This window comes from Solanum pennellii, chromosome 1, assembly GCF_001406875.1.
Source record: "Solanum pennellii chromosome 1, SPENNV200".
Lineage (NCBI taxonomy): Eukaryota > Viridiplantae > Streptophyta > Magnoliopsida > Solanales > Solanaceae > Solanum > Solanum pennellii.
Window position 1 is genome coordinate 72,247,256 of NC_028637.1, and position 72,089 is coordinate 72,319,344.

At 34.0% G+C, this 72,089-nt stretch overlaps 4 protein-coding genes across 6 annotated transcripts; 2 read left to right on the forward strand and 2 right to left on the reverse strand.

The window, feature by feature from the left end:
* The first annotated feature begins 12,982 nt into the window (after positions 1–12,982).
* On the forward strand, positions 12,983–14,420 carry LOC107031088 (gibberellin 3-beta-dioxygenase 1-like). Its single transcript, XM_015232298.2, has 2 exons — positions 12,983–13,485; positions 13,650–14,420. Exons 1-2 carry the CDS (start codon positions 13,004–13,006, stop codon positions 14,212–14,214), a joined length of 1,047 nt encoding a protein of 348 aa, XP_015087784.1. The 5' UTR covers positions 12,983–13,003; the 3' UTR covers positions 14,215–14,420.
* Positions 14,421–28,921: 14,501 nt separating this feature from the next.
* On the reverse strand, positions 28,922–33,710 carry LOC107007813 (nuclear poly(A) polymerase 3-like). The gene is made up of 10 exons (XM_015206608.2): positions 33,330–33,710; positions 33,165–33,242; positions 32,531–32,638; positions 32,093–32,155; positions 31,849–32,010; positions 31,547–31,660; positions 31,075–31,137; positions 30,683–30,985; positions 30,374–30,538; positions 28,922–29,531 (listed from the first exon to the last, which is right to left on the reverse strand). Exons 1-10 carry the CDS (start codon positions 33,528–33,530, stop codon positions 29,307–29,309), a joined length of 1,482 nt encoding a protein of 493 aa, XP_015062094.1. The 5' UTR covers positions 33,531–33,710; the 3' UTR covers positions 28,922–29,306.
* Positions 33,711–45,301: 11,591 nt separating this feature from the next.
* LOC107008039 (protein REDUCED WALL ACETYLATION 2) lies at positions 45,302–51,983 on the forward strand. The gene is made up of 16 exons (XM_015206931.2): positions 45,302–45,454; positions 46,683–46,774; positions 47,346–47,486; positions 47,560–47,616; positions 47,704–47,776; positions 48,437–48,595; positions 49,217–49,366; positions 49,457–49,712; positions 49,790–49,911; positions 50,082–50,168; positions 50,243–50,331; positions 50,450–50,512; positions 50,688–50,744; positions 51,163–51,259; positions 51,351–51,509; positions 51,719–51,983. Exons 1-16 carry the CDS (start codon positions 45,422–45,424, stop codon positions 51,722–51,724), a joined length of 1,641 nt encoding a protein of 546 aa, XP_015062417.1. The 5' UTR covers positions 45,302–45,421; the 3' UTR covers positions 51,725–51,983.
* A 251-nt stretch (positions 51,984–52,234) lies between these two features.
* Positions 52,235–56,070, reverse strand: LOC107008040 (ER membrane protein complex subunit 6). Of its 3 annotated transcripts, none has more exons than XM_015206932.2 (5): positions 55,928–56,070; positions 55,325–55,457; positions 54,082–54,277; positions 53,147–53,166; positions 52,235–52,594 (listed from the first exon to the last, which is right to left on the reverse strand). In XM_015206932.2, exons 2-5 carry the CDS (start codon positions 55,438–55,440, stop codon positions 52,564–52,566), a joined length of 363 nt encoding a protein of 120 aa, XP_015062418.1. In that variant the 5' UTR covers positions 55,441–55,457; positions 55,928–56,070; the 3' UTR covers positions 52,235–52,563. The 3 variants fall into 3 exon arrangements, with proteins under 3 accessions (XP_015062418.1, XP_015062419.1, XP_027770908.1); XM_015206933.2 differs by lacking the exon at positions 55,928–56,070 and adding an exon at positions 55,738–55,880; XM_027915107.1 differs by lacking the exon at positions 55,928–56,070 and adding an exon at positions 55,584–55,691.
* Positions 56,071–72,089: the final 16,019 nt, after the last annotated feature.

The following is a 72,089-nucleotide window of genomic DNA, read 5'->3' on the forward strand; positions in this document are numbered from 1 at the left end:
GATCGAGTAGTTACACACAGCCTGATTCCTGAAGGTTTAAGGATATGTAGGCGGATCCAATGTGGAAAACTCGGTTGTATCCCAACATTCGCTCTCGAATTTTATTCTCGAGCATTTCGATACCTTCATAATTCGGTATCGAGGTGGCTTTTGAATTCATTCAAAATCGTGCGTTAAATCAAGCTTATCGAACTACAAGTGGCATGAATTCTCATATAGCCTGAGATATGTAGGAAACCCGTTTCAAGGGTTCGTCCATGATTCCTAAACCCTTTGTCAAATCCTTCCCTTAAAGATGAATGGGGTTGGTAAAAATTGGTTTGCTCAATTTCATTTTCCTCGAATTGCTTGCATCAACCCAAGTAAAATGAGGGACAGTTGTTGACACCCAATTTCGACCCCCGCCAGTATAAATTAGTTTTCGAGCATCTTAAATTTCCAAACAATTTAAAATAATTAGTTTTTATAAATTTTGCGAAGAAAAATAATAATGTATGCACTTTGTGTTATTTTGAATTCTTTTGCCATTTTCCTTATAATTCTTTTTAGACAATATATATTTTACATAATTATGTATATAGTTAGTATACTTTATGATTATTTCTCAAAATATTTTAAATTTTAGTAAGTATTCTATTTAACTAATTTAGTTTAAATTATGATTATATTTTGAATCACTATTTTACAATAAAATAATTATATTACTAAAATAAAGAAGCTCGTTGATTAATTAATACAAATTCATTTTTTATTTAAGGTTTAACCAAATTTATTTTATTAGCTCAAATTGGCCATTTATTAAATCTAACCCATTTTCCCCTTAAACTCATTTAAAAGGACCAGATTTGGGCCTCTTCCATTTTGTTCTTTTGGCCCAAGTTTGTTTTTTAATTTTAGGCCCATCCCAATTCCCCTAAATAACCCATTAGCCGCCCCAGGCCCATTTTTATTTCCTCTCGTTCAAGCCCACTCCCAATTCCTTTTTTATTTTATTACCCAGGCCCAAACATTCTTTCTTTAATCAGCACCCCACTTCTTTTCTTTTCCCTTCTATTCCAGCCCACCTCAATTCTTTTAAAACAGCCCACCTTTATTTTCCCCCTACCCGGCCCACTAAATCTAAACCCGACCCAAATTCCCCCTCCTTCTTCCCCTTTCACCACGCGACTCGCAGCAGAAAAAACAGGAACTGTACCCAGAGCCTACGCGTAAGAAAAATTCCCAGAAACCCCTCCCGTCTCCCTCACGCGCAAAACCTCTCCCCAAACGCCTTCCTCTCTTTCCTTCCCTCTATCGCGCGTGGAGGAACGAAGCATCAACAGCTCCTTTGTGTCGTCTTTCTCTGCGATTCGTACAACAGTACGCTCGCGCAATCCTGGCAGCAGGGGAGGCAGCAAAAATTTTTTTGTCCTTGATGCCGAGATTGCGCCACGAAGCTCGTAAGGACGCCCCAATCGATCTGGAATGTCCACCTCGCCTCCCAATCCGTTGGGAATTTTTCATCCAAATGGCATATTCCCTCAGCCTTTGGATAAGGTTGGAATTCGAAATTCAAACAGGGATGGGCCTGATTTTGGCATCCTCCAGCCCTTTCCTTTGAAAAACCCTATTAATTCTTCTATATAAACCCCTGTCTTCTTCAGAAAAGGGGTTGGGGGAAAATTTGGAGATTTTTTTTCATAGAGGAAGATATACAGAGAGTTCTTTTTCGGAGAGGGAGAAATTTTATATCCTGTTATACATAGAGAACGTTTTTCTTTAAGAAATTCGGTTGTAGGAAGATTTGTAATAGCTTAACCACACCAATATATGTCTATTAAAGTCGAATTCGAAAGAGAAGATCGTTGAGTTCTGATTATCATCCGAATTCAAAGTGGTGCAGTGGAAGGTCATCCCCTGCTCGTCTGCCTCTACTTCGCTGCCCTAAAAAAGGTATATTTTCCATGTTTGATCAGTTTTCTTTATGGAACTGGAACTGTGGCCTTTGTTGCTGTAAATATGAGATGTTACACCTGTTGGCTTTGCTTGAATTCGAGATGTGTTGTGTTATGGTTTATTTTGTTGAGTTTGCTTGTTTCGTGTTGTTCCCTACTTTTTTCTGAGTTTGTTATGGCACAGTCGCAATCAATCTTATCGTATTAGTCTTAGCTTGTTCTGTTTTTGAAGAGCCATAGCTCGATAATGTGATGTTGCATTCTTCATTCCCTCAGGATTATTAGAGATGCTCAAGTTTCTTTAAGCTGCAAAGGGTGTACATATTACATTTCTTTGATGTAATGGTTATTGTATTTTCTGTTGAAAAAATCGAGCAAGCTTCAAGTTGGTCAGTGTGTTCCTGATCTCTTGATGTTCTTTTATTTCCTACTAGTTTAGTTTTGTTTCATGATCTTCCGTCTGGAATGTGTTTGGTAATTATTAGTATAACTTATTTATGAGTCTTCATTTAAAGGAAGTCCTATCTTCTAGTTGAATAATCTAAGCCTTTATATTGTGTAAAGTGATTATCTATTAGTGTTTATTTTTGCATGGTTTGGGTAGTGAAAACATATATACATAGCATGTTGGATATTTCATGGTCATGCCCAGTATTTGTACGAAATATCCGTTTGGCCATTTTCTAGTTTGGGTTATCCTTATACTTTGACAGTATATGCATTTTTTTGTTTATCTTTCTTTATCCTTCTTTGTTTTGAGGTCTGAAGGATGCCACCTTGGTGCTTGGGTTTCCTTCGAAATTAGGCATCCTTGGTTATTGCTTATTGCTTATTGCTTAATGGTTTGTAAAGTTGCTTTAGTTCATAACTTGTTTCGTTTGTTATGTTGTCTCATGTGCTACTCCATTTTCCTTTGATTGCATGTGAAATTCCTCTTGAGTCCGTTTTGGGACTCCATTTTCCTCCTTGCATTTCGGAATAGCCATGAAGGCTCAAAATTCTTTCCATCGAGTCAACCCATCAAGGCAGACGTACAATGCAAAATGATTAAAGATTGAAGAAAATTTGAAGAAGGCGAATTAGAAGATCAAATTTATTCATTATGTTGTATTTATTTTGGGCATAAGCCTTGTCGTTTTATTTATCTCCTTTTGTATTTATTGCTTAGAATAGGACAGGTGAAGTGGGTCAAAAACCCAAACAAAATGGGTTAAAAACCCAAAAAGCAGGTGGGTCCAAATTCTGGTCAAGGCGGACAGAACCCGGAATTGGACCCAATCTCCCTCTCTCTCTCTCTCTCTCTCTCTCTCTCTCTTTCTCTCTCCCTCTTTTACTATATTGTTTAGATGCTTTCGTTTGGCTGTCGTTAGCTTAGAGTTAGGAAAACCCTAATTCCCGTCGAAAGTCATACTGTTTTATCAAACCTAAAATTGAACCAAATTTCAAAACGATAACATTTTGAACTCGTAAGCTTCGCCTAATTTAAATTTTAGGCAGTTTAACTTCAAACAAAATTTGCAAATTTTAAACAAGTATTATCCAAATAGTTAGTTGCCGGAAAGCCGCATTAAGCGGAACGTCTTAGGTGCCTTCAAAACCTTCCTAAGACGTTAATAAGAATCCCCGAACCCTTTTGAATGTTTTCAAACGATTTTTCTGTTTAAGTTATTTGAAAACAAGTTTTTTTTCTTCATTTTCTTTAAAATTAAGTAGCGACTCCCTAAAAGGTCGAAAATCTCTTAAAACAAATTATCTTTCAATTTTTCGATAAAACAGCTGAAACAAACACAATCATAAGAACTATAAACGACAAAGGATTAATTGTGTGGCATATGGTTGTCTAGGTATACACCAAAGCTCGATAGTTCAAAGATATTGCATCTACCGATTGACTGAGTATATCCGACGTATGTTAACTACAGAAAATCCAAAGGGAAACCTACTTATCCATATGCAATTAATTCTTGCTTGTAAAGTACACATACTTGTCCGTTTCATTGTCTTGGAATCATTCCTCATTCATGTGGGGGATTGGTAGGTGTTAAAAGGTGTAAATGGAAAATGAAGAGTTGTGACTTTCATGAAAAGTTGCGAGTTTTATGAAAAGTTGTGAATTTTATTAAAAGTTGCGAGTTTTCTGAAAAGTTGTGAATTTTATGAAAGGTGACGACCTTTTTGAAAGATTATGGCTTTTCCAAAGGTTTGTGACCTTTCCAGTAATGGAAAATAAGCTCTTTTTCGCACTACCCTTTGTTTTCTGTATATTAAGGGATTTCCTCTCATTTTAAAAATAGAATTTCTGAACTTCTTCTACTATTACTAAATCTAGTATTTTAAGTGTACTTTACTGCCGTTGAGTGGCTCGTTGACACCAGCGGTTTGGGTAACAATACACTGGTGATTGATATCATTCTATCCTAGGAGGACATATTCCAAATCAAACCTCGGATACTAGAGGAGAATAATTTCCTTAGGGGAACATTGTGCATTCAGTAGGCTTGATCTTCTGTTTGTTTTCCAGATTTTGGTATGAGTTACAGATTTTATATTTGAGAATTAATTTCTGTTCTTCTGCTCTTCGCTGGTTCATTAAACTTTGATAACTTCGTGTTTCTACAAAGTTTGTTGGAATCAGTAAGATTCTTTAAACACGGACTAATAACATTCTTCTTGAAGAAAAATATTTCGTATCTTTTTTCTAATCTATTTTTTATCCTAGTTTTTCTACTAGTTTTTATTTTCTAGATGTGAAAATGTTCTTAAACTTTGTTGTGTCTTACCAAGTTCTTCAAAGTTTTAATCTAAGTATCTTAGGAATACAAGATGAACAACAGCTAACTGGTGGAATGATCGTCTTACAATGTTAAAAATTATCTAGACTCCACTGAGATTATTAAATTATCTGTATTATGTGGAAAATTTGGAAGGCTAGAAATTCGATGAGTTGCAATGGAGAAATTTCTTATCCTAATGGTATTGTTAATAAAGCTCTACTTTATTTCCATGATTATGAAAGCAATTTGATCCATCCATTTTTCCCTATAGTTATACCTTCTTGTAATGATGATAGAAATATAACTATGGCACAAGATGGTATTGTTGTGTTTGCAGATGCTAGTGTACATAAGGAAACAAAGACGGCAAGTATTGGTGTGGTGGCTATGGATAGTTATGGTAACCTCCTCCATGGCTTTGGTACCCGAATTCAATATGTTGGAAAGTCATTAGTGCTAAAGCAATTTCGATTCGTATGACGATAGAGAATGTTGTTAGGTAGTGTGTGTGCGCGAATTCGATCCTAACAACTGGTATCAGAGCCAGGTTGATTCAACACGATCACAGAAGATGGATAGTTTGAAGCTTGGAATCGAGAAGTTTGATGGATCCGATTTCAGTTTCTGGAAGATGCAGATCGAAGATTATCTTTACCAGAAAGATCTTCACGAACCGTTGACCGGGGTGAAGCCGAAATCCATGACAGAGGAGAAGTGGAAACTCAAGGATCGCCAGGCTCTAGGGTTGATCCGGTTGACTTTGTCAAGAAACGTGGCGTTCAACATCGTGAAGGAGAAGACTACGTCCGGTCTGTTGAAGGCACTGTCAAACATGTATGAAAAACCATCGGCTATGAACAAGGTATATTTGATGCATAGATTGTTCAATTTACAGATGTCTAAGGATGGATCCGTTTCTGATCATATAAACGAGTTCAATATGATTGTGAGTCAACTCAATTCTGTGGATATTAATTTCGAAGATGAAATTAAGGCATTGATTTTGATGTCATCTCTGCCCGATCTTGGGATACTGTTGTTGGTGCGATTAGCAGTTCCCATGGATCTGAGAAACTGAAGTTTGATGAAATCCGTGATGTTGTTCTTAGCAAAAGTATTCGCAAACGAGAAGTGGGAGATTCATCGGGCAGTGCTCTCAGCTTTTAGCAAAAGTATTCGCAAACGAGAAGTGGGAGATTCATCGGACAGTGCTCTCAGCTTTGATCGAAGGGGGAGAAGTAATACGAAAGGCCAAAACAACATGCTCGATCAAAATCAAAGAATCGAGGAAAATCCCTTAACAAATCAAACGTGACTTGTTGGAACTGTGGAGAAAAAGGGCACTTTCGGACGAACTGTACAAAGCCAAAGAAGAAACAGAATCAGAAATTTGGAGATGACAATGATTCTGTAAATTCAGCAGAGGACATTGGGGATGCTCTAATCCTTACTGTGAACAGCCCGGTTGAATCATGGATTTTGGATTCTGGTGCATCTTTCCATTCGTCTCCAAGCAAGGAGTTGTTCCAAAATTTCAAATCTGGAAATTTTGGAAAAGTATATCTTGCTGACAATAAAGCCTTAGAGATTGAAGGAAAGGGGGATGTTTGCATAAAGACCACCTCGGGAAACCAGTGTACATTGGAGGATGTCAGATATATTCCTGGGATCAAGAAAAATCTGATCTCTGTTGGTCAGTTGGATAGCACGGGATATGCAGCAGAGTTTGGGAAAGGTTCGTGGAAGATCGTGAAAGGTGCTATGGTAGTAGCTCGTGGCACCAAATCTGGAACCTTGTACACCACTGCAGGGTGTATAAACATGGCCGCTGTTGCTGAAGGTGCTTCCGGTTCATGTCTGTGGCACAACAGACTTGGACACATGAGTACTAAAGGAATGAAGATGCTGGTTGCAAAAGGAGCATTAGAGGGTCTGAAGTCTGTTGATATGGGTCTTTGCGAGAGCTGTGTTATGGGCAAACAGAAAAGAGTAAGCTTCACAAAGACTCCTAGAGAGCCAAAGAAAGTGCGGTTGGAAATGGTCCATACAGATGTTTGGGGACCATCTCCAGTATCATCACTTGGAGGATCCAGATTCTATGTTACCTTCATTGATGATTTCAGCAGGAAGGTATGGGTTTACTTCTTGAAGCATAAGTCAGATGTGTTTGCAACTTTCAAGAAGTGGAAAGCTGAAGTTGAGAATCAGACCGGTTTGAAAGTCAAATGCCTAAGGTCTGACAATGGAGGAGAGTATGACAAATCAGAGTTCAAGGCATTCTGTGCAGCTGAGGGAATCAGATTGATGAGAACAGTTCCTGGTAAGGCAAGGCAGAATGGAATTGCTGAGAGGATGAACAGAACATTGAATGAGCGTGCAAGGAGTATGAGGATACACTGTGGGCTGCCCAAAACACTTTGGGCGGATGCTGTGAGCACAGCTGCATACTTGATCAACAGGGGACCATCAGTTCCTTTAGGGTTCAAGATTCCAGAGGAGGTGTGGACAGGAAAAGAACTCAAGTACTCACACTTGAGGACTTTTGGTTGCACTGCTTATGTTCATGTTGATCCAGAAAAGAGAGACAAGCTTGATGCCAAGGCTGTGAAGTGTTACTTCATAGGATATGGTTCTGATTTGTTTGGTTACAGGTTTTGGGATGACAAGAACAGAAAGATCCTGAGACATTGTGATGTGACATTTGATGAGTCTGTCCTGTACAAGGACAGAGAGCAGAAGGTTCTAGAGATTACAAAGCAAGTGGGAGTTGAGGTTGAGTTGGAGAAGAGTAACCCCAGAGATGTCGAAGCAGATACTCAACCAACTCCTACTGAAGAATCTGAAGTGGAGCAAGTTACACCTGACCAGGTGTTAAGGAGATCATCCAGATCCATCAGGGCACCAGATAGGTATTCACCTTCATTACACTATCTATTGCTGACTGATGAGGGGGAACCAGAGTCTTTTGATGAGGCCCTACAGGTGGAGGATTCGATCAAGTGGGAGCAAGCCATGGATGATGAGATGAGGTCACTTGAGAAGAACGACACATGGGTGTTGACTGAGCTACCTGCAGGGAAGAGAGCTTTGCTGAACAAGTGGGTGTTCAGAATCAAGACTGAACCAGATGGCAAAAGAAGGTTCAAGGCTCGTTTAGTGGTTAAAGGATATTCACAAAGGAAAGGTATTGATTATGCTGAAATATTCTCTCCTGTTGTGAAGTTAACCTCTATTCGAATTCTGTTGAGTATTGTTGCATCGGAGAATTTGCATCTAGAGCAAATGGATGTAAAAACAGCGTTTTTACATGGAGATCTGGACAAAGAGATCTATATGCAGCAACCGGAAGGATTTGTGGTTCCAGGCAAGGAACACATGGTGTGCAAGCTCACCAGGAGCTTGTATGGACTAAAGCAAGCACCAAGGCAGTGGTACAAGAAGTTTGACTCCTTCATGACCAAGAGTGGATTCTGCAAAGCTGAAAAGGATCCTTGTTGTTACTTCAAGAAATACACTGATTCATATGTCTTTCTACTCTTGTATGTGGATGATATGTTGATTGCAGGATCTAGTATGAGGGAGATTAACAATCTGAAGACAAGGTTGTCTGCAGCGTTTGAGATGAAAGATTTGGGTCCAGCAAAGCAGATTTTGGGGATGAAGATTTCTCGGGATAGATCTGCTGGCACTTTAAATCTATCTCAGGAGTTGTACATTGAGAAGGTGCTGAGCAGATTCAGGGTTAATGATGCTAAACCCAGGACTACTCCATTGGCAAATCACTTTAAATTGTCAAAGGAGCAGTCACCCAAGACTGCCGAGGAGCGTGATCACATGGCACTTGTTCCATATGCTTCAGCAGTTGGTAGTTTGATGTATGCTATGGTCTGCACTAGACCTGATATAGCACATGCAGTGGGAGTTGTTAGCAGGTACATGGCGAACCCTGGGAAAGAGCATTGGGAAGCTGTGAAGTGGCTTCTGAGATATCTGAGAGGTACATCCAGTACTTCACTTTGTTTTGGCAAAGGCAAGGTGACTCTACAGGGTTTTGTGGATGCTGATCTTGGTGGGGATGTTGACTCGAGCAAGAGTACATCCGGGTACATTTACACCATAGGTGGAACAGCAGTGAGTTGGATGTCCAGGCTTCAGAAGTGTGTTTCTCTTTCATCTACTGAAGCTGAGTATGTGGCAATAGCTGAAGCTGGGAAAGAGATGATATGGCTGGCAGATTATCTTGAGGAATTGGGCAAGAAGCAGAGCGAGAAGATTCTTTACTCAGATAGCCAGAGTGCCATACAGTTGGTGAAAAATCCAGTCTATCATTCGAAGACAAAGCACATCAGAAGGCGATACCATTTCACTCGCAGGGCAGTGGAGGATGGTGATATGTGCTTGGAGAAGATAGAGGGTGCAAAGAACCCGGTAGACATGTTGACGAAATGTGTTGATGTTGGGAAACTGAGGTTATGTAAAACCTCGGTTGATCTTCTGTAGTTGTTGCTACAGATGTTGCGGTGCGGTAAAGATGTTGATGATAAAGAGATTATTTTTTTTTGAGAATGTATTTTTTGGATGACTGAGTGAATCTCCAAGTGGGAGAATTGTTAGGTAGTGGAGCCTGATTAATATATATAACTGACCTAAATTTTAGGCTTTCCTATTTATTCTCTATTTATTCTCTATAACCAAAAATACTCTGATTTATTAATATAAATATACCTCACCGCCGTAGAAGTTTACTCACGGGGTGTTACCATGAAATATTGGGTTTTCTCTTTCTCTCTCTAGATCTCTCATCTCTTTCTCTTGAAAGTTCTTGTGTTCTTCATTCATCTAGTGTGTGTGCGTGAATTCAATCCTAACAAATGCGACAGAAAAGGGTTCAACAAAAAGGTGCAAATTTTATCAGATGCAAAAGAATGTGGTGGATATGGTACTACAAAGAACTATAGTCTCATGAAAGATAGAGACTACTTGTGAAGACATTTGGAACCTTATGAAGTACGACTTTGAAGTGGTTAATGTAATGCATATTTTGAAGTCTTGGAATTTAGTAGCACATAATTTAGGAAAAATTTCTACTTTGTTAGTACACAAAGTTGTTCGGCTTTCTACTTTCCTTATATGGGTTGTAAGTGATGTTATCGCATTTTTTAACTCTTTACACCTTTGTACGAATAAATATATCTAGCGTATTGGTTGTTTAAAATATTGTAGGATAATGTTTCCTAACTTTTTTAACTTTAACTTCAAATCCAAAAAGAAAACCTAAATAAGCGAGACTACTCCTTTCTTATGGAGAAAACGTTTTATTCTTTTCTGCTTAATTCATGGTCTAATAATAAATAGATCAAATAAAACAAACCCATCTGGTAAACATCAAAATCATTGAATAATATTCACTAGCAAACAAAAGTGATACTAATAAAAATTAGACATTTAAATTATGAATTTTGATCGATTTAATTAGTACATTAAGTACAAGACCAAATAAAAATCCTACCCAAAACAGTAAATAAAATTGAGTGGTGGAGTTACAAAATATATAATATTAATTAAAAAAAAAGTTAATGAACGAATAAGTGCAACAAAATTAAACATTTATAATATAGTCATATACCTTAAATAATTTATTTCTTCAACCGAGTTTTACATGACCCATCCAATATTTATAATTATTAGGTGGAACTATTGGTGGCCCTCTAAAGTTGGCACCAATTTTTACTTAGACATTTCAATTAAATTTTATTCATTTTAAATATCTCATGTCATATTCCGCTATGTTATGTTGACACTTTTTGCTGACATGTCATAGAGAGTGTAATACACTCATTAAGGACGCGTGAAAGACTTGTTAAATCATTTTTATTTTTTTTTCTTCTTCCTTATTTTTCAGCCATCATCTCCCAAAACTTTAACTCCTTTTATGGAGAAATAAATTTGATAATGTTCCAAAGAAAAAAAATGAATTTAAACGCATTGGACTCATAATATAATGGTATAATAAAAATTAAAAGAAGAAATGTGAAAACCTCTACTACAGTAAAGAAGATAAATGGAAAGTCACAATTCATGAATAATTTCAAATTAGATTTGAGTAGTGGTATGTGTGAATTTGTTATTCTACTCGAGAAGATGACGTTGGGGTTAGTGTGGTAAACGTGGAGACGTTGGGTGAGTGGGGGAAGAGTGGAGAAAATACAGGGTTGGGGTAAGTGGAGTGGAGAAGATGATTTGGGTAGGGTTGGGTTATTTTATTTTTAAAATTTTTGGAGCAAAAATTCCACGTGTTATTCAATCATTGATCACTTTATTTTTGTACTAAAAATCATTATTTGAGAATTATATATATATATATATATATATATATATATATATGCCACGTATCTTCATTTAATTCGTCATTTTGATACATCATCATCAGCGTATTACAAACACTTTATATATTTGATTGATAAATAAAGAAGTGTCAAAATGACACAATGAACCATGACATGAATGTCTAAAATGAACAAAATCTAGTTAAGATGCCTAAGTGAAATTTAATGTCAACTTTAAGGGGCTACCAATAGGTTCCGACTAATCATTAAAGTTTGTTCACTTCTTTTTATGTACATCTTTGGAGGTATAGATATATAATAATATATGTAACAAATTAAACATATGACTAATTATGTCGGGCTATCGGGCCCTACACCATTAGAACTCCAGTATTTTTAGCGAAAATGATATGAAATAACAAATTATTAATTCAAATTAAATGTTATAGTTGTAATTCGCAATAAATTTCCTCTTTTTTTTATGTCTAATTCGATATACAATTAGTTTCGGTATACAAATATTTAAAATATGTTTGTGTTTGTATAAAACGAGAGAAAAATGTACATACAAATACAAATATAAATATTTTCATCCTATACACTTATATAACGAATCTTATTATACAAATTACAAAGTATAAATGAATTCATATAAAACTGAACAATTTGTATAAAATTGTATATGTATTGCGAATTATACAAATCAAAAGCTCCATAGCAAATGAAAAATTTTCTATAGAACGCAATTATGCAAACTATAATTATCACATATAAATATGATTTTTATGTTTGTTATATATGAAAATTGCTCCTTTTTCTTTTTACAATACTAATTATTAAGGTAAAACAATTAGCCCAAACAAACTCTTAACAATAACAATAAATCAACAAGTGGTCTTAACAATAACAATAAATCAACAAGTGGTCTCATGACACACAAGTAAGATTTTGGGAAGGTAAAGTGGACGAAATTTTACTTCGATTTTAATGGAATAAAAAGGTAATTTTTGATTCATCCTAGACAATCATTCTTTTTTTTCGAAGTTGTGATCCACGATATAAATGAATATATATATATATATATATATATATATATATATATATATANGAAAATTCAGCTGTATCATTTTTTGACTGCGTAGTAGTCTTGTTTCAATTTTTCACTTTTGTCATCTTCAAACATATCGAGGAGTGTTACACTTGTCTATTTCTGCATTATGGATCATGTTTAACGTTATATTATAAGCTTAGATGATCAAAAAGACGATGGCTAGCTACTTTTATTTTTTCCAGAGGTGAAAGGTTAAACGTATCCCATTTAGTAGTGGGTAAAAAATTTTATCCAGAAGATATTAAAATAAAAAAGATAAACATGCAAAGAAATTTAATATTTACTATATACGCATTAAAATTAATCTTAACTATATATATATATATATATATATATATATATTGAAACTTGAAAATTTTAATTTTTGACATAATTTTTGAAAAGTTGTGTTTGAACATACAATATTTTTTAAGAAAATTGTAAATGAATATCTTAAAAATCCAAGATTTGATTCAGCTGAAAATATTTGACGATCAAATTACATGATCTATTCGAAAGTATAAGATAAATTGTAAGATTAATCCAAAATAAAAGTTAAGCGGATAATTAAAAGAAAAAGTTTAAACGTATTGATTCAAAATCTAAGTCAAACATATATTTAAAGAAATAATTTAAATGTATTCAAATAGATATTTAAAGAAAATATTAAATGTTTGATTCAAAATCTGTGATTATATGATAACTTAATCAGCCAAAATTGAGAACCTACTTATTGACGACACATATTTCAAAAATGAGCAACCAATCAATGTGTAAAAAGATCTTTACTTTCCGACCCTATATGTATTCCAAGGGAAAAAACTACTATATACTTATTAATATACAACATTTGTTTTTTTCCCTCAAGAGTCCAAAATAATGACTACTTCTACTCTTGAAGAAGCTTACAAAGAAAACCCTCTAAGCCTTCAACACATTCTTCCTATAGATTTTCAATCAATCCAAGAAGTCCCAAACTCTCATTTATGGCCTAAAATCAATAATGTCCCAACTAGTCATAATGACAAAAACCCTAATGTCCCAATAATTGATCTTATAGACCCTAATGTTGTGGAACTTATGGGCCATGCATGTAAAACATGGGGAATATTTCAAGTTGTTAATCATGGAATTTCTTTAAAATATTTTGATGAAGTTGAATCTCAGGCAAGGCGACTTTTTGCCTTGCCTACTGAACAAAAGGTGAAGGTCGTAAGATCAACTAATGGTGTCACCGGCTATGGCACAGCTCGAATTACGCCGTTTTTCTCAAAGTTCATGTGGCATGAAGGGTTCACAATTGTGGATTCACCACTTGATCATGCTAAGGAACTTTGGCCAAATGACTATAAGAAATTTTGGTAAGTACATTCTGCAAAATATTTATATTTCTCTCAAGCTATACATAAATTTAATTATGTGGATAATTTAGACAATTTTACCTTCAGAAATCACGATAAATAATTTGAGACGCAGGAGTAATATAATGGTTCTTTATTTTGATTATTTGTGATGGTTCTTGCAGTGATGTGATGGAAAATTATCAAACGAAGATGAAAGTTCTATCCTTCCAACTCTGCATGTTCATCCTCAACTACTTACAACCATCTCATGAACATTCAATTAATTCATTTGAATTTGAAGGAGCCCTACAGTTAAATTCATATCCATGTTGTCCTAACCCTTACCACGCACTGGGGTTAGCTCCTCACACAGATTCCTTATTCCTAACAATACTCCATCAAACAAATAATACAAAGGGTCTTCAAATCTTGAAAAAAGACCAAGGATGGACTTCAATTGCTCCGGTTTCCAACGATGCCCTCATTGTTAATGTAGGTGATCTTCTTCATATACTCTCTAATGGTGAATTCCCATCGGTTTATCATCGAGTTCTTGTGGATCAAACTAAGCATAGGGTTTCTTTGGCTTATTTTTTTGGACCTCAAGTTGACTCTATAATTTCACCATTAGTTTCTTCTCAGGATAATGATGGTGTTGTACTAAAATATAGAAATGTGACAGTGAAAGAGTATCTTGGTCTCAAGGCTAAACATCTTGAGAAGGTGTTCTCTATGATTAGAATTTAATTATGTTATAGTATTTTAGTACGTAGCTCAGTTAATTTACTACATATACTTTTATTTTATCAGTGACAGTTCTTGTAATATGCTCATCATCCTTTCCCCTAACCTACCCCTTAACCCTACCCCTATTTAATAAAATAAAATATGATGTTTTTGTAGCGTTCATAATCTTGAGTAATGTGATCATTGGTGTAATTGGTATATACCATAGAAAATTATTTGCAGTATCTATTCAGTTTACTTTTTTAATTTTATAGTTTACGTTTGTTGTCAAAGTGTGTGACTTTCTCAATGAAAAAATTTAAATTTTGAAAGAATATATTTTTATTTAGGCAATTGTATTTTTAATATGTTCCTCATATACAAATTTATATTTCTATGAGTTAAATTTGTGATTTTTTCTGCAATACTCTTAAAATATGACAATGAAATTTAAATCCCAAATTTTTACTTACGCATGCACTATAATAATATACATGATCATTTCATCTAAAATATAAGTTATTAATATACATATAGTACTTCTTTTACTTAAATATGTACTCAACATACATATGTATATATATCAAGTTGAATCACCTAGGAATTTACTCATTTCCAGCTAGACATATTTATAGAGCAACATTTTCGAAAAAGACAAAGGACAAAATAAAAAGAAAGAATTGTGAAATTACGTAACTAAATTGAGTTATTTCTTGTTCAATCAGTCTAATAAGTCCAAAATAAATCACTTCTTGCCTAGTCGTAGGTAGCTAGTTTATATTTTTTATACTAGTAATAAAATGATTTTTGTCAATTATGGGAAAAACAAGAAAATTGAAGAGTGATGGATGAGACAAAAAAGATCTAGTATTAGTTCAATAACAACAAAAATGATAAAGCTTCCAAATCCCCCACCCCCACTCCAAACCCAACCACCAACTCGAGAAAAATATTACTCCATTTGTCTCGATTTATATGACTTATTTTTCTCATTAGTTAGTCACCAAAAGAATGACGCATTTCTATATTAAGAAATAATTTTACTATAAAATATCTATTTTATCTTTAATAAAATAATTTACAGCCAGTGGCGTAGCCAAAAATTTCATGAAGGATGTCCATGAATTGTATACGAGTACATTTTTCATTTGGATGAATCAGTGCACCAGAAAATTTAAAAATAAAACCGCGTAATATACACGAAAAAAAAGTATGTAATGTACTTGAAAAAATTTGAAAAAAAGAAAGATGAAAGAGTGCACTAGAAATTTTAAAAATTAAACTACGTAATATACATGTAAATTTTTGAATAAAAAGTACGTAATATACATGAAAAATTTTGAAAAAAAAGAGGTAAAAAATTTGAAAATATACATGAAAAAATTTTAAAATGAGAGGCTTAAAGCTATTGCAAGCGAGATTTGAACTCACAAATGCTTAAAGACGCTCTTTCAAGGCATCTTAAACAACTAGGCTACAACACCTGATTATGTTAAGGGTGTCCAAAATATGTTGTTTAAACATTTTATATATTATTTTACTTATATATACAATGTAATTTCTCGACGACAGGTGGACACCCTAAACCGTACGTAGCTACGCCCCTGTTTACGGTCACACAAATTTCTATCATTCATTTTGGATCACAGGTTTTAAAATTAATCTTAATTTCTTTCTTATACTCCGTACCGAGTCAAACTACCTCATAAAATCACACGAAGAGAGTATTAAAAAATAATATATTAGTAATTGTTTCATCATAAATTTATCAATATTTTTTACTTTAGTTAGGGTTTAAAAATTTTGAAATGAAAGACGTGTTCTGATTATACTTTTCGTAAACAAGAAAAGAAAGTATTTTGTTTAGAATGTATGACTGTTAGTGGCCTCAATTAACTCGCGGATCGTTTGACTCGACAAATAAGAAAACACAATCCAATTAAAATTTTGGAATTAAATTTATTAATTTCACATTTGGTTGGATTATTGATGTCCTGAAACTCATGTGCTGTAATGATCTCAAATTATAATCATTAAATTGACACAATTGTTATTCTCTAGATCTCTTTTACACAAAATCGCTTAAACAAACACGATTGAAGTTAAAATTTAAGAAATTATCTTGTTCTATCTAGTTTAAATCAAACACATACTTTACATTATATGTGTATGGTCCATTTTAATTTAATAAAAAATATATATTCAATAAGTGACTTCGTTATTTAGAGATGTCAACATTGGTCAAATTAGGTCCACCCTACACAAACATCCAAATTTGATAGGTCAAGAGGGGCTAGCCTACCATTTTGACACACCTTAATATTATGACTTGTATAAAATTGAAAAAATTACGTAAATACACAAATATTTAACTATCCCTAGAATTCAATTTGTTTCTTGTCTCAAAGCTAGGAAAATGATCTTCAAGGGGTGCATTTACAACATCGTTAAGGGTTGTGGATGTTGAGTCTGAAACTCCTTCCTTAGAGTCAGTCCCCGTGGTGAGTGAGTTTTCGGAAGTTTCTCCCAACGAATTGCCCGGCATTCCTTCCGAACAGGAAATAGACTTCGGCATTGATCTTTTGCCAAATACACAACCTATATGCCATCATCCTTATAGAATGGCTCCAACCGAATTGAAGGAGTTAAAGGAGAAATTGAAGGATTTGCTAGACAAGGGTTTTATTCAACTAAGTATCTGGTGCTCCGATGTTGTTTGTGAGAAAGTAGGATGGACCCCTTAGAATGTGTATTGACTATTGCCAACTGAAAAAGGTGACTATAAAGGATAAGTATCCCCTTCCTAGAATCTGATGACTTGTTTGATCAACTTCAAAGGGTTAACTACTTCTCTAAAATAGATCTTTGTTCAGGTTACCATCAACTAAGGGTGAGAGGGGTTGAAATTCTAATGACAACCTTTAGGACCCGGTACGGTCACTTTGAATTAGTGGTTATGTCATTTGGGTTGACAAATGCCCCGGCGGCATTCATGGACCTAATGAATATAGTGATTAATCAATACCTTGACATGTTTCTAATTATGTTTATTGACGATATTTGATCTATTGAAGGAGTGAAAATGAGCATATACATCGTTTGAGAATTGTGTTGCAAGTCCTTAAAGACCACCAATTGTATGCGAAGTTTAGTAAGTGTGAGTTTTGGTTAAGGTTCGTAGCCTTCCTTGGTCATATTGTGTCAAGCAAGGGTATTAAGGTAGATCCTAAGAAGACGAATGCGGTTAAAGGTTGGCCTAGACCTTTAACTCCTACCGATATTAGAAGTTTTTTGGGTTTGATCGATTATTATAGGAGATTTGTTGAGGGTTTTTCCTCCATTGCTTCTCTATTGATGGCCTTGGCTCAAAAGAAATCTAAGTTTGTGTGGTCGAAGGCTTGTGAGAAATCTTCCAAGAGTTGAAAGATAGACTTACTTTCGCTCTAGTGCTGACCTTACCGGAAGGTACTGATGGCTTTGTGGTGTATTTTGACGCTTCTCAACTGGCTTTGGGATTTGTCCTTATGCAACACGGTAAAGTGATTGTCTATGCTTCAAGGCAACTCAAGGTCCATGAAAAGAATTGTCCAACCCATGATCTTGAATTAGCAGCGGTGGTGTTTGCCTTGAAAATATGGAGACATTACCTATATGGGGTACATGTTGATGTTTTCACCAATCACAAAAGTCTTCAATATGTGTTTATCAAAAAAGCCTTGAATCTCCGACAAAGAAGGTGGTTAGAGCTTTTAAAGGATTATGACATTAGTGTCATTTACCACCTCGACAAAGCTAATTAGTTGGATTCCTTAAGTTGAATGTCCATGGGTAGTTTGGATTAGAAGAGGAGAAAAAGGAATTAGTTCATATATGCATAGGTTGGCCCGTTAGGTGTCCAACTAGTGGATTCCACCAAAGGGTGATGTAATGGTCCATCATAGTTCCGAATCAACCTTTGTAGTTGATCTGAAGTCTAAACAACATCTTGATACTGTATTAGTGGAGTTGAAAATATCGATTCTCAACAAATTCATTGAGGCTTTCTCCTAAGAGGAGACGGGTGCTTAAGTACCAAGGTAGATTATGTGTTTCCATCGATGGCTTGAGGGATAAAATTTTTGAAGAGGCACATAGGTTCGCGGTATTCTATTCATCTAGGAGAAACCAGATATACCATGATCTAAAGAAACCTATTGGTGGAATATTATGAAGAAAGACATAGCGGGTTTTGTGGCCAAATGTCTGAATTGTCAACAAGTTAAGGTCGAACACCTAAAACCGGGAGGTTTGCCCCAAGATATAGATATTCGCACTTAGAAGTGAGAGGATGTGAATATGGATATTATTGTGGGGTCGCCTTATACTAAAAGGCAACATGATTATATTTGGGTCATTGTGGATAGGAGGACAAAATCAGCTCACTCTATTCCCATGAAGGTTTCTTATTCGGCAGAAGACTATGCCAAATTATACATCAAGTAAATAGTAAAGTTTCATGGGGTTCCTTTGTCTATTATTTTGGATCGAGATACTCAATTTACTTCGCGCTTTTGGAAGGCATTCTAAAAGGGCTTGGTACCAATGTTAAGCTAAAAACCGCTTTCCACCCTCAAACAAATGGTCAAGTGGAACGCACCATTCAAACCTTAGAGGATATGTTGATGGCGTGTGTTTTTATTTCAAGATTAATTGGGATTACCATCTATCGTTGATAGAGTTTGCCTACAACAATTGTAACACCCTAGAAAAAATTTTGAACTAAGACTAGAACCGTTCATCGTAATGAGTGAGATTTTACCAAGGAATTAAAATTTCTATAGTATTAAGGTCAGTTCACTAGATGTAGCACCAAGAGTTCCAAAAAGAACTAAATTAGAAAGAGCAAAATCTGAAATTTGGGTCAACTTCAAACGACCATAAGTCCTAGCACATGATGAGTTAGGTGTGCTACAAGATACCATAGGAAAAATCTTGAATTATCTTTCCAACTCCATTGAGATTGCTAAGTTTCTAGTTCAGATGAGTGAGATATGACATTTTGAAGTTAGGTTGTCCAGCTAAGAAAAGTTAGCCGAAAATATGAGGGGTATTCTGGTCCTTTCCTTATCAAATCAGATTTAATTCGTTTTTAGTAATATTTTAGGGGTATAATCCTTTTATATTCAGTTTTATAATCCTAATATACACCTAGGGTTTTAGTTGAGATTCCAAGAAGAGACAAGAAGAGAAGAGAAGAGAAAAAAGGAGAAAAGAGGAAAGGATGAAGGCGTTCGTCGACGTTCTTGAGTTTAGTTGTGGATTTTTGCCATAAGTTTAATCCATAAGAGCTATGTAAGATTCCATAGTTTTGAGTTTTCTCTCCCAAACACCAAACATGTTATTTTCAGCGTAATTTCATTCTCAAAAAGTTGAAGGATTTATGTTCTTGATAGGTGTTCTTGAGTTTCTTTATAAATCTTGTCTTGTTGGGGTTTTGATGATTTGTTGAGATGAAAGTGGTTGTTTGGAGTGTTGTGTTTGGTGTATTAGTGTGTAGTTAATTTATTAATTGAATCTAACGAAAACTTGTGGAATAAATCGATTAAAAGCGATTTAGGGTTAGAAAATGAGAAGCGAAATTCGTCGAAACGTTGCCTGGGGAGAGGCACCCCAGATGCTCCCAAGGGGCTGGGGAGGCACTCCTGCAGTGCGCAGAAATGCACTCTCTGATGTTAGGAGCTGGCTCCCCTCTCCTAGAACGCGCCAAGGTCGCCTGCCCCCACTCTTTATCCATCGGTTGTCCCGTTTTAGCTCATTTAAAATGTATCTTCACTCCTTTTGATTCTAAACACTTAGAAATCATTCATAACATGAATCATAACCTTGAGTTAATAATTCAAATTCAAGGTAAATTTAAGATTAAGTTTTGAGAGTTCTTCTAAATCTTTTGAAAGAGTCCCTTCGAGACTTTTTGAGGAGTCTTCAACAACTTCTAGTAACTTGTTTCAAGACTCGAGCAAAATAGTTGAGGATGAAGAGAATTTATTTATGATTCTAACTTCCATCATGAGATTTTCCATGTCATAAACCAAAACTCTTGAATTCATAATTCACATTCAAGACAGAGTTAACAGAAGAGTTCAAGAAAGCCTTTGAGTTCAATTGTGAATCCTTTGAGGTAAACTATTGATTTGAACTAAATTTTGAGGAAGTAAGTAAGAGAATGAGAAGATTTTTATACATGAGTTTCATCTAGTTACTTAGGACTTCTAGTCGAATTGTTCCTGCCCATAACTTCCGCATGAACTCCATAAATTGAGTATCATTGAGAGGAGTAGTATATCCAAGTTCCAAGTATTGAGTAGTGAGTTCCTTATTTCTTTTGAGATTATATTCCTAATCATGGTACTATTACATGTTACCCATTAAATCCTTGAGATGAATAGTACATGCCCATAATTCTGCATGAACTCTATTACTCGAAAAATCTTGAGATAAGAAGTGTCTTCTAATCCTTGAGTTGAGTAGTTCATGCTCATAATTCCGCATGAACCCTCCAAGTTAAAAATCATGAAATCATCCATAACTATGATATCATGAACCTTTAATCCATAATCCAATTCAAGGAAATTTAAAATCAAAGTCAGAGGAGTTAACAATTAAGTCTAGAAGTTAAAAAGCAAGTCAAAGTGAAGTTTCTTAAAATTTTCAAGAGTCTTTTTTAAGTTTTAACTTCGTTTTAAGTCTCAATTTTCAAGTCAAGTAAATATTAAAGAGTTGACGATCTTCCTTCAAAGTAATATAAAGGAACTAAGTATTCTCTAGGAGTTGAGCTCATTTCTCAAAAGTTATAAGAGAACTAAGTATTCCCTCGAAGTTTATAAATGTCTTCATATTTAAGTTAAGAGGAAAGTAAGATTTCCCAAAAGAGTTTTAAACAAGAAAAGTGAACATTGATTCCAAGAGAGCTTTTCAAAGCTAAAGTTTTGAGCAAATTATCTCAACCCAAAGAAAGGATGTTATTTTAAAAGTATGAGTTAAAGTATATTTTTTGAGTAGTATTGTGCACCGAAATGGGGATGATAGTTCATATTAACTCAAGTCTCCATGTAAACCATGTATTCATCATGGTTATTAACGGATCATACTTTTTAGATGATCACGTAAGTTAAGCTAGTGGATCCACTAAGTTAAGGAGTTTTATGCAACATCAAAGTATAGGACATTTCTGGCAGCGTGGGCAAGACGTTCTATCACCAATTAGGCTCATAATTGTGGTTCTCAGTTACAAAATCTCCCACAGAAATTATATTACTTTATTATATAAGTAAAGTTGAGTTTGTTATTCCATCTTCTTTAACAAACTAAATTGTTTTTAATATTTTATAAAGTTTTTCATATACTTCATGCATATTCTTGCTTTATATTGAGTTGAGTATCAAGAATCGAATATCATATCTTTTAGTTGATTATCTAATCTCTAGTTGAGTATCTTATCCTTGAATACTTCTGAGTTGAGTAAGTTGAGTATTCCTTGAGTTGAGTAAGTTTGTAAAGAGGTAAGTAATTTTTTCTTTTTATCAATTTCAAGCTTATGTTATGCTTTAAAATTTCCTTTACATGCTCGTACATTCCTCTTACTGCGTCATTTGGCCTGCATCTTCTCATGATGCAGATACAGGTATTCAGGATCTTCAACAAGAGCTTCGTCGATACATTTGAGATATATGGTGAGTCTCCTTGCTTCCGGAGGATTTCATTTAATTTTTAGTTTAGTCTGGATGTCGAGGGCCTTGTTTCAAGTTCCATCTTTATCAGTTAGATGTTTCATAGATAGTCAGTATAGATGAGGAGTCTGTATTAATCAATTATTTTATTAAATATTTTAAAGACTAAAATTGCCTTTTTATAGTGAGTTGTATATATTTAATTTTGGACTTACAGTTGTATTTAAGTTTTATGAACTTTTATTTCAGTTTTAAACTTTTGTATGCATAAGTTCGTCTTCCGCTTATAGTAACCCAGGATGAGGGTTCGCTTGGGACCAGAGATGGTTCTTGAGTGCCAGCCACGTCCACTAACAACAATAAGTATCATTCAAGTACTTTCGTGGCTCCTTTTGAAGTACTATATGGTAGGAGGTGTAAATCCCCAATTGGTTGGTTTGAAGTTGGTGAATTTTCTTTAATTGGTCCCTAATTATGAGGCCATTGAAAAAGTTTGAATCATTAGAGAGAGGTTAAAAACGGCCCAAAATTAGCAAAAGTCTTATACCGATATTAGAAGGAGGGATCTAGAGTTTGAAATTGGTGATTGGGTCTACTTAAAAATCTCACCTATGAAGCGTGTGATGAGGTTTGGTTAGAAGGGGAAGCTTAGTCCTCATTATGTGGGCTCGTATCAAACCTTGCAACGTGTTTGGAGAGTTGCATATGGATTAGACTTGCCAAGCAAATTTGCGCCGGTTCACCCAGTATTTCATGTTTCCGTGCTTAAGAAGTGTATTGGTGACCAGATATCCATCATTCCTTTGGAGGTTTTTGGGAGTTGATAAGAATCTTTCTTATGAAGAGCATCTGGTAGATATTTTAGATAGGAAAGATAAGAGATTGAAAAACAGAGAAGTAGCTTCAATTAAGATTTTATGGAAGAATCATTTAGTTGAGGGTGCTACATAAGAGGCTGAGGCCGATATAAAGTCCCTCTATCCTAATATTTTTCCTCCTACTCCTATCAAAGCTTGAATTAAGTAGTTTCCTTGAGTTTGGTGTTTTAGGAGTAATATGTGCTATATGTATCTTTCATGATTTTTCTTAAATATGCATGTTCTTGTGAGAATTTATATTTTGGCGTAAATTGAGTTTTAATGATTTTTATGTTCCTCATGTTGATTTGTATTTTCAGTATGATGAGTGCATATTTGACTTCATGAGATGGCTTGATGAACATGCTTAGTTATGCTTATGATGAAATGGATTATTGGATCCATGATGTTATGTTGAGCTTGCTTTAAGTTGGAGAAGGTAGTTCCTCCCATGATTATATAAAATGATGAGTTTTGTGCATAATGGGTTGTAGATGTAGTTCCTACCTACTTGCAATTGCTTTGATTATGTCTTGAGATGAAGTTGATGTTTCCTCTTTTGAATTGTGTGTTATTGATATGTTGCATGCATGATGGGCTGCTAGTCTTGAGTCTTTATTTCCGTAAAGTGACTAGATCATCATTCAAGGACAAATATTACCAAGAGGGAGATAATGTAACACCCCAGTAAAATGATAGGTTAAACAAGAGCCTAATGTAAAGGTTAAAATTATAAAATGACTCCATGTATGTTAATAACTCATTTAGGGTTGAAATGAGGTTTATTTGTGCCACGGCAAAGGGGCAAGCCAAGGTTGCCCCTAGCTGGGAGCACACTGTCCCACCTTGACGAGAAGGTAAAGGTGGTCATGAAGCTTACTTGTCCAAGGGAAAATGGATGCCCTTTGGACTAGCTACTTTCTCAGCATCCACAGAAGGGAAAATGGCTCGTGGTCTTGCCACGGCTCATGGAGCCCTTTGTGAAAATGCCTTAGGCATTGAAGCCAAGGGCCCCAAATGGTAAGCTCACTATCTCAAAGACCACGAGAGAGACTACGAATCGTGGAGCCCCTCGTGGTAATGCCTTGGGCTTGTAAGCCTAAGGCACCATGTGCCAAGACACTGTCTTACCATGGGCAGGACCACGGGCCACCACAGCCCGTGAATAAGATGCTCGTGACACCTAGGCATGGTCACTTAAATGACGGTCAATTGAGTCGCTTCCTTTTTAAGTCCAATCAAAGTGAGGTCATTTTGGGCACTTTTGGGGGTACTATATAAGTTGGTTTTAAGTCAAATGCACCCGATTTTAGGTCATTAACTCAAACACCCAAATAATTCTCAAGATCCCCTCTTCTCTCAATATTTCTCGAAGAAATCTCCTTGTCCCATAACGATGTGCCCACATAGGTCTTTAGCTAGTGGATCAACCTAAAAGTATGTTAGTTCTACCTTAGGCAAGAAAAACACCTCTTTTCGGTGTGGGTGTAATACGCCGGACTCCATGTAGCTCAATATGGTCTATGTCGTTTAAGGCTATATTTCCCTATATGATAAGAATATGAATATGAAAATAACATGAACTATAACTAACTTCTTAAGAGGTACTACTTAGTCTAAGTGGGGGTATGGGACTCGATTTGTGCATTGCACAAGTAGGCTTCAAGAGTCATTGTGGTAAGGTTCTCTTATGCTCTGAAGACTTATGAATTATGTATGTATGATATGTGTTGTTGGTAAGGATGACTCTACTTGCTACAAGTTATGAATATGAATGTTTCTTTGCATACAAGTGTTGGCTATGAATGAGGTTAAGGTATAATATGTATGATGTAGGTGATGTAAAAGTGGTACTTGGCATTTGGTATATGGGATCTTGCTTTTGCATTGCACTGGTATAGCTTTGGGTTGCTTATGATATGTTATGATTATGTTATTTCACAAATGTGAATAATGGCTTTTAAACTTGATAATTTATGGTTTCAACTAAATTTCCCTTTTATGCATGTTTTAAGGATTTTTTATGCATGGCTTCCATACATAGTACTTTTGTGCTAACTCATATTTACTACATTTATTATGAGTGTAGGTTCTGGTCATTGAGACGTACTTCTCCTTTCAAGTGAAGCTTAGGTTGAGTATTCCTTAAGCTTGGTGAGTACTCATGGTTCGAGGACAAGATGTTATTCTTTGCTAGTTCTATTGTATTTTCTACTTTTGAGACTTTATTGTAAACGGATTTGACCCTAATTGTATTCTCTATTACACTAGATGGTGATTGACACAAGGTCTAGAGTCTTATATTTTTTTACAAAAAAAAGAAGTTGACTTCAACTATAAATGTTTTAAATTTTCCGCATCATTTATATGTCTTATGTCTATGATTATGCTAAGGGCATGTATGAGACCCATTTGGGGTCGAGTACGCCATGTTATTTCTAAGGGTCGTGACACTCTCATGCATGAATTGATGAAATACTATGATTTTATGATGATTTTCCCTATGAACTCATGTAATCCCCATGTTTTCAAGTTTTGATCATATGATGTAGGAATTTGACTATAAAAGGAAAAATTTATGAAATTAAACATGTACTGCTAGCTTGGGTTGTATTTTAATATGCTTTCTTGGGGCGCATCTATTTCCCAAAGAGATAAAGGAAGAACATGTAAAAGAGTTTCTTAATCTAAAGCATGAAGTTATGAGTGTGCAAGAGTACAACGTCAAGGTCACTCACCTATCTCTCTACGCTCCAGAGATGGTGATTGGTATGAGGAGTAGGATAAGTTTGTTTGTGTCTAAGATGTCACACTTATCGAGTAAGCAAGGTAAGGCAGCTATGTTGATAGGTGACATAGACATAGCAAAATCATGAGTTCGACTATCATAATACCGGGGATGAAAACCGGTCATACTTTCAACAAAGGTCGTATGGACCTGGTCCATCATCATTTAGTGTGCCTACACCAAAGAAAAGGAATGATTAAAGGAACTAGAAGTCCAATAATTTCAAAGCTCGGATTCTTAGTTGCAAGGCAGGCAAGGGTTCACTCGTAACCCACTTTGTGATAAGTGTGGTAATCTTCATCAGGGGGAATGTCGTGTTGGTACTGATGTTTGTTATAAGTGTGGTTACTTTTCTAAGGAATTTCCTATATGGAACCAAGGTAATAAGGGCAGCAGGGCCAAACTTCTTTAGCCCCAATTGCACCAAAGGGTGCTACTTCAAGAACATGTGAAGGTTCAAACTGTCTATGTACTATATCTAGTCTCCAGGATCAGGAGAGCTCACCAAATGTCATCACAGGTATGCATAAAGTCTTTTTTTTATGTTCTTACTTGATCCAGGTGCAAGTTTTTATGATGTGATTCCTTATGTAGCCACGAGATTTGGTGTTTTGCCTGAACAACTTCTTGAGCCCTTTGATGTTTCTACACCTAGGGGTGAAAGAGTCCATCGTGATTGTACCATCTCTTTCTATCACAAGGACATCATGGTCGACTTAGTTAAGCTAGATATGGTGAACTTTGATGTTATTTTAGGTATGGATTGCCTTCGTTCTTGATATGACTCAGTCAGTTGTAACTCGAGTAGTCAAGTTTCAATTCCCTAATTGAGCCAGTTTTAGAGTGGATGAGTACTTTAGCAGTGCCTAAGGGTCGTTCTATTTCATACCTTAACGTTAGAAAGTTAGTTGCTAAAGGGTGCATCTATCACTTAGTCCAAGTTAATGACTCATGTGTTTGAGATACCGCCTATTCAGTCAGTTCTAGTTGTAAGTGAGTTTTTAGAGGTCTTTTCAAACGATCTTCTCATAGTCCCCCGAGAGTGAAATAGACTTGAGAATAAATACTCAACCCATTTCTATTTCACCATATAGAATGGCTCCGGCTGAGTTAAAAGAGTTAAAAGAGCAGTTCAGATATCAACTTGATATGTGTTTCATCCGACCAAGTATCTTATCTTTGGACGCTCTGGTCTTACTCGTAAGAAATAAAAATGTTTCCCTTAGAATGTGTATCCATTACCGGCACCTGAACAAGGTCACTGTAAAAAATAAATATGACCTTCCAAGAATAAATTTTATTAATTCTTTTGTGGAGCTTTGGTATTGATTTATAGTAAATTGATATTTTTATTTATTTTCTTAATAGAAACATGCCTGAGAAATATCAACTACAAGGATGTATTAAGTTATAATTCACTATACATTTGTAACTTATAATAAAAGTAAAATAAGTATGAAAAGCGTATGTGACTAATAAAACTTCTTTATTAAATCAATCATCTTGACCTCAATACAAACAACTCAGGATACGATAATTCGTTCAGTAAGGGTAGTGTAGCTAAGTACATAGAAGTGATATACCCCAAGAGTGTAATATGGACAACTAATTCTAAGACAATCACTAGTCGTTACATTCACGTTCAGTGGCAGAGCCACATGTATTCAAGGGGTCTCAATTAACACCCTTTTAACGGAAAATTACATTGTTTAGCAAGATAAAAAGAATTTTATGTATACTTATATTGTATATTAACTCCTCACGACCTCTTAGTGAATTTCCATCTTCATCTTTTGACACATCTGAATGAAAATTTATTTCCTTCACTGTCTATGTCGAACATGCTAATTACATATAGATTGCATAGAAATAACTTAAACAATCCGTATTTATTATTTATAAAAAAAATAAAAGTTATACTTTTTATTTCATGTATAATTATTTAATTACTCAAAACTTTAATTTATTAATATTGAAATTATTTTTATAAATGTATTGTCGATGACTTGGGGAGAAATTACTTAGAACAAAAAGAGTGAAGACCTTAGAGTACTCTAGAGAGGAAAGGAGAGGAGAGTTTTAATTAAAGCATCTACCCTCAAAATATAACAACTTCAAGAGAAAGCAAGATGTGAGAAGACAATAAATTGAGAACATTTGGGGAGTACCTAAAAAGAATACATAGTCAACTAAGGTCTCATTTGTTTGCATTTAATGAAGGTCTGAATTTTAATCAATCAGATTCTCCTCATACAGTGTATTTGTTTTTTAGGATTAAATTATAATTGTTTATATTCAGTTCATTGAGTCTGTTTGTTTTATTTCCTTATAAGTCTCTTAATAGGTCTGGATACATTTGAATGAATTAAATCTGTAACATACTCTTAACACCATTCAAACTAAAAAATAAAACTCTTATATTAATTCAATTACATCTCAACAACTCATAAAAGTTTTTTCTTATTTAGTTAATGTTAATTACATGTTAACTGTTGTAATTTCTTTTATTCTTACTAACTTAATATACGTCTTTTACTTTCATAAATTAATCAAATATATTTGAATCAATAAGCACTTAATGATATAATATTTAGCACGATTTCAGAAAATAAAAAAGTATTAATTATTTGATCGATAATAATAACAAATGTCCATTATAAAATAAAATGTTTTCATAGACAATGTATTACTACTCTTTATAGACTATTTTACATTCCATTATATTAGATTCTCAAAGTTTTTGAGTGCAAAGAATAGTCATATTGATGATGTAACTTAATGTTTAATTCTTAATTGATAAATCATATTACCTTGTTACGATAAAGATGTTCAAAATATTATTTTTTAAAAAAAATTACTATGTTTACGATAAAGATGTTCAAAATATTATTTTTTTAAAAAAACACTATGTTTACGATAAAGATGTTCAAAATATTATTTTCTAAAAAAAATACTATGTTACTAAAATGAGGCTTTTATAATATTTTATTAATATAGCATTTAATTTCATATGTACATCCAGATATTGAAAATAAACCGTCCCAATAACCCAGTGTTCAAATTCAAAGATAACATCTTATATTCAAATGTTTATTTAGATTTATACATATCTTAATATTCAGATGTGTATTCAAATTCAGACATTTTAATCTTTAATGGAAACAAAAGAGACTTAAGGTTGGACTCGATATGAAATCATAGAAACAGTACCCCAAAATGGCTCAAACGTCACTCATCCATAGCACTACTTGTCCTGTTACATTATTCACCAAAGCATAAGGTGTGAATGGAGGAGAAGGAAAGGTTCAATACATAAATTGAGATTATATTAACATTATATTAACATAAATTTGACAAGTAAAAGCTCGTCAAGCAGCAACTGCAAGACTGGCGCAAAAGAACGCGTTCATTTCTTCAATGTGTTTTTCAAGAGCAAAAGCATTTACACTCTGAGATGATTTACAAGTAACAACACTCTAAATGTACAATCGTGTCATTCTTCTCTGTACTGACGACGAATACAAACTGTGTTAAACCTTTTTCACTCTGTGGAAGAGCAAATGACTGAGGCGTTGAACAACAGAAGGGGCGGCAGCAGCTCAACCCCCAGCATTTGGGTACTCAGGACGTGCATTTGTGGTCAAATATCCATCAAAAACACAGATGGTTGGTATTTGTAGTATACAGGAACTATTCACGGATTGCTCCCCACAACCTCCAACAAGGCTTTGCACTCTGGAGCTCACTATTAAAGTGGGCCTTTTAAGGTAACTGATCAGCTTGCACAATTGATAACTTCAGCTTCCCAGTTGGGCCTTGATATACATTGTTCGTACTCTTCAAGAACTCTACCTCCACGTGACCTATATTTATCATATCAGTCATAGCAGGAGGCAATCCCCAATAAAAGACGAGATTGGGCTCGGATGCATCAACGTCAACATACTCTGTTGGGTTGGGGTCACAAAACCCCAGCAACTCCTCCAGCTGCCAACCAAGCAAGGAAGGTTTCTTCAAAATACATACTCCCAACATGAAATAAAAATAATATATAAAATCGAATTACTTGTGAAAGGAGATCGTTTTATGCATTGCCAGACAAACTATGCAGAGACTACCAGAAACTGGGTTATGCATTGCCAGACAAACTATGGAGAGACTACCAGAAACTGGGAAGAAAGAAAATCATGGTCAAGTAACTCTAATCATATATCTAGTATACCATGGGAGAAGTAATGTTAAAAACTTCTCTAATCCACAAGCATCTTGCGATCTACATGTACTGCAATGCTTTATTTAGATAGAAGACTTGATTCATAAACCTTACATATAGATTTCTCAAATAGTCGTCATCATGCACCAAAATAAAGACACAAGAGTGTTTGCTTTAAAATGTTGAATTTCATTATCTCAGTGATATAATACCTACCATGTTCACAGTACCAGAACGAGTGCGATAGACAAACAAAAACATATCTCGTCATGCATCATTGGAAGTCAACCACATAACATGATCACTTCAATTACCCGCAACATATTGGATTACACAAAATTATATCAGGTTCTAGCATGCGAATTGCCCATACCAAAGATTTGACAGTGTATAACCAGAAAGCATAATTACTTATCCACAACATATTGGATTATACCAAATCTATCTAGTTTGGCAGGTTTCCAAAGAAAACTTTCAACATTGTGTCACCTTTCCTAATATTCTTTTTTCTAGTTAGAGGTGAAAATATGCAACTAGCCATTTATGATTCATGTTTAACAAAAGCTAAGAGAGTTGAACGACAGAGAAACAATAAGTCAGTTGGCAAGTCACATACTTTGATAATTAGGCAGCGAAAGCGTGATTTGACACAACCCACACAGTCACCTAGCTCATCTTTATCAGAAGCTGAGAGGAAAATTTTGACAAACTTCTCATATTTTCTTGGATAAGGATAGGGCTCAAACAGGATATTCCAATCAAAATCTGGCCTTAAAATATCCTGCAGTGAAGATGACATGTAGTGAGTAGGGAAAGGAAGGGGAACAAGAAAGACCAAGCACAAATAAAAGGTGAAAAGGAAGCATTAAAGATTTAATTAGGAAACGGATATATATCAACAAATTAATGCACAAAAGGCACATACCTTAGTCAGTGTATGCCCTCTCAGCAACTCACTCTTGATTATGAAAAATGTACTTCGGACCGTGTTTGAATGACAAAATTGATATGGGCTACACGGTAACTGGATTGGCATCCACAAAACTTTATCCGTGGGAATAAATGGCCAAGCAACTCCATCTTGTAAAATTACTGGAGTCGGCCAAGGCCAAAAGGCAAATGTTTTGAAGAAAATAAAAAAAAGTGCACTCAAGCTGGCTGTTGGATGCCTTTGACAGATGAATGCTGAAAGCACTGCTAGATGAACTCCTCCAAAGAATCCGAGCAACTGCAGGTTAGGCTTCATCAATTTTATTTCATGATAATCATGGTGAAATTTTAAAATAGAAAGGCAGATAAAAAGTTCACAATCCTTACATTCCCATAAACTCCTCGTTTCTTTGCCCATAGTTTAACACAACGCAGAACTGCCTGAAATATCTGTAGGATATCACCACAAAACAATGTAAGACATGGCAATTCTGACGAATGAGAACCAATTAAGAACCTATAACACACTGACACAACCCAAGAATATCCAAAACCAGAACAGGCTTATTCAACTAAATTCACGGGTAAGTGGATAACGTAAAAATGTCCCAACTACTAGAGTATCTTCAAATAAGTTCTCCACCTACATCATATCTCAAAAATTTGATAATGACTAATTTCTCAACTAAGTAAAAGTTTCTAAGTAACCTCTCTCTTAATTTCAAATGACCATAATCGAACTCATGAAGGACTTTGGCAAGAGTTCAGAACTCAGAATTGTACATCACTACAATCGAAAGCTTTCATAATTAAAAAAGTTAAGTAAACCATACAATAACTATTTAGAAGCATTACTTACCTCTACATTTGGCACAAGTTGAAGAATTCTCCTATTTGCACGAACACCAGACAGACTTTTCCAACTCTTGTCATCAATATTCTTCAAGAAGAACGGATTGAATACATCCACATCCTGGCCATAGCATAGAAAAAGCTAATATGATGTGACACTTCATTCAGAAATTATATAATATTAGAGAAAGACATTTAAGAAATCATTGTTTTCTTTTGCAAATGAGTTGGTTGAGATGCAGTGACTTATATGGTTTCTCAAACCACTGACAATCAATCACAATAACAATAATATAAGAGTAAACTCACCTCAGGTATGGATATTACTTTTAGTCGTGCATATGGAAGATCAATAGAGATCCCTTCAAATTTGAATCTCATCAGAGGAACCTTCGCACCTTTGACACAGTGAATATCTGATACTTCTGGTCTGCTCGCGAGAATGTTGCGCAGAACAATGAAAAAGTCTTCCTACATGAATCACAAGGATATACCCATCAAAATATGCACAACCTCAACCAGATTCAAAGAGGCTAATAAGAAAAGGACTCACTTCTATTGTTGCAAAGCACGGTCCAACACATAATGCATCAATATCAGACTCCGAATTATGAACCTGAAAAGAATAGAACAAGTCAAGACGGCGAGGAACCTGCAACTTTGAAAGTATTTTCTGCATCAACTTGCAGCTGTTATATTAAAAGTGGAAGAGAAGTAAACAGTAAAATTGCAATCTCCCAGGGCATGGATTGGTAGTGTTCAGTTACAGGTTAAAATAGAACCACATGTACAAATGTCAGTTTTAATGCTGTATCGCTGAAAGTACATTCCCTCTTAGAAAGACTTTCAACTTGAAACTGCATTTTGCAACAAGAATCTGTCAGTTTGATAACAAGAACACAAATTATTACCCACAGATCTGCCATCATACTACTGCATTCTCCAACCAAACAAAATAGAGGAAACTGTCAAGTAATGAATTAAGACTTACTCCTAGACCATATGATCCATATGTCAATATTGTGCCAGAGGCAAACCTGAGGTATCTTTCGGGAAGAGCGTGATGGTAAGCCACTGTCTGAACCCATTCCCTCACTATCTGATAAATGAGAATGAACAAATAATGTAACTGAGTTAATAATTCTTGCCAATTACAGAATTTACATAATGGAAAAACAACAATGCATTTCGATGAGATGTTAACTTTCGGAAATTTATACAACATTAAAGATTATAAAAAAAACTTCTCGTACTCTTTATTTTTATTTTATACAATATTGGATTGAGATCCATGAAGATTTATAGCCGACCCCAACATGTTTGGGATTGAGGTGTAATTGTCATTGTAGTAAAAACAACAGAAAGAAACTCTGTCGAATTTACTATAGCGCAAAGCCAAATCTATTTGGTTGATAAAATTCCAACAGATTTATTAAGGTTATTTAGCTCTATTGTTTTCTTTCCATTTCTTTTTTCTTTGGCACATTTATTTTACTATCTTGTTTTAATCCTTTAACTAGTTCTTTTCCTGCAATATCATGAGTTCCATAAACCTACAAAAAGGATACTTTCTCAATCACCTAAGCAAAATACACACTTCTTCCAATTGATTAATATATTCTCACCTTTTTGAGCTTGTGAATAGCATTTCTCCTCTTCATTTCCTCCTCTAGCGAAGGCACTAACCCTTCAGCGCCCATAATCTGCTTAAAAACAAAGGCAACATTAATCACAAAGTTGAACAAATGAAAGTTTGACACTTCGATCAACACTTTAAAAAATTTACTAACCTGAAAGAGTGACATTGACCTTTCCATTTCCATTCGTAGAATCGCATCTTGGTTTCCCCCAAAACCCAAAACCCCATCAGGATGGGGTACCTGATAATCAAGATTCAAGTTTGGACGCAACCCAATTGACCATCTGGGTAGATATGTATACACATGTCGAGGATCAACCAATTGTTGCCTTTCAATATACCCAAATTCCATGCACAAATGTTCAATTGGAATTCAGGAAGATGAAGTATGAAAAGGTTAAGGGAAAAGAAACTAACAAAAAACCCTTATTAGAGAGGAAAAGGAACAGGGTTTAGTAAGGGGGAAAATATGAAGAAAGGATTATGGTGATCTGTGTATGAAAACAGAAGAAGGAAGGAAGAATTGTTTGGTGTGTGTGTGGTTAGAGGTGGAAAACGTGTTAAGATGCGCAAAGTGTCACCATTTCAAATATTGACACCTGTATTCTATGTCACACCTCATCTAATCCAAATTTTATTTTAGGGTTTGTTCAAATTGATGTAATAACTCTCTTTGTTCCTTATTTATAAGTAGTTAGAGTTGTGCGTAATTTGGTTTGTATCAGTTATTGATTAAAATTAAAATTAAAATTAAATTAATTTAATTATTTTTTAAATTAAAACCAAATCAAAAGAAAAGATAACAATCAGTTTGGTTATTGTTGGTTTGATTTAATTTTCTGATTTATTTGGTTTGAAAGTAATAGTAATTTTTTTGGAGGACTTACGTCAATAGACACAAGCATCCAACACATGAACAATATACAGAAATGTTATTGTCAATTTAATTAAGCAATACTAGAATTATCATTACATGAACAAAATGTTTCAATTAAGAGATAGTATGGACTATTTTATGTTATGTATGGTAGGTAAACACTAAAATTGATTTTAATGGACTTGGACTTAGGGCCCGTTTGGCCATAGATTTTACAAGTAAAACTTGGGAAAGAATTTGGCAAATTTTGTTTGTCCATACACTTTTTCATTATTTGGCAAATTTTTTTGGCAAATATTCCAAATTTCCAAATACTAGTTTTTTCTAGTATTTGGGAAAATTTCATTATTTGGAAAGTTTTAGAAATTCAATTTTTACACCTAACTTATATATTTTACAAAAATAATCGATTTATTAACACCAACCAATTCAATTAGTTCCCCATCTGCCAACTAACTCAATTAATACACTTTTCTATTATATAGAGCATATACGTATATGGACTTTTATATCCAAAAAATTAGTTGAACAACCACAGTAAAAGCTCTGTGACAGTCCTCTGTGGAGAAACAAACTGAAGATTATTTGTAAAAATCTACATATTTTTTCTTATAGTGAATTTCGTTTACATTGAACTTGCTTGAATTGATTTGTATGAATATGTTCTCTTGTCTAGGTTTAAGAGTTACGAATGATAAGAATCTTTTCTCCTTGTGTTTTATTTTTTCATTAGACTGGCACAACTAATTTTTCGGGCTTGTTTGTTAAGTTTTGTAATGCCCATTATTCCTGAAGTTGGTTTTGAGATTTCCGACGAGAACTCTATGACTTCAACTTTTCCGGTTAACAGGGTAATATACTTTCAATCGTATTCGTACATTTTTCATTTTTAGTAAAGAAATGCTTTCAGATTTTGTGCACTCCAAAAAAAATAAAGTTATGAATATGATGTGTTGTCATGTTGATGTTGTATTGTAGAAACGTAAAAAAAAATGAATAAATCACGTGGTTCAGCGGTTGATAAATGGACTAATGAAGAAACATCAAGTCCTTATAAGTGTCTTGCATGATGATGCGAGGATGTCCGGATTTAAAGGTTATGCCATCAGTGGTCCACGATTAATAGAAGTTAGGAATGACTTTTTTGAGAAAATTGGAAATCGAGATTTCTATTTTGCTATGTAAGACAAATTTATGGTTAGTTTTGATAATTTTAAAAACTTATAGGTATAATTCATATTTCTAAAAAAATGAAATATGTTTCACAAATTCTATGGCCAAACACATGGTGAAATTTCACCCAAATTTTCATCCAAATAATATTTACCAAAAATATTTGAATATTTATGGCCAAACGCTAGCTTAGTATTGTTATAGTTAGGCTAAAGTGTTGACCTGATAAAATTATAAAATTAAAGACTTAAATTGATTAAAATTTTACAAATATTTATATTTCATTTGTGAAACAGTATATAAATAATTATAAAATTCTATATATCTAAATTGTCGGTTTGATTTGGTTATTTTTGCGGTTTTTTCAAATAAAATCAAAATCAAATCAAATAATATCGATTTTTCAAAATTTAAAATCTAACCAAACCCAACGAAGTATCAAATTTTTTAATCGATTTGGTTTAGATTGCGGTTCGGTTTGGTCTTTTAACCATAGCATGAACAACCTTATATGTAGTCACTATTCTCTCCGTCCCATTTTATATGCCATTCCTTTCTATAAATAGTTAATTGATAATACTTGTTATTTGATAAAATCAATGCATAAATTACCATATTCTTCTTTTTTTTATCCTTGTGAGTTATTAGCCTTGAAAATATATATTTGACCAACTTAGAAAAGTTAAGTAAATGTTTCATGTTCATTGGTAAATTAATTAATCAAATAAATTAATTCATATTCATTGATTGAAAACTTGAGCTCCAAAAAATTAAATAAGGGTAGAAGGATAAAGTTAGATCATTTCTTAATAAGTGCAAAGTAAAAAGGTGACATATAAAATGAAATACTAAAATTAGATGTTCTTTAATATTTTGTTCATTTAGTTTTAGTTGTTATTGTTATAAATTCATTGAATGAGTGGATAGTCCATAAGGTTGGTACATGAACAATCATCCATATTCACTAGATTCATGAACCGTTTTGGATAAGAATGTATCTATTTATTATGATATTTAATATGTTGACTTTTGGAGTGATTTCTCACTCTATAAATAGGATTGTTCATTCACTATTATATGACATACAGATGAGACTTACATACACTTGAATAAGAAGAAAATTCCCCTTCTTCTATCTACTCTCTTGTCTTCTTCTCTTTATGATTATATTCGTATGAGCTTGATTTTATAACAAGTTATCAGCACGAGTCTATATCTAATTGAGAGTGAGTTCTTGTTTTTCTTTAGCTCATATTTTGGTTGATCTCGTTATGAAGATCAAAGTATTATATGCATAAAATCAGGTATGTATTTTCTAAAATATTTTATGATTTAGAATAAAATAGTATTCAGTCACTAACAATTATCAGGAACCGAAGACATATACTACTATTGGTTGAATATGACATGCTATACAAAACTTCTTAAATGGAAGAAGGTATAAAATTTTAATAGCATGAGTTTGAATATTATTTTGATTGTTTTGAAAGATTCAAAGAAGAAATCATGTTGTACTTCGGTTTATTATACCGTTGGTTAAGGGTAAGACGATGGATTCAAGTTTCATCGCACCAAAATGGTAAGACATCAGGTTAAAGTCCGGATGCACCATAATGAAAAATATTTGAGGATAAGACGATAGATTCAAGTTCTCTCGCACCAAAAGGGTAAGACATCAATCTGAGTTTTGATGCACCATGATCATAAGGATTGGGTTCAAATCCTTTAGAATTTGGCCTAACACGCCTTGTATGGATAAGACATTGAGTTTGAGTCAATGCACCATAATGATGAAATAATGATGACTAAGGTTTTGATGAAAAGTCTTGAAATTTGTCATATTGAACTTGCTCCATTCCTTGAAAAGAATGTGAAAGCAACATATGATAACTTTGAAATTCGATGCTGACTTGCTCCATTCTATCGTATGAATGTGGTAGCAGTAAATAATTAGTCTGAAAGATGACAAATGATTGACAATATGAAAAAGGGCATGAAGGGACGGAATTATAATAGTCATCATTGTGGTAATTATAAAAGGAAGAACACTATGGGTTCTCCAAATAGTCCTTCGAAATGTGAAGGCAGTTTTCATTATCAAAATGGTATGAAAGGACATTGGACTTGTGAATGTTGTCGACCCAATAATTTATAAATCCTCCATCAAAAGACAAGAAGATAAAGTGATGGTAAACTTGATCTTTCAAAGTGATGTTGAGGTGTGTCATAAAAATATGATGAATTTTAAAACCATGACAATGTGCTTATAATGCAAATTTATGAAGTACATATAAATGATTAGTCAATTCCTTGAAGAGAATGTGACTTGTGATGAGTATCGTGAATGTTCGATCATTCTATAAGAGAATTGGTCCAGATGTAATAAAATCATTATGGGTTGGATATATGCCACAACTCACCTCTCTGGAAGGTTTGACAAAAAAATATGATATATGCCACAACTCACCTCTAGGAGGTTTGAGAAAAAAAATGATATATGTCAAAACTCACCTCTACGGGAGGTTTGAGAGGAAATAAACTTTATTTGACAGAAATGGCTAATCGTATTGTACGTTTATACGTCATTATGGTATGTTTATTGTGAAATACCGAAAGGTCAAAAGAAAGAAATAGTTCTTGCCTATAAGGGTTGTGGTCATTATTGTGTGGCAATACAAATTTGTCATTGGTTGTGTACCTATGGTACAACAAAAGTAAAGCTAGAAACATGTCTTGCTCGTAATGTTTTGACCATGACAATAATGATATAATTTCTCCTTGAAGGAGATGCTCACAATAGAATTGTGTCATGCAATATGTGATAGTACACAAAATTAATAGCAATCTCTAACGAGTTGTGTTATCAGAGGAATAATAATGGGGTGTAGTAAGTCTCAAAAGAAATATTTTTAAATCTCGGATGAATTGAAAATAAATAACGAGACTATAAATAACTACAAGCGAAGGGGTTATAAATATTTCTTTTAAAGGTTACCCATTGTTTCCTCTTGTTTGTTGCACACAAACGTGGGCATGCTGATGAAATCACATGCGAAAGTAAATTATAAGTGTACTAAAATAAAGATCAGTTGGCATGACTGGTTGACCATTCCGATTAAATATGATGCAAACGTAATTGAGAATTTAGGTGATTTATATGATGAAGAAATAAAGATTCTTCAAGAATTCTCTTGTGTTGCTTGTTCTCTTGATAAAATGATCATTGTACCAGCTAAGGTTGGGACTGTAATCCCCTAAAATTTTTGAAACATATAAAAGGGTGAATATGGGCCCGTTCACCTATCATGTGGATCATTTGCAACTATATGATTAATGCATCTATGCGATGGTCACATGTATTTTGTTGTCAACTTACAAATTGGTTTTTGTAAGGTTGTTTGCTCGAATTGTTAAAATTAAGAGCACAGTTCCAAACTATGAAATTATATTGATAATGCTGGTTGATTTAGCAGAAATTATATGCCTCCAATTATAGCTAAATCATGGTATGAGAACAAAACTCCCAAATAAGATTTGTATGAGATAATTTTATTTAACATGTAGCAACACATGTATGCATCAAACCAACAAGGTTTCCCCATTAAAATTGGTTCAGGGTCAGGAACCATATAATTTTCATCTAAAATGTTGAATGTGCGGTTGTGATTTTAATTGCTCCACCACGCACAAAGATGAACTTCCAAATAAGGTTGGAATGAATGTTAGATTTTCTAACATTAGGGAGAGAGATGATTGACAGCTGAAAATTATATGTGAGGTTAATTATGAATTATCTATGTCCTCGTTAAATAAATATGTGAACTTAAAGACCCTATGATATAATTCAGCTACATAATGTTGCAAATGTTCCAATGTGAAGTCCTTAAAGGACAGAGTCTATGATACGCCGGAAGCGTAGTAGACCATTCGATTTCAAATATAAAATTCTGAAGAAGGAAGAAGAAAATGATCAATATGGTCATGATAATGAGGCAAGTGCTATAAAATAGCACATTGACATAACACTTCATAAAATCTTGAAAAAGGTTCAGGTACCTGAATTAATGAAAAATGAAGAAATCTCGATAAGTTATGTCTTGTTGGAATCGATATCAAATAACCGTCGACGGTATCTTTGATACGAGGTAGCGCTCAATGATATAAATTGTGATGGATCTTGAATTCAAATCTGTCATATAGTGTGGACAGATAAATGGTTGACTAAGTAAAATGCACAATTTCACTTAGAAAAGTGACATTTTAGGCTGGTAGTCCATAAATCAAGGTATAATGTCAGTGGGGTACAAATAAATTATTATGCGATAGTATAACCGTAAGATATCAAATACGGTTTGTGCCTTGGGGCATAAAGGTTTATCGCAAAAATCCTGACATTATTGGAGATGTTTTCTCCTTTGGTGGATGCAATGAGGTTTTTTTTGATCTGGCAACATATGAAAAACTTAAATGCATGTAATGAATAATTGTAATGTCTAGCTAGACAATGAAGGTTATATGAAAATCCTTGAAACAATCGAGGTGTCTGAAGCATATAAGAGTTTGAAAGAAACTTTTTCAATAAAGCTTCAAGAATCCTTATATGGATTGAAATAGTCAAGGAAGAAAAGGGTACAAAAGAATGACCCTAATTGTCCTTGTATTTTTATGAAAAGGTCTTGGTAAGACAAAATTTTGTCTTGACCTACAGATTGATAATTTGACAAATGAAATATTTGTCTAACAGTGCACATACACTGAAAAGTTTTGATGCAATTTTATATGGATAAATCGCATTCATTGAGTACCCCAATGATTATGAGATCACTTGACATAAATGATGATTCAGTTTGATCTCAAAAGAAGGATGAAGAGTTTCTTGGTGATGAAACTCTATATCTTGGTGCAATCAAACTAGTGCATCTTACTAAAATATTTGACCAGATATTTATTTTGCAGTTAATTTACTGGCAAGATTCAGTTTCTCCCCGATAAAAGGACATTGAAATGGTGTTGAGCACATGATTGAATATCCTCGAAGGACCATATATGGTTTTATTCTATTCCGAGGAATTCAAGACAAAATTGATTGTTTATGCAGATGCAGAATATTTATCTGATCCGCATAAAGCACGATCTCAAACACGCTATTTGTTTTCATGTGGAGGCACAATAATATCCTGGCGATCAATGAAGCAAATCCTGCTATGCAGAAATAAAAGTCCTGCATGAAGCAAGTCGAAAGAGCGTCTGCTTGAGATAAATGACACACCATATTCAAGAAATGTGTGGTTTTTCTTTGAACAAGAATATACCAACCACAATGTACGAAGATTGGAGACATCATCACAAGAAATTAAGTGATGTTTTAATTAGGGGGAGTATAATACGCGTTGCACTCTTTTTCCCTTGACCGAGGTTTTTTCCCACTCGGTTTTCCTGGCAAGGTTTTAAATGAGGCAACAAATAGTGCGTATCAAAAGATATGTGTACTCTTTTTCCTTCTCTAGAATTTTTTCCCACAGGATTTTTTCAAGTAAGGTTTTAACGAGGCACATTATCTATGGACATCCAAGGGGGAGTGTTATAAATTCATTGAATGAGTGGATAGTCCATAAGGTTGGTACATGAACAACCATCCATATTCACTAGATTCATGAACCGTTTTGGATAAGAATGTATCTATTTATTATGATACTTAACATGGTCACTTTTGGAGTGCTTTCTCACTCTATAAATAGGATTGTTCATTCACTATTGTATGACATACAGATGAGACTTACATACACTTGAAAGAAGAAAATTCCCCTTCTTCTATCTACTTCTCTTTATGATTATATTCGTATGAGCTTGATTTTATAACAATTATTTATTTTTAATATAGATTTCTATTTTTACTTGTCAATTTTGACATATCAAAAGTGACAATTATTTTTTTTTTCATATTTTGCCCCTCGACATTAAATATTTACTCCCCAAATCATTTTCAAGATCAAATATTACATCATTTATTAGGAAAAAATACATATATCAATAATTATTTTTTTAATGAATATGTCAAGAAAAACAGTCACAAGTAAAAATGAACGGAGGGAGTAGTTGTCATTTCACAAAATCAATATATAAATAACAGGAAAAATACTAGATAACTAGACATACTTAAACGCCACATATGCATACTTTATCTTCTAGTTTAAAAACTACTCATCATACCACTTTTGAATAATTATACCATGTATTTTAAAAAGTTAAATCAAATACACAAATTTCTTGAATATGATACTGAATAATTATCTTAAACTATAATCTCTATAATTAATGGGACATTAACAATTCAAAATTTCTCTCCCATCACACTAGTCATTTCTCTCCCCCAATCTCATTATCGATATATATCTCACCCCCACCCACGTAATTCACACACATCCATCTTTTCAACTTCTTCCCCACCATAATACATGTTTGGATGTACTAAAGCAATAACTAATTCTTGATGATCAACAATATACATAAAGGTAAGATTTGTTTAGTTTTTTTGCTAATATTCAAATGTATTTGGAAAATTTCACCACTTTTATATATTTGAGTTAGAGTTTCAATTTTTCAAAAATTCGATATTAGATTTTATATTGTTCAAAGTGTCTTTATTCATAGAGCAATGTCTCACAATGTTACGATCCAATTAGATTTTATAATTTTTCTCCAATTATGAAAAAAAGTTTAGGATTAGTCATTTGACTACAACATGAAGGAATAATGACGACTCTAATAAATGATTGACAAATATGACGACTCTAAGATTATAAAATAGAAAAAATAACAATATGATAAATCTCTTATCGAGCGAAGCAACATAGGGCTACTAGATGCTACCAAATCACACTCTCTACTTAATGAAATGCTCGTCACTACCACTTGAGTTCTTTGTAAAGACGTAAGCTCAACGAGTAATAAAACTAAACCAAAATCACTTTAATGAGGGAAAAGTCAAAAAATATATTAGTGTGATGATAAAAATGATGAATCATTGTGCCCTTTCAGAAATGATAACAATAATCAATCTTATTTGTCTAATATAAGCAAAATCAATGTGAACTTTTAGTAATAAACTTAGAAAAAAATTCATAGCAAATCTCATATTTGGGAGGTTTTCAAGGATGAATCATGTAATAGTTCTTATTTAAGAAGTGACCAATGACAGTGAACTCCTCATAGATGAGTTAAACACTCATTCAGTAGATCCCTACTCAAGGTATGCCGATAAAAGTATGCTAGATTTATCTTTCAACTAGCAAGGCCTATAGAGGTAATCTGTAACTACAAGATGCATCAGGTCTAACGAACCTGTCATTAGCTATAGGATTCGTCAAGGTCTATTCTCATTTATACTTTTTTTTATAATCAGTTAAAATATTTCAATTTTTTAAGACATTTAAGATCTTATCGAATCATACTTTATGAAATTTTAACCAAAAACATATGTCAAAATATTAATTTTTCAAGTAAATGTTGAACTCTTTCGATAACGATAATCATATCTGAAGTATCATTAAACATGTCTTATAAAAGCGAGTTCATCTCAAATAATTATTTTGTTATTATATCATGTAAGACTTGTCTCATATGCAAATTTAAAGCATTTCGATAAATCATTCACTTTATAAATCAAGTATAAATCATAAAAGTTATAAAACACAAATTATGATAAAAATACTACTCATGTTAAAATGTCGAATTTGTCGCCTCAAACAATCCGTAACGCTTACTTCAATCAATCTTTAATCATATCATAATAACATCGTGTTAACTTCTTCATTTATGATACTCCAGTACATTAAAATACCCAGCCTTTGAGGTACCATAAATGACTCCAAATCTTCCATATCACTAACTGGTACAAGACATCCTCATCTTGATTACTTTCACATTGTAATTAACCAACATAAGCTTATTGTCCTTCTACTTTTCTTTCATCTACGCTAAAATATAAAAACTTTATTCAGTCATTTAACGTACTCATTCAAATGTTAAACATGATATGGAGTTAAGTATGCCCTCTACTGAAAAAGATATGACATTTATGATCCTTGCAAAGGAATGGACAAGCAGAAACCCAAGAGACAGAGCAAATGTTTGCCCAAAAATTACAATATAGAATTCATGAATGTCAATGTGTGCGTCTGTGAAGTTCACAATTAGTGTTGACAATTTAAGCCCATTTTTCACTGATCCGTTCAAATAGCCCTTCAAATATGGGTTGAAAGAGTGATTTTAAATATGGATAATATTTGGAATTATACCCATTAAAATATGAGTATATTATGGATAAACTACGGGTCATATATGAGTTTTGCAAGTTTTCTCCAATTTTTCAAAAAATCTTCTGTTACCAAGTTTTAAAAGTGAATTTTCAAAACTTTCATGTACGGGTCCCTATTAATATTTCAACTCTCGACCTCCACCCCACGCTTCTCAAAAAAAAAATTAAAGCTTATTTTTTTTAAAAAAATTTGAACTTCAAAATTTCATTTTTTCACCCCTACCCTCGATCCCCCCTCCAACCGACCCCCACACCAGCCCCCTCACTCCCAACCCCAAAAAAATAAAAATTTAAGTTTATTTTTAAAAAATGTTTTCAACTTCAAAAACTCGTTTTTTCATCCCCATCGTCCCCCCATCACCGCCACCTCCACCCAAAAAAAAAATTAAGTTTGTTTTAAAAAAAAATTCAACTTCAAATATTTATTTTTTCACCCTATCCTGGAGCCACCCCACCCTAGCCATCGTCCCCCCACCCCCACCACTACCCCCAACCAACCCTCACCCATTTGTCACCACTATTCACAATGAAGGAAATCAAGAAGTGTGAAAACCAATTTTCAAGCGATGGTTAATCTCTTGCTCTATAATCGTCATCATCAACTTCTTTGGTCTTCTTAGATGGATCACAGTTAACTTATATTCGATTGCTGAATATTATCCACTGCTTTCCTTTGCCGTCTATTTGTCATGTCGGTACTGCGGAGTTTCACTATGTCCGTCTTGCCCTTGGGTTACTATCATGCGCCATATCGAGAATAATTATCTTTTTCCTTTCTTGAAATAAAAATTGCATCAAAGGGCACTTTTGTTATTTAGGTATTGAGTTATAAAAAAAGAACCTATATTAACTTATATATTTAGAAATTACATATAAAATATCACAAATACAAGGTTAACAATTTATAATATTTTTTAAAAACATACAAATTTATGATCAAATAAGATATCATTGACTTTTTAAATTTTATTTGTGCCACATAAATTAGATTAAAGAAAGTAAATAAAATTGCAATAATTTATATTTTTGTATGTTGAAAGTATGATAAATTTAAAAATTTTATTTTATTGATTTTTGAAATTATATACATGTCATAAAAATTGGGATAGACAAATAATATATATTAGACCCATAACATATTTGATTGACTTTTTAAATTTGTTATGTACTAAATAAAATGAAATAAATGACTGAAGACATAAAATAATTTTATACTACTTAAAATTTAAAATGGTGTAAATGACAATAATTAATAGTAACTTAAAATAGTCATAAAAATTCTTTTTAAAGTAACATTGCAGTATGTGAATAGTGGCAGAAAAGGACACTAGTTTTTGCTATAATTAAAATCTCACGTCTTTAAGGTGCATGATGTTGCAATTAAATTAATTGAGTGTCGGTAGCACCTGCAATTCACTCTACTTATTCATCTACATGAATATTCTTTTTATATTTAAATGATATATATATATATATATATATATATATATATATATATAGAGATNTTTAACCGACAATTCAAATAGAAAATTTATACATTTAAAAGTCCTGCTCATTAAATAAAAATTATTTCAATGTGGTAACTGAAACATATATATATATATATATATATATATATATATTGAGGCTAAAAGCAAGATAATTAAGCATTAGTGTTTTTGATTAGCTTAAAATGTGTTTATGAAATAACCCAAACATTAAAGGCGGAAGGTTAGCTTTCTAACCATTTTTTATTTATTTTGTTTGTAAGCGTTCACCCTCCCAACCATTTAAGAGCAGAGTATAATAAATAGCAAAAACACAAAAGATTTATAATTACATCTATTCATGATTTCTCTTCTTTCTTTCTTCTAATAATAATAATTGAATTGTGAGAATGCTAATCTACGGCCCCCTTTCACCTGGTCAGGTTAGTCTATTTTGGTTCCCATTTTGATCCACTTTTATTAGTGTGGGGGTTTTATACTGTGGAGTAGTGCGTTTTGTTTGAACTTCAAATATTTGCTTCCACTGTTTGCTAATTGGTTTATCAAGTTGGGTATTCTATTGCTGAATGCTGCTTTCATGGTTATCGGTCATAGAATTTACTTGTTCAATAACATACTTCTATTGGACTCTGGAATTTGGTTCAAATGCTATCTTATGATTAAAATTCAGACGTGTTTGTTCACTCTATTACATACATCTTGCACTGAGTGGACTTGTTTTACTAAGCTGCATTTCTTTCATAACTTACCACTTGTAACAACTCAAGTTACCACACAAAATACAATTGAGAAATGGAAAGTAACCACTAGCTATCCTTAAAATGAAACTGAGAATGTAATCAAAGGGGAAGAAGATCAGAAATTACTGAGATGGATAGAAGGGGGTGAGAAGCTTAGACTAAGAATGGAGATGAGAGGAACCAGACTCTTTTCTTAACAATTTGCATAATCCCTAAATCATATGTCACTACCCTTTTTAATGGAACCGCGAATCCCAAATTAACCTGGCCCTATTGCTCGTTCTCGGCCCAATGACTCTTGTCAACCCAAAAACTACATGTGTGACCTTGGTATCCACGTTAGGCTGAACTTGGTTCATAACACCACTTGATTATCTTTTCGCTGAACTTAAAGTTTAACTTGATCTTTTAAGGGGTTACTCCCACTCCACCATCATTATAGTATGTCCAATGCTTTTGGGTAAGTGGCATTTTCGATGTTCTAATGTGTGACTCCTTTCTGATTATATTTTTAAATTGGGCTTTTATTTCTTTGGTTGGATCTTCCTTTGATTGTATTGATGTTCCATGTTTACTGGGGTTTTTGAGCTTTGAAGTCTTGTTCCGCCTTCTTCGTTTCAAATGTCATAGCATTGTCCTAGAATTTTATAGTTAGAAGGTGGTTTACATGATCTTTGCCAGGTGATCATGTGTTTGTAGTTCTAGGTTTCAATGAGTTGATTTTGTCTATGTTACTCCGACTCTTCAAAAATGATGCTGCACCTGTGTCAAATTCTTCAAGAATATATGTACTACTTTTGAAGAACCCGACACGCACTCGTCGAAATTTTTGAAGAGTCCGAGCAACATATGATTTTGGACAATGGATGATTGATATATCAAACGTAACTTTCCTCTAAATGAATTGCAGGTGTCATTTTTTCTTGGAATTGTGCCGATATGTGCTGCTTGGTTATATTCAGAGTATTTAGAGTACAAGAAAAGTTCAGCATCATCCAAAGTGTAAGTGGATTTAAACTCTTCGGATTAAATTGTTATATGGCGATAGCAATATATTTAAAAATTTCTCGACTATATAATAGCTCTTTATTAATTCCCCTTATAAAGAAATATACTTCTTATTAGGGTTGTTGTTGTTATTATTGTTACTATTTCTTGTGTTATTGTTGTTGATGCTTCCTCTGCAAAAATATACATTAGGGAGCATTCATTTGTGTGCTTTTGTCTCTCTACAAAGAGCGTCATTTTAATATCAGATCAGATATGATGGTAACTGATAAGTGCCATAAGATGTGAGAATAATAATTTTCCAGTTCCTTGATATCTAAGTATGATGTGATTCCTTTCTTAGTCCGTGGTATGTTCATTCATCTGGCCATTCATATTTTCCTATCTTATCTCCTAGAATTAGTGAGTTAAGGTGGCAGGTTCTTCATGAATATATGTTTTTCTAAAAAAAATTAAAGTGTGTATATCTTTACTGTACCTCAAATCGGTGATGCTTGTCTTGATCAAGTGAGGGCTTTCATCTTCAGTCTAATTTATTCTGGTGAGTTCCTCTTACATATTGCAGTAGGCATTCTGATATCAACTTGGTTGAGTTGGGAGATGAAGCAGTCAAAGAAGATGATAGAGCTGTCCTATTGGAAGGAGGTGGTCTTCAATCAACATCGCCTAGAATCAGAAGTTCATCTGTGACATCTCAGATTACTAGGTTTGAAACTCTATATTTACTCTAATCAGATGAAATGCCAGTTCATGGAACTCATGTAAGGTAAACACCTCAGGTTTTTCTTGATGGATGAAACTTTCTTGCTTGAAAATCGATTAACTCTGAGAGCAATGTAAGTGGACTTTCATTATTTGAAGACTTAAGTTCCTGAAGACTATGGCTCAACTTGTTGTTTTTCATCTCCCCCATTTATCTACAGATCAGAGTTTGGTGCCCTTTTGACTTACTTTTACCTATCTGACCGTACAAATCTGTTTGGTGAATCAAAAAAGGTACGTTAAACCTTTTCTTTGTCTTTGTGTTTTCTTCATGAGCCATTGACATTGTTTATAATTATTAACCGAAGAAATATTGGAACATTCCTTTTGGGGTAAAAGCATGGGGAGAAGTTTAACTGTGCAGCATATGGACAATTGACTAATTTAGCTGGGATAGAAGAACCTTTCTTTCTTCTATCCTTTTTTGTCTGTCGCAGCTCTTTGTTTTTTTTTTTCTGTTTCCTCTTTTGCTACAAATTGACTTTTAAGGCCACGTATTTTTCAGTATTAGGATGGAAAAGTTGATGTTTTTCTCCTGAATACTGTAACAACACTGGAGCACCCTGTTATTGTGCTTACAATAATATGCATAAAAACTAAGTTGGCCCATGTTCTGTGCTATATCTGGATGAAGCATCTCTAGATCTTTTGACAATGTGGAGACACAAACTCAAGGATTACGAGTACATTCCTTCAAAATTAAGAAGCAAGTACAACTGATCAAGAATCCTTAGCTCTATTTTGTGTATTTTTTTAATTAGTTGGAGATCATTTGCAACTTCGGATAAATTCCAAGGTTCTAGCTTTTAATGATCATTTATGTGCCGGAAACTGGTTATATGCAGTTGCTTGGTTCTAACTAGCTTTTGCCTCTTCTTTTGGTTGTCTTCACAGAGCTACAATCGTGATCTTTTCATCTTCCTCTACTTCCTTCTCATCATTGTCTCAGCAATCACTTCTTTTAAGATCCACCATGATAAGTCTCCTTTCTCCGGAAAATCTATAATGTATTTGAATCGGCATCAAACTGAAGAATGGAAAGGATGGATGCAGGTAACTCATCTCGTGAAGTATTCACTAGCTGATAATCTATGATTTCTTGTCTCCTGATTTTTCCTGCATATGTTGGCATGAACTGACTTTATGTTGTAACTTTATCTTTCACCTATTGTTGTGAATAATGAATCTCCTCATGATACTAGTATGGGATTGGAAATTATTGGATAATAGTAAATGGCTCTACACAACGACAAAACTTGGACATGCTTTCCCCCTGTGAGTATGTGAGCTCCCACGAAAAAGGTGAAAAGAAAAAAGGGTACTAGTGTAGGGCTGTAGGCACTAGGAGAGAATAGGATGTCCGCGCGTGAACAAAGTGCTTCTCCAAGGGGGGCTTGTTTGAGTAAGGAAACACCGGAGCCATCTGAAGTATTTATGATGGCATAACTTATATCAGAAAAAAATTATGGCATAATTTAAAAATAAACCAATTCCCTTTGCATCTTAAAAATACTTGTTTCCTGTGTCATTGGAGAACCAGGCATTCTTTTGAATAACTTGGAGTCGGTGAAGGTATCCTTCTCATAAACATCTGGCAATTTATTTTCTGTCTACAAGTTTCTGTTGCATCCGCCATACACTTCTGGATTCTCACAATTTAATTTCTTGTGACAGGTGTTATTTTTAATGTATCACTACTTTGCTGCCACAGAAATTTACAATGCTATACGAGTTTTTATAGCTGCATACGTATGGATGACTGGGTTCGGGAACTTCTCTTACTACTACATCCGCAAGGATTTCAGCATTGCAAGATTCGCTCAGGTAGTATCTGCCCATTGACTTTGCAGATCTTTTGTATTGAATTTTCCTTAATTGGCAGTGCTTCTGAAAGATCTAGTCTTTGATGGACAGATGATGTGGAGGCTTAACTTCTTGGTATTCTTTAGCTGTGTTATCCTTAACAACAATTACATGTTGTACTATATATGCCCCATGCACACTCTTTTTACACTGATGGTTTATGGGGCCCTTGGTATATTCAACAAATACAATGAAAATGGGACAGTTATTGCCGTTAAATTCATTGTCTGCTTCTTGTTTGTTATTCTGATGTGGGAAGTTCCAGGAGTCTTTGAAGTGGTTTGGAGCCCATTTACTTTCTTCCTTGGTTGGTACCTTGAATCTTTTTTTTTTCTTAGTAGTCACGACTGGTTACTAACACCTGTGTGTATGTATGTATTTTAGGATATGCTGACCCTGATCCTTCAAAACCAAAGCAGTCTCTCTTGCATGAATGGGAATTCCGTTCAGGCCTTGATCGTTACATCTGGATAATTGGGATGATATATGCATACTACCATCCAACAGTAGGTTTTCATTGAGAGCTTTATCAATTTTTACCTGTCATTCAGTCCACTTATGAACTTTTGCGACTGTCAGAGCAGAGCTGAGGATGTTGTCCGTTATCCTTTTCTGAAATTTCATCTCCTTTCCTTAACAATGTTAGTTGATAAATAATCCAAGTTTCATATATCAGGTAGAGAAATGGATGGAGAAACTTGAGGAAACTGAAGTGAAACGTAGGATATCAATAAAAGCAGCTGTTGCCATAATGTCACTCACGGTACCTCCTCTCTTTTGCCGCTGTCTGAATTTTTCAAACTTCTCTCCCTTGTTTACTTGTCATACAAATGTCAGATGGGATATCTTTGGTATGAGTACATATACAAGCTTCCAAAGGAGACATATAACAAATATCACCCTTACACATCTTGGATACCGATAACGTATGTCTTTTTTCCCCTTTACTTGATTGCTCAGTTATTTGTGTGTTTCTTCTTCCACTAGTGAATAATGTCTTGCGTGTTCCCTTCTAATGTAAATTTTGCTGTTCTTATCTAACAGTGTCTACATATCCTTGCGGAATGTTACCCAATATTTTCGTAGCTACACGTTAACCCTTTTTGCGTAAGTAAATTTGCATTAGAAGTTCTTTTTTACAATTCATTTTTCATATGCTTGAGTTCAAGGAAAGGCGTTGAAAGCCGGTAAATTCATGACAGACATATATAAATAGACACTAGATATTGGATTTTGGTTTATTACTTCAAGACAGATCACTTATTGCTTTGTTGACCTGCAGATGGCTTGGGAAGATCACTTTGGAGACTTATATATCGCAAATCCATATATGGTTAAGGTATGAGAGATGAATTAAAGGTTAATTTGTTTCTTGCACATCCATTACATGATTTTTAAGATAGTATGCTTCACTAGTTCTTATTGATTCGTGATACTAATTCCTTCCTCTGATATGTGTATAATGCCATCGGAAGACTAATGGAAGTTTCACTTTTGGCTGTTTATTATGTGATGTTCCTCAAGCTATGATCTTATTAGTAATTCACTTTGAGCTGGTTATGAAAAAAGATATTATAATAGGTATATGTCATCTCGGAATGCTGGAGTTGGCTTAACGTTTTGGCGTACTGACCACTAATTACAATGTGATTCTATGAAAACAAAGAAATCTTAGTTAGTTCTGTTTCTCTTTTAAAAAAGATGAATTGTGATTATCAACAAATGTGTACATTTAACATAGAGGTAAATAAATGCAGATCTGGTGTGCCAGACGGACAGCCTAAAAAGTTGCTGTGTTTGATCCCCGGCTACCCTTTGATGAACTTCATGCTTACCACTGCCATATATGTTGCAGTAAGTAGATTAAAATCTTGTTCACTGCCTTCCGTGAGGAGAAAGAATGAAACACAACAAATCAGTTTCCTGTTTCTTTATATATGTGCAGGTTTCTCACAGATTATTTGAATTGACAAACACTTTGAAATCCACGTTTATTCCCATGAAAGATGATAAACGTCTTGGCTACAACATAGTTGCGGCTTTAGTTGTATCAGGTCTTCTATATGTCTTGTCCTCAGTATTTCTAAGGGTACCTCAGATGCTGGTAAGTCATTCTCTTTAGTGTTTGCTTCAGCTTTCTCGTTTCTCAAGTGTTCCTTTAAGAATGATCAGAAATCTCAAAGAGAAAGCAAATGTATGGTTATAGAAAATTCCAAGTTGACATCTATCTAGTGAAAAGTGGAAGTTACTTCCTCTCATTTTTGAATTGAAAGAAAATCAATCTTTTCTAATGAGTTTGTTTCTAATTTACAGGTGTAAATGGGTAACGTACATTATATGAAGGCAGATACAATTTGTAAGCCAACTACAACTGGTTATTGTTTCTTGTTTACATGATTAAACAGAGGAGAGATACTCAACTGGATTATAGTTCTTAGTTTAGGATTCTTTGTATATAAAGTCTGGCTCTTAAACTCAACTTTTGGATTGTGCAGTTTGTATTTTTCACATTTTGTAATGTAGACCTTCTAACTGCGAGGCGATATCCCAATTTACTTATCTATATTGTTCCACCTGAGTAATATATTTGAAAGGGAAGTGTCATTTCATCCCATAAAAAAAGCTTGTATTTCTGCAGAAACCATCTTGCCTTACTTGCTGCTTCCCAGGCATGTCACCTAGTAAACTGCACACTTCCGTTTTGTATATTCCAAAACGTATTGGCATCAACAACGAAAGAACAAACAGGAACGTATAAATTGCATGTCTGCTGAAAATCAAGGTGGAGCAGTTTCAAAACCTGTATTGTAAGGCAAAGCCAACCTAAAGTCGGAAGAACTTAAAACCTGAATAATTAGATTAGGCTCATCTATATCATTCAACAGCGGTTTGAAATGTGTTAACTGCTTGTACAATTACTCAAGCTTTTGAACTCAAAATATAAGTCACCCAACAAAAAACTTTAGTCAAGATCAAAATGTTCAACTACTCCCAACTCAAAAATTTGAACCAGTGATTTGTTCTGCGATAATAATCTCGAGCAAGCTTAAAAGAAAGGAAACGTCATGAGTGCAAACTTTGAATACCACTACATTGAACTTGAAAATGTCTAGCATCTTCTTGATGTGCACGTAAGGTCTTCATCTCACACAGGATCCTCAGAATATATGCACAATGTCATATGCAAATCTTTCGTGTGTTAAGGAATTATAGGAATGTATTATAGGATAAAACACAATGCAAGTTATGATATGTAGATGTACATAGAAACCACACAAGATATGCAAGGAAAATATTGGGACTCATGCTGCTAATTTATCTCTGCAAAAGATTTTTAAAAACTTGTTTTGGTCAAGTTTTTCAGAACTTTTTCCCGGAGAAACTGTCACCTTTTTGAGTTGAGAAGTCTTCTCTTAAAAGAAAACAAAAAGGGCCGAGAACACTTAAAACACTTCCAAAAATCTTACAATTATGCATACATGTTTTTGTTCCAAACAATTTTTTCCTCAACAAAAGCAGTTAGTTTAGGAGAGAGGATAATATGTTGACAGCTACTCTTAACCTGATGATATCTGTACATTCATTCCTATCTTGTTGCTATGATAGTAAAACTTGAAGAAATTGACAACAGACATACTTCTTGGGACAGGGGAAGAGGACAAAATAGTTCAGATAGTTTTATTTAGGGAGGGAAAAAATGCACAAGTCTATCTTTCATAAGACTACAACAGACAAGGATACGTCCAGAAGAGCACAAATGACTGCAAAGAAAAGAAACAATGTCAGTTAAGTGTCAAATTAAGGGTAGAAAGCTAGATTAACAACTTGAAATCATAATGTAATGATAGTAAATTCCCCTCAGCAATCAAGCAGTGGAACTGTTATGTTGGATACTATATCAAAACTAAAAGGTAGTTCATAGGCTACAAACACCTAGAAATCAACCCCTTGTCCACAGATAGCCAGGAAACTATTTCTTTATTAGTTGCCAAAAAAAAGACCTAAAAACAAACCCATCACCCTAAAATTAATCAAGAAGATCCACAGGAATACTGACAAACATGATTCTGATCAACAAAATCTCATCAACATTGATAAAAAGTTCCAATAATTAAGTAACTTAAAAGAGAAATTTGAAGAAAGAAAGTTAAGATGATATGAAAAGAATTCATAACTGGAAAATGAATGAGAATAAACTTCCATAAGGGTATTAAAGAAACAGGCAGAAAAAGCGAGGCAGGATAGACAAATTAATCAGGGCTTCAAAAAAATATCACTCCCTCCGTTTTAATTTATTTGTCATGTTTTGACTTGGCATGGAGTTTAAGAAAGTAAAGAAGACTTTCAAATCTTGTGGTCTTAAATTAAAGATATGTCAAATGTAACAAAGTGCCCTTTAATCTTCTGGTCTTAAATATGCCCTGCGGAAAGTTAATGTTAAAGAGTTACCAAAGAAGGAAAGAGATATTCTTGTTGAAACATACTAAAAAGGATAGGACTAACAAATTGAAATGGAGGGGGTATGATTTTGAACGAAAGTAATTGTTTTACAATATTCTATCCTTTTAACCTTGTGCAGGTGATTGAGCAGGCAGATGAATTATTTCTAGATGAAGGGTCAGAATAAATAAAGAATGTATGAAGAAGAGATCTTATTATGAATGTAAAGAAGTTACCATAAGACCGCCAAAAAATCCATCAAGCAAGACTCTGTTCCAGCTGTCAAAGTAGGAGTGGATTGAAAACTTGGCCTTCGCCGTGAGTGCAACTGAAGTTATTGCCATGACAAGGAAATAAAATATAAATCCTGTCAAGCTAGTAAGTCCCAGAATGCCGGCAATGACACCACCAATGATTGCCATGAATGTGCGGCTGAACAACAGAATGCTCAATGTAAATGGAGATATCCAATGACAAGGAAGAAAATCTACTAGCTTAGAAAGACGAAAAGAACCCATTTTCTTGTTAATATATGATTGATTGCCTGTCTCAATCATATTTTTATTTATCCTTCTGCTCCAACTCTGTGATCAAGTATTACATTTCTTTGTCGACAGTTGCAACACAGAGCTCAGATTTATTTGTTTATTTTTCCTTTTTTTAGATAAGTTAATGGAGCTTGGGGTTGCTTTGCTGTAGAGGCAAAATGACGAGGGTAGTCCCAGGACTTCCGCTAGCATTGGAAACAGGTATTAACTGTTCAATTACTCAAAAAGCTATTACTTTACTGATCAAAAAGAAATTATTCAAAACTACGACTAATTCATTAATTGTAAGTTTAAAAGTTTAAATTCGCCATTAATATGATTACAATCTGCAGTTCTTGGTTTAGGGCATTAGTTTGTTTAATTGGTGATTGAGGTACTTGTAGGACTTTACAGAGATAAAAAACGGATATAGGACTATACGTATCTCCTCTAGCAATTACAGGCAAGCATACAACTGTACCAAGGGCAAACGCACTTTCTGTTTAAGGGCAAGGAGTAATAGTCTTGGGTGAAAGGAAGATAGGAAGAAATCAAGGACTGCAACCCAATTGGCCAAAATACATACTAATCATACCAATGTAGAAGTGTAATCCCACAGATGTAAAGAAGCTAGCACTGAGGCTACTTAATGAGGTAAGTTATCTAATTAAACTGATACCATATTCTTTATTCTATATCCTAGTGACGTTCCACCGAAATGATGCCTCAGTGAAAGAGTTAAAGCTACATGAGTATATAATCCCTAATTTCAACCAGTTGTTCAGTTGGGCTAACATCAGTGTCACATAATTGAGGATGAAATTCACATTGATAGTCTGTATCAACCTACATCCAGACTTTATAAGAAAAATCAGCTAAATTGTTACTATCCAAAATCATCAAGGAACTATAATTTCAGTCCACCTAAATATGGTGTCAAACTCAAACCAACCTGTAAAGAATAACTTTCATGTTGTTTTGCATATTCTCAGCATTGAAAGTGGGCAAATCATCCATACCACTGGTCGACTTTTCTGTAGATCCGTTCGAGTTATCATGCCCAGTCATCACGCCTTTTTGCAATTCTACAGCAAACATCAATATAATAAGAATAGAGAAGTTGAGATGTAGATCGAGAATAGAACTTTGTGGTCACTCACTATCTCAGTTAGAAAGAAGATTGAATTCATCAACATAACAAAATAATTTACCCAAGATATCCTATAAGATAATGAAATACATAAACATTCAGATGTTCTTCCATGGATGTCATATTCAGTTCAATTCAAACTCTTCCCGTTACAATTGATTGATTCTATGATCATAACTAAGAAGTCGAACCATAGCCAGTTCAATTCAAACTACCTCAGTTGGTGGATTCAACAAACACAAGAGAAAATTAAAGTTTCTTTAAGGGCGGCTCAAAACCTCAAAATTACATATCTCCAAATTCAGTTCACTTAAATATGAACACACACTCCGAATCGCAAGCATCCACAGAAACAGTAAATATACATATACATACATAGACGGAAAGAGATAAAAAGAGACAAACCAAACAAATCTGATTAAGGCGATGGCGATGGCGATGATTACTAATTAGGAGAGCACCGTAAGAAGCAATGGCAGAACGAACTCTGAACTTGAAGGACCAAAATATCCCTCGCTCAACCTCTAGCCTAGTCCTTATACTAAATAGAATATACCTAAAAGGACCTAAAATACGGTGAAGTATTGAAAATGGTATATAAAATTACCATTCATTCATATATTAGCTTTAAAATGCGCTTTTCATCCACTTATTAACTTCAAAATACCCTTGTCATCCATCTTTGGGTTCAAAATTAAAATTAAAATCTTTAAATATTTTTTAAAATACTTGACGTTCAACTATTGGTTATAATTTGATTTATTAATATAATTTATAAACCAAACCACTACCCACTCATTACTAACTAAACTCACCCAATTAATAATCCAATTATAATATCAAAATCTTCATAAACACTACTAAAACACTATGAAATTATAGATTCCTGAAAATGACATTCAAAATTATTCGAGTCCGAATTGAAGCCCCAACTTAATTTAGGTTGAGCCGCTTATTTAGGAGGATACTTTCAATAAGATTCTCTTTCAAGATTGAATTAGAAATTTTATGATTAAAGGTAAAAAAACAATACATCCCCAATTAATTCATGCCCTTTTTTTAAATATAATTTTATAAATATTTATGATTTGTTTTAAAACCTTTAATATATTATTTTGAAAAAAAATTACCTATGAAGTAACATCACATAATTGAGATGTAAAAATTATTAAGATGAACATAGTCAGACTTTTAAGTTTATCGGTAATTTTTATTTAGACACTTGAATGTATGATAATTTAATTCTATAAATATTTTCGCCTAATTTTTTTAAAAAAACACTCAATTGGCAGTAGCTTTTCTATTGTTGCATTAATAATGTGACGGGTTTAATTAGTAATGGGTAGGTAGTGAATTGATTTATAAATTATACTAATAAGTTAAATTATAACAAATAGTTGAGCGCCACGTATTTAAAAAAATTTTTAAATAGTTTAAATATAAAACCGTTAAATAAGTGGTCAATTTTGAACCAAAAGGTGGATGACAAGGGTATTTTGGACCCAATAGGTGGGTGAGGAGGGTATTTTAGAGCTAATAGATGGATGGAGGGTAATTTTGTACCATTTTCAATACTTAGAGGGTATTTTAGACCCTTTTCCGCAGAATATAGATAACTAGGTAAATTACCCGCGGTTCGCGCAATGGTATACTTAGTCAATAATCTACTTCTGAAGATTTTATAATATAAGTGTTTTCAAGAGGTTACATTCCCACAACAGCTTATCACGGATATTTTATCCAAGGAAGAAATAAAATATTTTTTAATTTTAAAACGAAAAAAATTTGATTCTATATGTTCATGAATTTTATTTTTAATTCTTCATTTTACTATAGTTGTTCATCACCAAACTCTTTAGAAAAGATATGTAATTGTTTCATTGTTTATATTTATATTTTCAAAAAGTGATACAAACATTTTATTAATTAGTTGCAAGAGTTTTTCTCCTATTGAAGGTCTCTACGTGCAGAATTTAAATATTATACGTCTTATAAAATTAGTTTTTTACTTGATAAGTTAATAAAAATATAAAAACACATCTCTTGGAGATCAATGAAATAACGCATGTCGCTCAAATAATAAGTCTCTTATTCAAAATCATACGCATCCGACGACACTACTTAGACAGACAAAAGACATATTTTATTATTTATGTTTTGATCAATATGATTAAAAATTTGGGACTTTTAATCTAAAGTTTATAAGGAGATAATAATTTCTTTACTATTTGATTAATATAGATTTATCCTACTTTGAGAGGTAATTCATTAAATCCAACCCAACATTTATCTCAAACAGTTGATTATGGTTGAGTACAATAGTTATCATCCCACTACAAACCTTTATTTTTTGGAAGTTACTAATCGATTGAAAGCACCGATAAGATAGAAAGTTAAAAAAATAAAAATCCAAGGTAGTAAGGAACAACCATAGTTTTGAACACTCATAGTCCCTTCTTGGACATCTCATGGATCTTTTAGCCACCGAAAACTCTATAAAGATCAGGTCATTTATTTTACAAGTTCAAGAATTCTAATCTACATGACACTAATAGTCTAATGATTACATCAAACTTTTGACTAACATATATTTTCTTCAACTTAATGATCAAAAGCATAAATATAAACAATAAAGTTTAAACCATGTACTCAAAAATAAAAATTAATAAAATAAGTATAAATTAATGACTGTAAAAACATATAAGGATGTATAATAATTAAATGGAGCATAAAAGAAAAACTTTAACTCAGTGAATGGACATTATTCCCTTAAGGAAATTATTTCATTCTAGTACCCGAGGTTTAAAGGGAATAGATCCTCTCAGGACAAAATGATTCTATTCACCAGTGTATTGATACAAAAATAATGGTGTCAGTAAGTCATTCAACAGGATAAAAGTACACGAATATTTATTGTGCAGAAGAAGAAGTGCAGAATTTTCGTTGTTTTAAAATAAAAGAAAATCACTCTATTTATAAACAACAAAGGGTAGTGTGAATAAACACTTATTGTGTCTTATCGGAAAGGACACAACTTTTTGGAAAAGTCACAATCTTTCATAAAAGTCACATTTTATTTTTATAAAAGTTGCAACTCTACATAGAAGCCACAACTCTTCACTAAAGTTGCAACTTTTCATAAAAGTCGCAACTCTTCGTAAAATTCGCAACATTTCATAAAAGCCACAACTTTTTTTAAGAGTTGTGACTTTTCATAAAAGTCACGACTTTTCATAAAAGGGGAGGCTAATTTTGGAAATAAATAAGTTAAAAGAGAATTTTGGTTTGTGGTGGCGCCACATAGGCGGGCCTATCTTTTTTTTTTTTTTTAAATATATGATTATGTATCTATTATTAGTATTACTTAATTTTATATGCACATGTTTACAAAATTTATTATGTTTCAAAAAATAAAAATTCAGTTGATGCAATTATAATTGAACTAGATGATATATATATACACACACACACACACACACACACATCAGAGAGAGTTGACCGAGATTGTAATACCCTATAGAACCTAGTAAGACCTACTTATTGTTTAATGGAATTTAGTAGGTGAAACTAGAGCCTAAAGAGGTTGTTTTGAGTTAATGTAAGATTTAAATGATGTAAAATGGTTATTCCCGTTAAGTTGAGGAGTTTGGAAGTTAAACATCAAGAAACGATCGTAACGCCCGAAAACTAGAAAGTTGAACTAGTGTGTTGTAGATTCTTGTAGTGGACTTTTGGAGTATCGTATGAGGGTTAAAATCAAGATTAATGTTTCCTATACTTTTATGGACATAATTAGTGGTTAAACATCTGGGTACGACCCCACAAGGACCACCAAAGGGGTCCTTGAGGAGGACCCCACAAATAGTCCCCAAAACTGTCAACTTTGGTGACCTACGGTTGCTATCTACGTTCAGTAGATCAACCTACGCCCGTAAGTCATAGGCGTAGATCATCCCTGCAAAAAATGAATCTCTGATCAAACCACGAGACCAAACTACGAACAATAGAGCAATCTGCTGTACGTAGATGGCCAAACGTAGATGCTGCTAGTTTTCAGCATTTTAGTTTTAAGTTAGAAGATAGGGGTTGTGTTAGTTCTTAATTAGGAGTTAATGTAGGTCGGTTAATAGGTTATTTAACCACTAAAATAATCTTAAATACACCCTAAACTAATCATTCTTACTAACTCATCTAAAGACCCTAAAACTCTCTCCAAAAATCATCTCTCTAGAATTGAAGAAGATGAAGAAGAGATTGAAGAGAGGCAAACATCTAGGTCGATTCTCCATTGGATTAAAGCTTGGTTTAGGGTATTAATTGAAGGTATGTGAAGCTTATTCATCCATGGATTCTTCCACCCATGGATACCACATAGTTTTCCTCAATGGTGAATCAAAACCAAATTTTAGCTAGGGTTGTGATTACATTGTGGGTAAGGCTTGACTGTGACTCAAATCTAGTGGATAACATTCAATTATGTTTAAGTTATGTTTGTTTTATGATCATATGATGTTTTGATGTGAATTCCATGATGAACCCTAATCTAAGTTGATGAATGTGATCTTTTATCATATCAAAACCTTCCCCACAGAATTCACGACCCGAGTCTACACCCTCGATGTGGTCGGTACTCAAAGACCTTTGTTGATCCCCAAGAGAACCTCATTCTGGCTGACTACAAGCGGAAGACTAACTCAAGCATGCAAAACATAAAAACTGAATAAAAATCATGAAACTTAATACAAAGATGTAACTCAAAAGAAAACTCTGAATAAAAATCAATTATTCAACTCCCCATAAAAAAGGAAACTTAACACTAAAAAATATTTAATAATATAAATGAATAGACTTTTGCAACTCTACAATCGATCTATAAAACATCTAAATGACAAAGATGAAAGTCAGGACAAGACCCATGACCTTCTAAAAGCTTATATAATTGAAAATAAAAGTGCAACCCTATGGAATCAAGGATGCTCACCATAGATAGCTCGAACTCCTAGTGGTATCAATGAAGCTCCTATTGATGATCCCAATTACCTAAATATGCATCATGAAAGGATGCACACCAAATGGTTGACTACGTGGAATGAACGAGCATGGAAGGATAATTCTAAAGCATAGCATAAGCTTGAACTTGATAAAAAGAAACACACTTACCTCATCTCAACTCACTCAACTCAACTCAACTCAGGAATAAGATACTCAACTGAAAGATAAAATATTCAACTTAGTGAAATAAGGCTCAATGCAAGAATAAGACACTCGTCTCTTGGTAATCAAACTCTGGATACTCAATTCAGGATACTCAACTATTGATACTTAACTCAATAGAAAGCAATAATAAGAGATGCAATATATGGGAAGCTTTTAAAACAATAGAAAACAATACAATCTATTTAAGAATACATTATATTCACTTTGTATGCAAGGATACAATATAAATTCTATTTGTATATAAAAATACAAGTACACTATGTGTATATAAAGATAAAAATATCTCGGTTGGAGTTCCTCTAACTAACAACCATCACATAAGAGCTATTGTAATGATACATTGTTTTGCCTCACACTGCAAGGGCCGTTCTATACTTTGCCAAGGGTATAGAACCTGACTACTAAGTGGATCCAATGGTTTAAGATAAAAAAAAACTAAGGAATCATCTACAAAGTATGACCCTTTACTACCCATCGTGGCTACATGGTTTATTGGGACTGTGAGTTGTCTAAACTCTCCCTATATCGGTGCTCATAACTACTCCAAAAATATGATAATAGCTCTATGTTTAAAATTATACTTCTTTATATTATTTGATATATTTTCTCAAAAACATAGCTTAAAGTCTATCTTGGAAAACAAAGTCTCCTCTCTCGCTTAATTGTGAAAGCATTCACTCTTTTATTAAAACTAGCTCAAAGGCTCTTTGGAAATCAAGATTTTTCTTTCCTTTTTTAAATGTGAAAACATTTTCTCTTTCGGAATACTTAGTTCCCATATAATATTTTGAAGAAAATTCAACTTCACTTTTACTTTACTCAACTCAATGCTCAAATCTTAAAACAAAGTTGAAGCGTTTGTAAAATACTTCTTAAAATATGGTTCATGCCGAATTATAGAAGTGAATTACTCAATTCAAGGTTTTGAATAGCCCTAGATAGAAATCAATACTTGGAACTCAAGAACATCAATCATACTACTACTTTCAAGAAGGCTCAACTCAGAGGGTTCAAGTAGAATTATGAGCATGAACTACTCAACTCAAGGACAAAAAGATACTTCTCATCTCAAGACTGCTCGACTTATATGGTTCTTGAAAAATTAAGGGAATGAAAAATTGAACTCAAAGATGTCATTGGTAGCATGTAATTGTTTCATGATTAGAAATATAATCTCAAAGGGGATTAGGATCTCAATACTCAAGATGTAGAACTTGGAGATACTACTCCTCTCAATGAAACTCAATTTATGGAATTCCTGCGAAGTTATAGGCATGAACGACTCAACTCAAGGTATGAATATCAATAAGGAACTCATGTATTCAACTCTTATCATTCCCTTACTTCCTCAAAACTAATTTCAACTCAAAAGTTGATCTCAAAGGATTTACAATTGAACTAAAAGGCTTTCTTGAACTCTTACCCTTAACTCTCTATTAAATGTAAATTATGAATTTAAGAATCATGGATCATGATATGAAGGATCTAGGTGATAGTGTAGACTGATAAATACATTCTCCTCACTCTCATTTTCACTTACTTGAGTCTTGAAATAAATTAGTAGAAATTGTAGAATACTCTTAAAAAGAGTTAAAGGACTCTCTAAAAATATTCGAAAGAACTCTCAAAACATAACTCTTAAATTAACCGTTGATTTCAATTATTTATTAAAGGTTATGATTCATGTTATGAATGATTTCTAAGTGTTTATAAGTAGTTTAGAGTGATTTGAATCAAAGGGAGTGAAGGTAAACGTAAAAGGGGACAAATGGGACAACTAACATAGAAAGAGTGGAGGGAGGCGACCCTAGCGCGTTCTGGGAGCGGGGAGCCACCCCCAAACATTAGAGACTACATATGGGCGCACTGCAGGGGCTCCATACTATCCCATTGGGCGCATATGGTGCGCGCCGCCCCATCCTCTCTCTACGTTAAGTTCGATGAATTTTGCCTCTAGTTTTCTTATCCTAAATGTTTTTAATCGATTTCTTTTCTCATATTTTCCTTAGATTCAATTACCCAATATAGGTTCACAAAAATCTACCCAATAAACACTTAAAAAATCACTTTTATCTGAGGAAATCATCAAAACCCCAACAAAACAACATTTGAAATATTTTTTACTTCAAGAACACTTCTCAAGAACTTAAATCCTCAACTTTTAAGAGTGATATTTCGCTAAAAATTACATGTTTGGAGTGTGGGTAAGAAAAACCAACACTATGGAGGCTTAAATACCTCTTAGGGGTTACCCAAATGGAGAATATCCACAACAAAACTCAAGAACCTCGACGAATACTTTGATCCTTTCTCTTTTCTCTTCTTTTCTCATCTTCTTTTCTCTTCTTGAACTCTCAACTAAAACCCTACCCATATATTAGGATTCAGATTAGACCCCTAAAGCATTAGTAAAAAACATTATATCTGATTGGGCAAGTAAAAGACCAAAATACCCCTCTAAAATCCGGTTTTGACTTCTAGACAACCCAACTTTAATTGGACATATCTCCCTCATACGAACTCGAATTTGAGTAAAATTAGTGGCATTGGAAATATTGTTCAATGATATTTACCATGGCATATGGTACAACACCTAGCTCATCCTGATCTAGGAGTTATGGTCATTTGAATTTGACCCAAAATTCATAAGCATAACTTGAAAAATTTCAAATTTTGCTATTTGCAATTTAGTTCTTTTTGGAATTCAAGGTTCTACATCTAGTTACTTAACACTCAAGAAAATTTTATATTACTTATTATAAATCTCACTTATTGCGAAAAATGGTTTGAGTATTATTCAAATATTTTCTAGGGTGTTACAATATCTCCATTCTGGGATCATTTCTCGTCGAATGACGACGAGACAGGGTATGGAATTGTTACTCGTACTAAGGTGTGCATATAATGATATTCTATTACTATATTCAAGAATAAACCAAATCCTTAGGTTTGAGTTCTATTCCTCTTTAAAGGGAATCTCATCCCAAAACTATTATTCTTTACCAGGGCTCACATCAATAACCACTTAATGTTTAACAACATCACATTGAAGCTTAATACTCTGACAATTCCATGGACTCCTACTAACTCCTTCGGAACCGATTAAGGGATCTCATTTAAATATTTGTCTTAGTAAAACCTCATCCTCCTCTCGCACCTATTAAAATCTTAGATGGAATTATCACACCATCACTATCCTGATAAAAACATCAACCTCCTCTTTCTAACATCACTCCATTACTAAAAAAAACCTCCAAAAGGTTACCTCCCATACTCTTTGGAACTCATTACTATCTTAATCTTAAAGAATTGACTTTATTCTTGCCTCATCATACCCCCCTTAGATCTAAAACTAACACTTGAAAGCTATGGACCTATTTCACATTAACAACTCAATTATGCTATCTAGGAACACATGGAAAGTTATAACTCAATTGGAACCTCATCTTGTAGCATAACATCTTTGCACACCTTTTAATGGTATTGTTACTCTTGCGACCTAGCCACACTTCACTGCCCTTATATAAATGTTAAGGTCTCTCACTTGTACCACTCATATTTAATGCATCTTATCACCTTAATTCTTCACCTACTCTATGTTAGGTCTTCTAGATCAAATATCTAGACTAACATCATCACCCTCATGTTGCCATTCTTTTGATCATGAATCTCGTTTCAAATTCAATCTTAATGTTTATTACTAATCCCAAATATCAATATGATTGCTCGCCTATTATGCAAACTCACCTCTAATATGCGCAAATTTTAGAAACACTCGTCCACTAGGACCTTATGACAAGTAGATAATCTTCACCTCTTAGTATTCATACTTACAATTTACTATCACAATTCCAATCTTAACTTCAGTACTATTCATTCACTCAATATATATCAATGCCTAATTAGTTCTATAAAACTTTGAATATTAAGGGCTCTCCCCCAAAATCATAAGTCTTGCTTAGATCTATCACCACATGAATACTCCTCTTCTATTCAACACTTAAACTTGGTCATTTCATACACAATGACACTTCATCACCAACTCTTTTCTAGATATAACACATTCAACCTCATGTGACAGAATCTTTACAACTCATCATTTCTTAGTCAACCCATAAGGGAAACACATCATTAATTACTTACTAGGTGCATTACTATATTAATATAGATCTTCAAAACACTATCTCCCTTTCTAGGATTACTAAACATCTACATAGTTTCCTCTAACTCTGGACTCTTTCACTACTACTGCTTATGAGCTCATAGCTCATGCTGCCTTTTAGGGTAAAAATACTACCCAAGCTCTAAGCATACTTTCTCATAAGAATCTCATCTGAAACAAGGCTTAACTAGGGAAAAAAGTACAACTTTTAGCTCCAATGCACGATTTATATGAAGTCATTACTCTAAAACTGAGCACTTAACTTACTCTTGGGTTTCACGTAGGCCCTTTTTGAGTCTCATTGCTTTGTCAAGACTCTTGCAATGAATAAGTCACCCATAAGGATGTTTAAACTTTACTTTTCAACCACCTCTAGTCTAATGGGTAGTCGAATGGATCTAAGATACACCAGAGTATGAATAAATCTCTATGATGTAGCTCTATTGCACGATTAAGAGTCTGAAAGAAGGGAATATTATATTAAATGTTTGTAGTTGTGACATGAGGGTATACCCTAGAATAAATGGCATCCTCAAGTCGCCACACAACATACTCGACATCTCAGAGGTCTTATACAAGCCCTTAGATATCATTCATCGCATATAATTATGCAAAGTAATGCAAAATTAAAACGTTTCACAACAATAGTTCAATCTCTTTTTATAGAAAACATAGAAAACTAATTCTTATCATAGCCATCTTAGACTCATATGAATCTTTGGGTCACAACCCATACATCAATTTAAAAGTAGAACCGAAGTCTATTAAAATGTCCTCTGCAAATGAAAACTAAATATAACTATGTCCTAGAATCATGTGAGGACATACCAATATTGTTTGTGAGAATGCTATTCCCAAGCTTCACTTCCAAGAGACTCCTCACTTGCCACTTTCACCTTTAGAAGTAAAATAGGTAAACGTGCAAGTAAACCATGCTAAAATGGACATTTACTTTATAATATGCCTTTTGTCCTATTTTGGTGTAAATCTCATAAAATTAAGTATAAAGACCATTTTCAAATAAAACATACACATATAAGGAATATCAAAGTATATCATAAGAGATAATCATAACCATTTATAGTAAACATAGGCATAGGCTCTCTATCAAGAGTTTTCCTAAGACTTTCTTAAGTAAGACAATAAGAGACCGCTCATACACTCTCTTCAAGCACACCTAAGAAATCCATAAGACTACTCGAAGTAAGATTATTCATACATTACATTAAAATATAGTTTAATATTTATTAAGTAATCCCTTTTCATAATTTAGACTCTCCACCTAAAGTTACGCGAAGATTCACCTAAGTAAGACATGAAGAGACCGCACATACACTCTATTCAATCATACCCGAGGAACCCTTAAAGCTACCCTAGGTAAGATCCTTTTCTAGTAACATATTTCATTCGAATAGCCATATTCATTCAAAACCATTTCGAGAGACAAGTAGCCACACAAAGGACTTCACTTAATGTTCTTGGAAAATACCTAGGGATCTCACCTAGCATCTTTAAGGCCTACATGCGCCATGTATAAATAGCATCCCATTCCACAACCTACACGTTTTAGAACCTATCCAATAACTAGAGTGTAAATCCCATATGATGAGATAAGGCATTAACCGACATAGACCATACTAGCTTGGTAATTAATCTGGTTTCATAAAAACCCCACACCGTGGAAGGTGTTCTACTTGCCAAAGGTAGAACTAAGACTCATATCATGTTGTCACATGGTTCTAGGATATCAAGGGATTGTTTTTACACTAGTCTCACTCTCAAGTAGAGATACTATACCACAAGCATACCCACTCGGTGCTTTTTCTTTATTCTAATAGAGTAATCAATCCCTAGGTGTATTAGAGAAAGTACCATTTCTTAGTCATACCAACTCATAATACTTTTCATGGATATCTCATTCATTTAACCTTCTTTTCAATATTCAAAATTCTTCATATAAGTCATTCATAGAAGGGAACCTCCTTTAGGTTTACAGACCCTAAACTTTACTCATACACGTACATGACAAGGGTGCGTAAGCCTACCTAGTCAAGAGATAACATTCACATCACTTTCATGTATCAATAAGAGGGGCAACTAATTCACCATTCAACACAACATCATCATATCGTGTATTCAAGAACATTCAAGTACCATGTAGGGACAACTAAGTCTACCTAACAAGATAACCAATCAATTTTCATTTAAAGACTCATAATAGTCTATCATATTCACATATAGCCATATAGAGGAAATCATACTTTCACCTCACACATACACATGTACCATATAATCCTTCACATTGTTATCTATACAAGCTAGACATGATAACACCATAGTTCACATAATAATATCGACAAAGCCGTGTTCATAAAAATTATAACACATAAACACCGCCACCATAAGTGGACCATACCAATCAATACAATTCAATATCAATTCTACACAACATAAAGGAATTAGGTCAACTGACCACTAGCCTTTTCAATCAGAACACTTTACCAAGGCTCTTAACCAATAGCCATATACACAATACTAAGCCAACATTCAATCCATATCAATGATCCAACACTATAAAATGTTGATATTATCAATATAAGGCAGCCTATATACAATTCTTTTATAATCTATACATAATTCAATAGCCCAATACAATCTAAACATGAATTCACTAAGGTAATCAATTCATCCACTTTAGAGCAAAAAATAGGAATTCATGTAATCCATGGGTTCATAGAATTTTTTATCTTAAAACATTCAAGAATCATCAATTGTAATATAAAACATTGATTTAAACCTTTTTATGCAAGAACCCATGACAAGAATTCAAAATAGGAATTTTGATGTTTTTGAACATCTTTGAAAAACCTTTGGAATCGGCTACTTGAATGAGAGAATAGTCAAGGATGAAACACCTTGAATTATTTGAATAAATCCCGCAAAATTGGACCGAAAAACTTGAAAAATTTGGTCTTTTCCTTGGAGCTTCAAAGCTTCAAAAAATGGGGTTTTGGAGAAAAAGAATAGAGAGCTTTTCTTTTGAGTTGAGGGTTTTTGGTTTGATTGGTGAGTTTTAAGGTTTTAAAAGACTCAATAACCGTCAATAAATGATCCCCAAAGTATCCAAAAGACTCCTGCACTTATTAGACCTTTTAACCAAATCTAATTTGACTTAAAAATGACGCGACCAAATCTGGGACTTGGCTGTGCGTCGAGGAGGTACTTCCGATTCTTGGTTTTGGAAAATTTTGAGACAGAATGGTTTATGTTGTCCCCGCTCGCAGGGCAAACCTTTTCCCCTTTAAGTGTAGCTGGGGCGACGCGTTATGGACCTCAGATTTTGTCTGCCTCAGCAGCTTCCTTTACCCATGTTTGGGTCCTCCTTAAGGAACCTTTGGCTGGTCCTTGGCATGTTGCTCTCAGATGTTTTGACCGTGCATATGTCCCTCTAGGTACTACGGTCATATCCACTGATTTTAGACTACAAAAAATGCCTTAAAACATGCAAAACATACAAGGACGCACTAGAACACACTCGACATTAGTTTCTGAACGTCTTGGTCATTCTTGGATATTTGACTTCCAAACTCTTCCAAACTCTACATACTGTCTTTTAGCACTCATATTAATAATTCTCCCCCACATGGACAATATTCGTCCTCGAATGACACTTGCTACACTTTAAACACCTATAAGAGTAAAGACTCAAGACTAGCAGCTTATAACCGTACCATACTATTCACAAAAAAACATATTTAGGAGGAACATCAACTCCATATAACCAAGAGACTCAAAACACAACAAGAAATTAGGAACGACATCGACAACTCATCATGCAATAGGACTCTACCTTTTCATTTTATATAGGAGGAACTTCCTTCTACACATAATATCATGCTCATACACATCATTTCTAAGAACATTATAACTATTTCTCATGAAAGCACAATTAAGACATAATTACAATTACCTTACAATAAAGCATGATCACTGCATCACTAATGCAGTATTTAGGAAATTTACTAAAAAAACATGACAAAATGAGAGACAAAATCATATAAAATCATCTTACCATATAAGGAAACCTCATGAAAGATATGCACAAAGTATAGAGATCAAGGAAATTCGTTTTCACTTAGACTCCTAAACACATGCAATATGATACTATCAAGTTCTAACAATCAAAACCCAAATATTCACCATACTACCCCACATAGAAGGAACCCATCACAACTCAAGAGAGAAAACTATAACTTACCGGTGGCTTCATCTGGATTCTCTCCCTTGTTAGGTCAGAGAACATAGAAACGGTTCCTCTTTGGTGTACCAACATCCGGGGTATTAGGAGGAGCTTTCTTGGTTTCTCTTCCTCTAGCCACAATAGTAGGACAATCTCTCACCTTATGATCATCTTTCCCATAGCCAAAACACCCACTAGTACCGGAGAAGCACTTCCCATAATATTGCTTCCCACAATTTTAACAAGTAGGCTTAACACCTTGAGAACCACCACCTCTATCATTGTTGGTTTTAAGAGCACCAGAACCATATTGATTTAGAGCTCTCTTATTAAACCTAGGTTTAACTTTCTTATCAATTATACCCTCTAACATATCTACCTCCCCTCCCAAGTTTTGACTCTTCAATTGATTAAGCATACACCATAAGCCTACATAGAGTCACGTCATCATGAAGAATAGCCGTATGACACTCTTCCTTCAAAATATCGGAAACACCGATCAAGAACCTACTCATCTCATCCCTAGGGTTAGACATCAAGGATGGAGCATACTCAGACAATAGGGTAAACTTCATAGGATACTCCTCAACACTCATGTTACCTTGCTTAAGGTTTATAAAATCCTCAACCTTAACCTCCCTCTTCTCATGGGGAAAGTATCTCCCTGTGAATGCTTCCTTACACTCTTCCCATTCTAAAAGACCCGATTCGACCGGCCTATTATCTTTCCATTGAGTGAACCACACTTTCGCAACATCTTTCAATTGGTATGAAGCTAACTCCACTTATTTCCTAGAAGTCACTCCCATAGCATGCACTATCGTATAAACCTTATCCAAGAAAGCTTGGAGATCCTCTCCCACCTTAGAACCAAGGAAAGTGGGAGGATTTATCCTCACAAAGTCGCTCAATCAATAGGTCATAGTACTCTAAAGAGCATTCATCTAGGCCTAACCTCTCTATTTTCTTGAGCCTTCATGGCTTTGGCTAGGGTAACAAGAGCTCTTCTAACCTCATGATTAGACATGTATGGGGGAACCACCAGAACCTCATCCCCTTGATCAACTATGGGGACTTCCTCACCTTGAGGAACTTGTGCACCTTGGAGTGCTTGTCCACCTCGGGGAGGAAATCCCTCAATCACCACTTTCTCATCAAATATCCTTGTGGATGTCCTCTGTATTCATCTCCAATAAACACAAGAGAAAAGATTAATAAAGGACATTTATCACTTTCAACTCTACGGCACGACACAAGAGTAATGAAGAAGGGAAATTCTATCATCGATGAGAAAGACTCTACTAGATGTGGCTTTTATGAGACTTTGAATAATAAAGACTACTCCCAAAACCTTATGCTCTGATACAATGTTTGTAATGACCCGAGGGTATACCCTAGAAGAAATGGCATCCTCAAGTTGCGAGATGGCACACTCGACCTCTCAGAGGTCTTATACCCTTTAGATATCATTCATCACATCTATATATATGAAAAGTAGTGTGGAATTAAAACTTTTCACAATAATAGTTCTTTCATGGCCCGAGCTACCCCAGTGACTCGGAAACGGGACCTAGTTACACAAGTGATCCCAAACTAACCGTGCTAGCATAATCATGAGCATACTAATGATAATAAACTTATGTGGAAGCTAAATTATAATTAAAATGAAAATATGGGGAATACCCCTAAAACATAACTGAGATATATGAAAATTGATGACTTTAATACAAAGAACATGTTAACTCAATACTATGCCGGAATTAACTATGTCTGAAAATAACATCTAACTGACTAGAAATGCAAGGATAGGCCCCAGCTAAGTGTGACGAAAACTGAAACTGAAAGTAAGGTCATGACTATTTTCCTCGGAGAATGAGGACTCACCACTGATTCTGTTGAACTCGAATACGAGAACCGATCTAAGCGTGATTTAGATGCTAAGAACCTAAAAGTATATCACGAGAATATGTAGCGCACGTATGCGTTAGTACTTCAAAGGTACTAAGCATGCAGGAGAGAGTAAAGCAGAAATAAAACATAACTGAACAAGAACAAAAGCAAGTATAGTATTTTAAACATGATATACTGAATTCTGAGCTAACTAGATGCAATGATAAAATTTATAACATGATGAAACTGAATTCTAAGTGAATTGTAAATATGGTTAATACAATAGAGTCTGACTAAATTGTGGGATCTACTAATAACCGATAATAAGAACACATGAGGTAAACAGGGAGACCGATGTATACACCCCATCGAAAGGGCCCAATATACCCTGCTAGAGGTATAAATGCATGCTGGCATAATCACTAAACTATTGCCCACAGAGGGGACCTACAACCTAAATAGATAGTAGTTCTAGGAAAATTTGGGTACGCTGAACCATAGTCCAACTCGGTATTATGCTACTCCTAATGAATCAAGTATTAACACGTTATGACTGAATTTTTGTAAATTCTGGATAGCTCAAACTTAACATGCAAACTGAGAATGAAACAATGAATCTGATAATAATGCATTTATAAATGAGGCATGTATAACTGAATAACTGAGGTACCTGACCTAGCATGTATAATTCAAGAACTAAAGAAATGCATAGCAAGAGTTCTGAAATTCATGCAATAAACTTGAGTACTAACATGGAAATTTGAATTGGAACATATAACTAACAAATTCATGATAATCTAATAAAGTTCTTGTCACGACTGGAGTCTAGACGCCAGACGATACCGGCGTCGTTCACCTCTCAGAGGTTGCAGACAAGCCTACATACGTCATCGTTACTTCATCTAGGTTAATTTTAGTGGAAAATTTGATTTTTTTGTTACTTACCATTAATATAATACATTCTACTTAAACTCATAAACGTTCACAATCAACCATCTAATATTAAGATCATCAAATGAAAGAAATAGTTCAATACTGCATTAAGTGTTATACTTGCA

Coding starts and splice junctions, on each gene's coding strand:
- LOC107007813 (XM_015206608.2), bottom strand. CDS start 33,530: ATGGAATTTGGGTATATTGAAAGGCAACAATTGGTTGATCCTCGACAT. Junction 33,243..33,329: donor GGTCAATGTCACTCTTTCAG/GTTAGTAAATTT, acceptor GTTTTTAAGCAG/ATTATGGGCGCTGAAGGGTT. Junction 31,661..31,848: donor AAGTAATATCCATACCTGAG/GTGAGTTTACTC, acceptor TGCTATGGCCAG/GATGTGGATGTATTCAATCC.
- LOC107008040 (XM_015206932.2), bottom strand. CDS start 55,440: ATGACTGGGCATGATAACTCGAACGGATCTACAGAAAAGTCGACCAGT. Junction 54,278..55,324: donor ATGAAAGTTATTCTTTACAG/GTTGGTTTGAGT, acceptor TCTGTTGTTCAG/CCGCACATTCATGGCAATCA. Junction 53,167..54,081: donor GATTTTTTGGCGGTCTTATG/GTAACTTCTTTA, acceptor TTTTCTTTGCAG/TCATTTGTGCTCTTCTGGAC.
- LOC107008039 (XM_015206931.2), top strand. CDS start 45,422: ATGCTAATCTACGGCCCCCTTTCACCTGGTCAG. Junction 47,487..47,559: donor GTGACATCTCAGATTACTAG/GTTTGAAACTCT, acceptor TAAACACCTCAG/GTTTTTCTTGATGGATGAAA. Junction 47,777..48,436: donor TGTTTGGTGAATCAAAAAAG/GTACGTTAAACC, acceptor TTGTCTTCACAG/AGCTACAATCGTGATCTTTT.
- LOC107031088 (XM_015232298.2), top strand. CDS start 13,004: ATGACTACTTCTACTCTTGAAGAAGCTTACAAAGAAAACCCTCTAAGC. Junction 13,486..13,649: donor AATGACTATAAGAAATTTTG/GTAAGTACATTC, acceptor TGGTTCTTGCAG/TGATGTGATGGAAAATTATC.